General features: G+C 41.5%; 4 protein-coding genes across 6 annotated transcripts in view; 3 read left to right on the top strand and 1 right to left on the bottom strand.

The window, feature by feature from the left end:
- Window positions 1-1,920, bottom strand: part of clgn (calmegin) — an 11,378-nt gene extending 9,458 nt beyond the window's left edge. For both annotated transcript variants that reach the window (XM_058382474.1, XM_058382465.1), the window contains exon 1: window positions 1,762-1,920. The gene's annotated coding sequence lies outside the window, so the exon portion shown is untranslated. The remainder of the gene's footprint in view (window positions 1-1,761) is intronic.
- A 3,732-nt stretch (window positions 1,921-5,652) lies between these two features.
- Window positions 5,653-27,529, top strand: naa15b (N-alpha-acetyltransferase 15, NatA auxiliary subunit b). Its single transcript, XM_058385634.1, has 20 exons — window positions 5,653-5,937; window positions 13,577-13,661; window positions 14,653-14,757; window positions 15,185-15,342; window positions 16,965-17,099; window positions 17,805-17,958; window positions 19,623-19,742; window positions 19,835-19,930; window positions 20,051-20,157; window positions 20,918-20,990; window positions 21,077-21,246; window positions 21,508-21,660; window positions 21,771-21,899; window positions 22,438-22,651; window positions 22,910-23,103; window positions 23,330-23,438; window positions 24,633-24,731; window positions 24,820-24,963; window positions 25,069-25,166; window positions 26,871-27,529. Exons 1-20 carry the CDS (start codon window positions 5,884-5,886, stop codon window positions 27,069-27,071), a joined length of 2,598 nt encoding a protein of 865 aa, XP_058241617.1. The 5' UTR covers window positions 5,653-5,883; the 3' UTR covers window positions 27,072-27,529.
- Window positions 27,530-31,041: 3,512 nt separating this feature from the next.
- On the top strand, window positions 31,042-34,174 carry LOC131350771 (ras-related protein Rab-33B). 2 transcript variants are annotated; one of them, XM_058385636.1, is made up of 2 exons: window positions 31,042-31,551; window positions 32,606-34,174. In XM_058385636.1, exons 1-2 carry the CDS (start codon window positions 31,360-31,362, stop codon window positions 33,050-33,052), a joined length of 639 nt encoding a protein of 212 aa, XP_058241619.1. In that variant the 5' UTR covers window positions 31,042-31,359; the 3' UTR covers window positions 33,053-34,174. The 2 variants fall into 2 exon arrangements, with proteins under 2 accessions (XP_058241619.1, XP_058241618.1); XM_058385635.1 differs by having other exon boundaries at window positions 31,062-31,551; window positions 32,600-34,166.
- Window positions 34,175-36,470: 2,296 nt separating this feature from the next.
- Window positions 36,471-47,694, top strand: htra3a (HtrA serine peptidase 3a). The gene is made up of 10 exons (XM_058386842.1): window positions 36,471-37,134; window positions 38,821-38,920; window positions 41,157-41,379; window positions 43,660-43,854; window positions 43,949-43,981; window positions 44,093-44,207; window positions 44,332-44,391; window positions 45,156-45,213; window positions 46,867-46,962; window positions 47,069-47,694. Exons 1-10 carry the CDS (start codon window positions 36,708-36,710, stop codon window positions 47,235-47,237), a joined length of 1,476 nt encoding a protein of 491 aa, XP_058242825.1. The 5' UTR covers window positions 36,471-36,707; the 3' UTR covers window positions 47,238-47,694.
- Window positions 47,695-72,089: the final 24,395 nt, after the last annotated feature.

The following is a 72,089-nucleotide window of genomic DNA, read 5'->3' on the forward strand; positions in this document are numbered from 1 at the left end:
CTGAATATGAGCGATACGACAGACAACATAGCATATAATCAAATAAACATTACAGAACATCACAACAGTCTATGATCTGACTTAAAAAAACATTGCCCATGGACACCTGACCATCACACCCATATGTGCTTCAGCATACCAAGACATTTTAGACAATTTCATGCTCCTAACTTTGTGGGAACAGTTTAGGAATAACCCCTTCCTGTTCCAACATGACTGCACACCACTGCACAAATCAAGGTCCATAAAGACATGGATGAGCGAGTTTGATGTGGAGGAACGTGACTGGCCTGCAGAGAGTCCTGACCTGAACCCCATAGAACACCATTGGGATGAATTAGAGTGGAGACTGTGAGCCAGGTCAAAACTGTAACGTTTGCCTTTACATAGACATGAATGTAATATGGAGTTGTCCCGCCCTTTGCAGCTATAACAGCTTCAACTCTTCTGGGAAGGCTTTCCACAAGGTTTTGGGAATTTCTGACCATTCCTCTAGAAGCACATTTGTGAGGTCAGGCTAGATGTTGGACGAGAAGCTCTGGCTTGCAGTCTCCACCCTAATTCATCCCAAAGATATTATATCGGGTTGAGGTCAGGACTCTGTGAAGTTCCTCCACACCAAACTCACTCATCCATGTCTTTATGGACCTTGCTTTGTGCACTGGTGTGCAGTCATGTTGGAACAGGAAGGGGTCATCCCCAAACCGTTCCCACAAAGTTGGGAGCATTAAATTGTCCAAAATGTCTTGGTATGAAGCTGAAGCATTAAGAGTTCCTTTCACTGGAACTAAGGGGCCTGAATTCAATGATTTGGAAGGGTGTCCCAAAACTTTTGGCAATATCTATATTTATTTCCTCCACATAGTTTTTAAAAAAGCCTAGTGAGTGCCCTCTACAGGCTGAGTATAGTAACTGCAGGCACTTAAGGTGGCACGGTGAATAGAAAAATATTAAACCATATTATCTAACATCATTTTAGCTGTTAGATTAGCCGTATCTTCTTTTAAGGACCAGAAAGATCCTGTGAGAGAACTTCTTAGGTTCAGACGAGAAAGATAAACCCTCATTACGCCACATCTATTTCAAATACGTTACATAAGCACAACCCTCACATTTCCACAGCAGGCTAACCGAGCTAGCTTAGTCGTCTTAGTCATCCGTGTAAACTTAGCAGGCTAATACCGGTATTTAGCTCTGCACGAGCACAGGCAATTATTCGGAACATATTTAATATATATCTTTAAAAGGTTACACTATTCTAATAAGCCTGGAAGATTGGAGTTACGTGCAAAAGTATTCATACAGAGAGGATTGTAGGATGTTATGTGAGACGCTTTAGGGTCCATGCTAACGGTTTCCTTACTTTTCTGTGGGATTCTGCTCAAATCTGTTAATAACACGTTTATAACCGGATTAAGGTTGATTCCGTATTGAAACTCAATAGGGCACGAGACCTTTAATTACATGGGTATAAATATATTTATACGATTTAGTCAATATAAACAATAATGAAGACATTCAGGTAAAAAAAATAAAAGACAAGAGAAATCGCCAAACCTCCGAAGAATTGTTAACGCATATAACCTTTATTATTTACAGTATACATATATGATGAAAGAAAATGTATTTAACATTTTAAATATTTATACTGACGCTAAAGCTAAAGCATAATGCTAGCCAGAGGACAATTACCGTTAATCTATTAATGGGAGAGTATTCACAGCAAAACTCAATCATTGTAAACACCACTTTCTCACTCACCTCTTATACTGTTGAATATTTCTCCCCGAAAGTCTGAGCTCACGCCACAAAACGGTCTCTAACACAATAACTGACTTAGCTTCAATTAATCCCACTGAATTGAATGAAGTACATGACAGCAGAAATGGAGAAGAAAGCTCAGAGCGCATCGCCTCGAGGCAATAAACAGAGTTCCAAACGACCGCCTGCTCCCTACACAAGTGCACTATGTAGTGTATCTGTAGTCGCCTCTGAGCCCTATGTAGCGCACTACAAGTTAAAATACAAAGCAATTTGAGATTCGGCCTCTCGCGCCCGCCTTTTCCGTTGAAACATTCCCGGTATTGAGATATCAAAATAAAAGCTGTAATATATAATAAAGGCTGAGAGGAATCTGTTTGAAATAATAATAATAATAATAATAATAATAATAATAATAATAATAATAATAATAATAATAATAATAATAATAATAATATGTTAATTTTAGGATGTAAATCACAAATAAATTCACAATATATCTACGAAGGCAAACTTATGCAATTATGATTATAATTTGAACAAGAAACAGCTGTTATTCAGCAATCTTTAAGAAGGCCTATCGTTTCCTTAACACAAGCATTTCAAAAGATTTTTCTAGGCCTAGAAAATTCTGTATAGTAGGAAAATCAAACAAGAATGGTAAAAAAAGAATTGTCTTTTTTGTAGGCAAGACAGGGGTGATAGATATGATATTGTAGTACCTATGTCTGTTAACAAATCTTCTTAAAGAAAGGTTTATTAAGGAAATATGTCCGAACATCCAAAAAGCCACGTTTACACTCAAGTCAATGATGTAACATTGTTATACACATTTAGAATTTGTACTAACGTGCTGAAATTGTTAATTGTGAAATTATTTGAAATTGTGCTGGTTTCCTCTACATACCACTTCATTGAATCAAGCATTTCAAGACTAGCACACAGTTTTAGATTTTTATGTCAAAAATTAAAATGTTTATGCTCTGTAAATTATTATTCATTCACCTACAGGTATGTCTTCTTACTGAGAACCAAGAAGAAATACACACATATACACACATAAATACACACTACATATATTAAATGATCTGCTTTTATAGAGACACCTATAACAGATATTTTAATATCTGCAAATACTTTAAATAAGCATGGAAAACATGATAAATTCACAACACATCATTGTTTAGATGCAAAGTTTATTCCCACTGAAAATGTTTAGAGCTGCTGAACATAATGAAACGTTTGAAACAGCTGAGCTCATGCTTGTGGTCCACTCTAAGCATCGTGATGTAGAAGAGAAAATATTTATACTCTCACTTGAGTCTCATGTGAGTTAAAGCTTCCAGCGAGTGGGTGCAGACAGATGGTGTAGCAGCCTTGATAGAGCTGTGAAGTTAAAGCATGTGTCCCAACTAGTTCCTCAACAGTGTTTAACAATGTGATCAGCTGTAATATGTTGTGTTCAGGACACAATAATTGATCATGATAAAGTTTGCGATGGAATTCTTAAAGCAAAAGTGTCTTCGTTTGATTGTTGTCGTTCCTTAGATTTATGCAATCATGACATTTTTATTGGCAAGTACAGAAAGTTCTTGACAAACCCAGTCACTGAGGGCTTAACTCTCAGTGCCGGTCCCAAGCCTGCCTTTAAATGGGACGGTTGTTTCAGGAATGGCATCCGGCGTAAAACCTGTGCCAAAATCAACTATGTGGATTGGATGAGCCGCTGTGCCAACCCCAGATTAGGAGCAGCTGAACAACAACAACTTCATCAACATGGACTCATCAAACCCTGTGCTGTCTCATATTTTTGTCTGTCCTCTAGCATGGTTTGACCTGCCATGTCATCCCTTAAAACAGAAAGAAGAAATGCCTCAAGACTTTCCTTTATACTGGCAATGTATATATATATATATATATATATATATATATATATATATATATATATATATATATATATATATATATACATATATATGTGTGTGTATATATAACTATATAACTGTTCTCATACATCCATACAAATGTAACTTGACTGTATTAAACTACATATTCTACCCCTTTTTGACAGAGACTATAAAATACTTTGTACTACTCTAAGACTTGTAATAAATGAGTTCATACTCTACACTGGGTTTTCCCACTAAGAAATGAAGCTTGAACTTTGTACACAATCCAGCCTTTCTACCTTAGTTATTTGCCAAACACATTTCCGGGTGTGTTTATACATATCTGATTTAATTTACTGCCTTAATGCAAGTCTAAATCTGCTCTTGAATGTCCTAAGGTCAGTGCTGTCTCAGACCAGTGAGAATAAATCAGCCTAATACATTTTAAGTGAACAATGAGAGCTGTCTCATATGTACACTATATTTCCAAAGGTTTTGGGACACCCCTCCAAATCATTGAATTCAGGTGTTGTTTTTCAGGGGTTGTGCTTCAGTGAAAGGAACTCTTAATGCTTCAGCATACCAAGACATTTTGGACAATTTCATGCTCCCAAATTTATCTTTGTGATGAATTAGAGCAGAGACTGTGAGCCAGGCCTGACCTCACAAATGTGCTTCTAGAGGAATGGTCAAAAATTCCCATAAACACACTCCTAAACCTTGTGGAAAGCCTTCCCAGAAGAGTTGAAGCTGTGATAGCTGCAAAGGGCAGGCCAACTCCATATTACATTCATGTGCATGTGATCTCAGTTTTGGCCTGGCTCGCAGTCTCCGCTCTAATTCATAACAAAGGTGTTCTATCAGGTTGAGGTCAGGACTCTGATGTTGGAAATGTAATTAATAATCACTGTAAATATCTACAACTGTAAGTAAAGAGTTGTTTTGTTTAGTGCTTATAGTGGAGGTGAGAATTCACCTTAGTGAATAGTAGTGAAAATAACCAGACAAAAGCAATTTGAATAAAAAAATAACATTTTAGAAATCTTTAAATCTAAAAATCTATTTAGAAATTCTGATTATAACCAGGAACTTAAAAATTCAATCCATGCTTTTACTTCATACTTTTTTTTATTTATTTTATGGGGTACATTTGTTTGTTTGTTTATATATTTATTTATTATTTTGTTAACATGACATAGGAACCAAGAAAAAAAAAGCCAAGGGTAAACTAATAAACAAAACAAAACAAAACAAACAAACAAACAAAAAATTCAAATATAAAGAAAAAGTAAGTAAGTAAGTAAGTAAGTAAGTAAGTAAGTAAATAAATAAATAAATAAATAAATAAGCAAGTAAGTAAGTAAGTAAGTAAGTAAGTAAGTAAGTAAGTAAGTAAATAAATAAATAAATAAATAAAACATTAAATGGCGAGCATATATTCTTTGTTTTGGCAGCTTTTCTGTTACAGGAAGTGGACAAAGAGTTAAAATAAATTCTAATATCTTTACGAATATGAGAGAAAAGGGGAGGGTGAATTTTAATACCTTACATTTGTGGATAAAATATTTTTGCTAATAAAATAATTAAGTTACGGAGAAGAAAATGTACTTTTATATATATAAAAAATAATAATTTAAATAAAATGTCTTCATTTTTTTTTTTTTTACAATGAGCACCGTCACGTCTTGGTATGCCTTCACAGACCCGCAACTCGGAGAAATCGGAGTTACCGAAGAAATTCCGAGCAGGAATTCCGAGTTGGAGAAGTCGGACCTTTCCCAGTTCCTTCTTGTTTATAAGGATGGACGCGCAATGATTTCGTGCGACCGCGCCAATGGAGAGAAATGACAGGTTCCGAGTTCCGACTTCCCGGTTGTCGTTAACGCAGTAACAATAGACGCAAGTCGTTCAGGGTGGATTTTTTTTTTTTACCCTCGTGTCTCGTTAGTCCGTCAGTGCGCCCCCTGCAGGCAGTGGAGGAGAGGTGCAGCCCAGAGAAACGGAGCTGTCAACTTGCAACTTGACCCGGAGGAGAAGCAGCAGCTCGATCGGCCATTTTGGGAAAGAAGGGGCTTTTCTATCACCACGTGAGGGGTGGAGGGGTGTCCGAAAAGGGCAACAGAGCCGAGCTGAGCAAAAGGGGGGGCAAAACTCGATCAGGGAGAAGCGACTAGCTTACGAAGCCCGACACTCATTTCACATGTGCTAAACCTTAGGAAATACTGTTCAGAAGATGCCGACTGTAACCTTACCGCCGAAAGAAAACGCTCTCTTCAAGAGAATTCTGGTGAGTAATTCGGGCTCGTAGAGCCGATTGATGCGGCTGCTTTCTGGAGGATGTCCCCGGCACAATGTGCCTCTTAGTGCTGTCAAATGGAGGTTAGCTGTGAAGCTAGCTAACTTGCAGAGCTCGGTGTGTGCATGGCCTGATCTGATGCAAATGCATACGTTTTAGAAACAGAACCGATTTATCCAGTATTGTCTCTTAAAAGCATGCACCTCTTTATCTCAAGTATTGAACATGTACACCGTTAAAGTTGCCTATCTGTGCTAGCTTTCATTAGCAAACCCAGCTTAGCCTCAACTGGCTTAGCTAGTAAGTGGAGTTTTAAAGTAAAATTAGAGACGTGCTCCGTGTATTTCTTCACTATTTCACCCCTTACACATATTCCCATGCCTCTTATTTGTATATGCAGTCGATATTTCGTGCAGATGAGAAGATAGTACTTGATAGCTTGCCAGTTAACTAAGTTAGCTAATACGCTAGTTACTAGCACAAGTCACTCAACGTATTATTGGTCATAATATCGCGTCTGTTTACCTAAAGCACTCACTGCAAATGGTTTCCACTTGTGACTACAATTACTATCACGTATTTGTCGTTACACCGGTATTTGCGATTGATTTTTAGTTAGTTTTATTCTCCATGGCGTAATATTAAACGAATTAGCCAGCCAGCTATCTAGCTAGCTAGCTTAAGGCTAGGCTACTGAACGCAGGCCTGCTAATAACGACATGATTACTGGAGTTAGTTAGCTAACGTCTTACATGAGCACTGTGTGTGTGTATACGTTCGTAAACATAACTGTGTCTAAAAATCATTTAGTTATTTAGTTTCTTTAATGAAAGACGTTGCAAGTTTAGCTTCCAAGCTATGTTTTGCATAAGTTTGTACCCCCCCCCCCGTGTCTGACAGGCACATGGAGGATACAGCTAAGTTGCACTGATGCTGAAACTCAGGGATGTTGATGACCGGGGAATATTTTTAAATGGCTATTTAACTACTTGTTGACTTTTCGATAAAGTGTTTTGGTGTTATTAGGCTTTAAAGCAGCTTTTGTGTGACAGACAAGGATTAAGAAGTGTGTAATTGCACTAATAAGCATGCATTACGCTTCATATATATTGCATGTGTTTTAGTTTATTTACGTGCTACCGAGAGAGAGATACACTATATTGGAAAAAGTTTTGGGACACCCCCCCAATAATTGTTTTCAGGGGTTGGGCTCGGCCCCTTATTTCCAGTGAAAGGAACTCTTAATGCTTCAGCAGACCAAGACATTTTAGACAATTTCATGCTCCCAACTTTGTGGGAACAGTTTAGCGATGACCCCTTCCTGTCCCAACATGACTGCACACCAGTGCACAAAGCAAGGTCCATAAAGACATGGATGAGCGAGTTTGGTGTGGAGGAACTTCACAGAGTCTTGACCTCAACCTGATAGAACACCTTTGGGATGAAATAGTGAGATCACATGCACGTGAATGTAATATGGAGTTGACCCGCCCTTTGCAGCTATAACAACTTCAACTCTTCTGGGAAGGCTTTCCACAAGGTTTTGCAGTGTGTTTATGGGAATTTTTAACCATTCCTCTAGAAGCGCATTTGTGAGGTCAAATTTAATTCATGCTAGAGGTGTTCTATCAGGTTGAGGTCAGGACTCTGTGAAGTTCCTCCACACCAAACTCACTCATCCATGTCTTTATGGACCTTGCTTTGTGCACTGGTGTGCAGTCATGTTGGAACAGGAAGGGGACATCCTCAAACTGTTCCAACAAAGTTGGGAGCATGAAATTGTCCAAAATGTCTTGGTATGCTGAAGCATTAAGAGTTCCTTTCACTGGAACTAAGGGGCCGAGCCCAACCCCTGAATTCAATGATTTGGAGGGGTGTCCCAAAACTTTTGCCAATATAGTATATATAGATATACTTTACTGATCATTAAAGAGAAATTTAGAAAGGATTACACATATGTTTCCCCCCCTGAATGTATCAGGGCTGATACTGGTTTTAAATACTGATATACATGATATTGAATCATGTTTGACATTTTGTTCCCACTCTAAGTTTTCTGGTGTGTGTGTGTTATGGTTTGTGTGAATGTTGACGCAACAATTTTTCACATGAACACAGGACACAACTTGTCTTAAGGCCTGTTGTCATTATGCCTCTGGTGTTTTACATAACTCGGCAACAGAAGGTCTCAGAGTCGCCTCTGCTGTTGTCAGGATGTCAGTATTGGCTTAGTGTTGAGTATCAGCTCATGCTCTTATAGTGTTGTGGGGGGGGGGAAAGCAGGATCACATACCTGCTTTTAATCTTTTTGTAAATCCCTTGTACGAAGTGAGTGTTGCATTGCATTTACTTAGATTGCATTTTCACCTCATTGTGTGGCGCAGCACGATGCCGATACTAACTGAGCGCTGATTGAGTGCCTGTGTCCGTTTCCTACTGAATAATGGTACAAACGAGGGGTGCGACTTGGGGTTGTTTTTCTTTTAAATAAGTCCTATTCTTCCCTGCTCCCAAAGGCATTCTTAGCAGTTTTACCCTCTCCTGCAGTTGTTATTGTTTGCACCTGCCCTAGATGTTTTCAGACCTCGACTGATTGTTTCTGTAAACAGAGCAGATCTATATTTATTAATGCAGAAAATAAACATATCATGCTGCACAAATCCTTTTCATACCTGTCATGCATCCTGCTTGAGTCATAAGTGGACAGCGCTACGGGTGTGATCGATGTCCAAAGTATCTCGAAGGCGTGTTGTGATTCCGATCGGTCAAACCAGCTTCGGAGATGGTAGCGTGAACACGAAAGTGTTTCGATGTGTTCAGAATAGGAACAAAAACCCACCTGATCGACCGTGTCATTTCCCTAGCTGGAAAATACATAATCATTGCGAGACTGTTTGAACCTCAGGCCGAACTGTAGAGTTCTCAAGCACTAGGATAACAGATAAAGACAATAATAAACAACTGAAACTTATTTTATTTCTCGTCAGTTTTGTTAATAGACCACATGATCCACATGCATTGAAAAAGCCTTGTCTCATACATGCTTATTCATGGGACATTTTTGTCTGAAGCAGAAGATGTAATAACAGAGCTTTAAAGCTGTACTCTAGCAAAAATCAATCACAGAAAGACCATATTGCCAGGTTTAAGCAACTAAATGTCCTGTCTCTTCATTTGAGACGGGCATAATCACGATAGATGTTAACACCACCAGTGTAAACGGGGTCAGAGTTACCGAGCTTTTAACAGTCTACACTCTGCCGAGGTGTGATCACAGCCTGCTTTAAGGTAGTTGTGTGTTTAAATCCAAAACCTATATTTTCTGTCAACTTCATACACATTCACAGCATTATACATCAGTGAATCAGATAGGAAAACATGCTGCGATCTGGGAGAACCAGTCCGATGTTGCAGTGAAGGAATTCTGGCAAACGCACAAAAAAAGTGCACAGTTTAGTCATTAGTAGATTTCAGCAGAAGATTATCATCATGTACACCGATCAGGCATAACATTTATGACTACTGAGAGGTGAAGTGAATAACACTGATGATCTCCTCATCATGGCACCTGTTAGTGGGTGGGATATATTAGGCAGCAAGTGAACATTTTGTCCTCAAAGTTGATGTGTTAGAAGCAGGAAAAATGGACAAGTGTAAGGATTTAAGCAAATTTGATAAGGGCCAAACTGTGATGACTAGACAACTGGATCAGAGCATCTCCAAAACTGCAGCTCTTGTGGGATGTTCCCAGTCTTCAGTGGTCAGTATCTATCAAAAGTGGTCCAAGGAAGGAACAGTGGTGAACACGGTCATGGACGGCCAAGACTCATTGACGCGCGTGGGAAGTGAAGGCTGCCCCGTGTGATCTGATCCAACAGACGAGTTACTGTTGCTCAAATAGCTGAAGAAGTTAATGCTGGTTCTGATAGAAAGGTGTCAGAATACATAGTGCATGATGGGTCAGGGCTGTTTTGGCAGCAAAAGGGGGACCAACACAATATTATGCAGGTGGTCATAATGTTATGCCTGGTGTATGTCGTAGAAAAGTCTTTAAAGATTGTGATGTACTGATCATATCACCAATGCTCTGTGTGGTTTTTGTAAGTAATACTGTTCTAAATAGTAAACTGAAATATGAAGTACAAAAATCTGGGGTGTTTTCGTGTGACCAATCTATTTACACAAGCGTGATTCTTGGTTCATCTGTTTTTCATTTGCTGTTTATGACGACTTGAGATGATTGTGGCCTCAACCATTATACCTCTTGTATCTGGTATCGTGTCATATCAAACATTGGCACATCCTCGATTTAAACACAGTAATGTTCTTCAAGCATTTTGTATGCACGAGAAACATAACACTTGGCCGATATTTACTGATGAATATGAATTCGCCCGGTTTTAACTTTGAGCTTGGAGGTGGTTTGGAGGTAAAGTACTCAGCACACACTGACAGGTTTATTACTGCTTCATGTCGCTGTGGGAAATTCTCTGAATCCTGAGCTGGTATCTGTATGCTTTAAAAAGTGACCTGACCTTCACCTAAGTCTTATTTAACAAACACACTTAAGTAGTTTGAACAGGGAAAGGAACCTTGACGAAGCTTCACTCTTAACATTTCCGTAAAAGCTTTTTATATTCACGGTCACTCATTTTTACAGTTTATTCTTCCAAAATGATTGATTTTCATTGCATTAAAGCTGCTAGTAGATTTAAAACAATGTGATTTTAATTTTTAAACAATAATCAGGGTATACAGAAGCATGTGGAGTTATATTGAAGATATGCAGTGATTTCTTTGCGAAGCACTCTGTGTTTTCCCCATTGCTTGTTATGCTTTTTTCACTTCTCATGTTTTGCACATGTAAACCTACAGGGTGTGTTTAGTTTTTTGCTCACACAAACCAAATGCTGCACAGATGCAGCCGAAAGCAGACGTACACCTCGAACCTGCACGACTCCAGGCGTGACGTCAACACCGTGTTTTTGGAGAGCAGCGGTTTCCTCTCTGTTTGCTTTTTAAGAACGCCGCTCGTGTTTAGTTTGTAACCTCAGAACATCCTTCCATCCATGCAGGCAGACTCCATCGAGTGCAAGAGACACCCGCAGGGCTTTAGCAGTCACGTTCTGGGTTATTTTGTCATCAAGTTCCGCACGAATAGGGTTAACAGGGTCGACGTTCCATGGTATGTATTCGAAGAACACCCTGAAGTCGTCTTGTCTAGTGAAACGCTCCGAGGGTTTTCCTTTTCGAAGAGAGTTCCAGAGAGGCATAAGCACTTTAACGTCTTAGGAGTTTCTGTGACTTGCACTTTGAGGATCTTAGAGGTCTCTTAGGTTCAGGTTGTGGTGTTCTGTAGTGAAATTCAGGTTACTGGCTGAATAAATGGCACAGCGAAACTAACCCATAATTTCCTGCTGGAATAATGGCTAATGTTTACATGCTTTCCACTGGTGACCTTGATTTATGAAATCATTTGATAAGCAAAGATAAGACACTTTTGAATAGATATGAATGTTTAAATACAACTAATAATGAATACACCTCTATTCAAATGTAGCTTAAAAGTGCCTTATAGTAAAGAAAATGAATGAAATAGGATATGGTAAGAGAGAATTATAAAAAATAATAGCGGCTGTTTCAGGAAATGTACACCGATCAGGCATAACATTATGACCAGTGAGGGGTGACATGAATAACACTGATTATCTCCTTATCATGGCTCCTGTTAGTGGGTGGGATATAATTGACAGCAAGTGAACATTTTGTCCTCAAAGTTGATGAGTTAGAAGCAGGAAAAATGGGCAAGTATAAGGATTTGAGCGAGTTTGACGAAAGGCCAAATTGTGATGGCTAGACCACTGGATCAGAGCATCTCCAAAACTGCAGCTCTTGTGGGGTGTTCCCGGTCTGCAGTGGTCAGTATCTATCAAAAGTGGTCCAAAGAAGGAACAGTGGTGAAGCGGCGACAGGGTCATGGGCGGTCAAGGCTCACTGATGCACGTGGGGAGCGAAGGCTGGCCCGTGTGATCCGATCCAAGTTACTGTTGCTCAAATTTAATGCTGGTGCTGATAGAAAGGTGTCAGAATACACAGTGCATGACAGAATAGGGCTGTTTTGGCAGCAAAAGGGGGACCAACACAATATTAGGCAGGGGGTCATAATGTTAGACCATTGCAAGTATAACAGTATTTGCCTGTGATTATCGGCACTTATCTAGTCTTTGAAGTTGCCAGTCTCTGGAGTGGATGTGCCCTTACCCTGTCTGTTAAAGTCAAGGAAGGAAGAAAATGCTCTGTGGTTCATGTTCACTTCACGAGTCTGTGAGTTTGTTTTGTTTGTTTGTATGTGTGAATTTCTGTTCGACACTTCTAATGTTTTCAGTGGCATCAGTTTCCACACATAGTTGCATTTCTTTTTGCTTATAGTGTACACAAACAAACACACACACGCACAATGTACTTTTCCACTCTCACTCTGTCCTGAGTTCAGTACATGAGTACAACTTCCTGTTTTATCAGCAACAAACCAATTAAAACAACTAATGAGGAACGGCACTTTTCAGTAACGACACTGAACTCGTAAGATAATATTTTGTTTATATTTATAATATTTTGATTGTACCATCATACAAATATCAAGCCATTTCCATGATTGTTTTACGAATCTGGAAATGTGGATTTCACTCTATAAATACGTATTTGCTTTAACGTCAGTGAACGTACAGATTCTTGTAGCTATATTGTGAGTATTGTCATAGCAGTGATTTACGTTCTGAGATTTTATATACTGCCCAAGTTTTGTTGCTGGCTACTAGTGAGCATGTCGCATAAGACCTCAGATCTCAATTCAAGACCGAAGAATTTCTGGTAAAACTGTAAAGGTGTGCTGTGGTATCTGGCACCAAGATGTTAGCATCAGATCCTTTAAGTCTTAAAGGATGTACAGGACTTAAAGGATACTTTTGATAGATACTGACCACTGCAGACCGGGAACACCCCACAAGAGCTGCAGTTTTGGAGATGCTCTGATCCAGTGGTCTAGCCATCACAATTTGTCCCTTGTCAAACTCGCTTGAATCCTTACGTTTGCCCATTTTTCCTGCTTCTAACACATCAACTTTGAGGACAAAATGTTCACTTGCTGTCTAATATATCCCACCCACTAACAGGTGCCATGATATAATCAGTGTTATTCACTTCACCGGTCAGTGCCTGATCTGTGTAAGGACTAACCACAAGTGGTACTATTTATAAAGAGTGCTTGGCCCATACATGTCGCTACTTGTAGCCAAATGAATAATTTTTCCAACATATTTCAGGAAAATATAACTGATTTTGCTATCTATTTATATTGCTCTTGTAGTCTACAATATCTAGCATCAGAAGGAATCGCTTTGACCCTCCAGCTTGCATCTGTATTTAATTGGAGTAATTTCCCTATCGTGTATAATGTACTCTCAGAAACTGTAAACAAGCAAGCAAAAGGAAACCTTCATATCTAGGGTTATTTAAACATTGCTCAGTGTTTAATGTGAAACTCGAGTTTCAGTTGTATCAGGTTTCCTCTCAAGATGAAATGTACAAGATATTCTAAGTTTTAATAACCACTCTATTTCCTTCTTTGTAGAGATGCTATGAGCACAAGCAGTACAGAAATGGGCTGAAGTTCTGCAAGCAGATTTTGTCTAACCCCAAGTTTTCTGAGCATGGAGGTAAGACACACTCTCGTGCACTCTGACACACACACACATGGCACATCCTCTACATCAAGAGTGTATTCATGTGCATCGTAACCACATAAAACACTGCAGACACTAATAGTGGCCTCACTATTCATTATCTGTCTATTATTATATATTATTATTGTTATTATTCCTGTTCATGAGCACAAAGCTCCTTATCTACAGAAGGAGAAATAATTTTGAGTTTCTTTACATTCAGTGGGCTTAAAGCTACCTATCTGTTGATGTGTGTTGTAATGTTTGTCATCTGTTTTGCTAAAGAACCCGGGCATTTTTTTTTCTTCATAATAATAAACTGTAAGCAACTTTTTACTAATCAGCAAGAAATCATTTGTGTGGCTTGTGGGCATAATGTCTCTTGTGGTCACGTAATGTTCATTACTGTAGTCGTGCATTATCAGATTTAACAAAATGAGCTACTAGCTACATACACTCAACTGTCACAGATAATCTCTGCTACTTCCTTCTAAGTGATCATCTTACTGCCACACACACTCGAGAGGTCATATATGACCATGGTTATAATTTTTTTCGTCGAACAGTTAATGGGAACTGACCAAGTTTTGAATAAGAAGATAAAGAACTGACCTGCCACAGGATTGGTCCAAGGCATAATTCGAACCATTCATTTGGATTTATTTATTAACGTAATTTACATAGAATCTACATTCAGATGTTGCTTCTGTTGTTGTCACTGAAATTGAACATCGAATATGAATGGTTTCTGTCGTTTTCTTGCTTGCTGGTGTGGATGTAGTGTTGCAGTTGTGCCAAAGGGAGCTTTAAACATTTATGCATTTGGCAGATCCCTTTATTCAAATTGATTTAGGCCTGAGATAGATCCAGAGCTGTTCAGCTGAGAGATCAGGACCGTGGCTCGCTGACGGGTCCAGGATTCAGAACCATACATTTACTATGTTTATCATTCGTGGGTTTTTTTCACGTGTGACTGTTTTCGCAGAGACGCTGGCGATGAAGGGGTTGACACTCAACTGCTTGGGGAAGAAGGAAGAGGCGTACGATCTTGTCCGCCGTGGGCTAAGAAATGACCTCAAGAGCCATGTCTGTATCCTTAACACAAGCAGAGACACATTTTCAATCGAGCACAGGTGATAAAATTGACAGTTGAGCTGTGTGTGTGTGTGTGAGAGAGAGATTGTGAGAGAGACTACTGCTACTGTTGCTGAGAAGGGTGGACATGGGCCAGGATTCCTGCCCTGAGCCTGACCTCAGTTGTACCGACTCAGCTAGCTGATACACACACACACAGATATACAGCAGACCACATTTTTCTCATTATGTACATCCTCTGTGTACAGGCTGAGAAGTCGTTACTAAGTGTTTCTAATTTTAGTGTAGTTAAATATAGGCCCTGTAGTTTGTTTTCAGGGGTTAGTTCCTCTATGTGAGTGTAAGCAGAGCCTCATTAAGGGTCAGGTTGATGAATAAAGCTTCTGAGCCGTGGTTAGTTTTGCCTTAACACCGTTCTCCAGGCTGGCACGTGTACGGTTTGCTTCAGCGCTCTGATAAGAAGTACGACGAGGCCATTAAGTGCTACAGGAACGCTCTGAAATGGGACAAAGACAACCTGCAGATCCTGAGAGACCTTTCCCTGCTGCAGATCCAAATGAGGGACCTAGAGGGCTACAGGGTAGGTGTGTGTGTGTGTGTATAAGAGAGTGTGCTGTGAATGTTTTTCTTTGATAACTGGCAAAAGTTCTTTAAGGTAACCCTGGTAAGTCTAGTTGCGGTGTCATCAAATTCACGTAAGCAGTATGTTGAGTCGAGTTAATTAATTTAACACAACAGGTTTGCTGACTAAATTTCAGTTATTATCGTCAGATTTCATTCCTTCACATTGATTTTGTTCTATATCAGCAAAGTATTATTGACAAGTCCCTTGGCACATAGCCCGATAGCCTCAGCAAGACTGAAATAGACTCTTTTTGTAAAAATGAAGCAGCTTTGATATTGAAGGTGATATTAATTTTGGAAACAGAGACCTGACCTTGTATTGGACTTTGTGATTAGATAATCGTATTTTAAGGCATTCATATGCAATTGCAATGGGAAATATTAAGCACTACTTTACTCCGAAACACCAGCTGCACGAATAAGAAATATCTACAGCTCACCTCGTGCAGCAGGATAGATTCATTCAACGCTTTTGCTTTGGCAGCGTCGTAGCATTATTCCTAACGCTGTCAAATCTCCAGCAGCTTCCAAGCTGAATGGATCTGCAATGTGTTTTCTTTATCCTTTATCTTTATCAGGAGTGATGTGTTCGAGCCCCGTTTGTAGCTGTTTTAGAATAACCTGGAGGTCTGCAAACCTTAATAATCATGCAAGAGAAAGGGATGCATCTGTCTGCTGCAGATATGCATTACAGAGCTTTAAGGCTGTAAAGCAGAACATGTTTATACACAATCTGTGTAATGTAAGACGCTAGGGAGAAGAATTAAAATGAACTAGACCACTAGTGGTGCAATGTTGTCAAAGAACAACACTTTCTTAGTCGTAACATGAAATGAAAAGGATTAGACTGAAATTAAGGAATAAACCTTAAACCTTAAACTTATCCAAGAAACAAAATTTTTCCCAGTCCTGTTTCCTTAACACTGAAACCTGCTTACAATGGAAGTCTATATCCACACTCACCAGCCACATATATGAGAACAACTGTACCCTGTAGGAGAGAACAGCCAGACTGACAGGAACCACTTTTTTGCAACTTTGGTGGTTGGAAAAACATCTGAATGCACAAAATGCTTGAGAGACCTCTCCTGTTTTTCTCTCCTGTCAGGACACCTAGGACAGGGCTCTGAGGCGACAGCTGGACCATTAAAGACTGGAAAAATACCAGCGATGTTTATTATTCTTACATATTAATTATATCTGGGATGCTGCCTCTTTAAGAGCATATTCTGGTTCTGAGGTCAAGTTTAATCTCACAGAAATAACAAAGCTTTAGTCATTTTCTGATGATTTTACACAAGGTTGGATTCTCAAATCTCTTGGCACCCAGTTGCAACTAGCACTGAAAAGCAAATAAACAACCTACCTGAGGTTTCATGTCCTGCCAGGAGCTGCCGTAACATGCCTCAACTTTTAATGTTGAGTGACATTAAGAGGAAACCTTTCATTTGTGAAATGAATCATTCTAAAAATTCTTGATTATCACTGTACAACACCATGCTTCTTATTAATAGTCACTATTAGGAAAGGAAGAGCTTTTTTTCAACTGTGTGTGTGTGTGTGTGTGTGTGTGTATAGGAGACCCGGTACCAGCTGCTGCAGTTACGACCTGCTCAGCGGGCATCATGGATCGGTTACGCCATTGCATACCACCTACTGGAGGACTACGAGATGGCCGCCAAGATTATCGAAGAGTTTCGGAAAACGCAGCAGGTAACTGTCAGACACTCACACACACAAACAGCATGGTGAAGTGAGTAGTTACAGCAGGGGAGCTTTTGAGGTGGAGGTGATGATTTTCAGATTATTAAATGATTCTGAACACTAATTTGAATTGAATGGAGGCCTGAACAAAGGAATATCACTGATCGAGGTCAGGAGTTTGGTAGAATACATAACGTCTGCGCTATAACCTGGACGTCACTGTGGCGGGTTGCCTGGCAGCACAGTTCTCTCAGGCACTCCCATTTCCTGACTTTGTCCCAGCATCCATCTCCATGTTCACAGGAAGTTGTGTGCCGGTATGCAGAAACACACTTGAACACTTGTTAACAAATCAGTCAGCAACTAATATACCGTTATATACCAAAAAATATGACTTGTGAATTGGAAGTGTCATTTTATCACAAGGGTTTGTATGTTATTTAGTTGCTTTAAATTGTAGCTTGTGAATGTATTATCTACCGTGACTTTATAAATCAGTTGCAAAGTTAGTTCGCATATGTTTTTCTACATTTTTTTTGTTTAACCACAAAAATGGGAACCTTTGTACTGCAGCCAGCCACTTCATCTACAGCCATGAAGTAGTATTACTGTTAAAAAATAGAATTGCATTCAACATGCATTAACAGTATCTCTCTCTCTCTCTTTCTCTCTCTCATACACACACTGTCTATCTGTGTGTACATAAATATGCAGACTTCTCCAGATAAAGTGGATTATGAATACAGTGAGCTGTTGCTGTATCAGAATCAGGTGCTAAGAGAGGCTGGGCTCCTCAAAGAGGCTCTAGAGCACCTCACTACCTACGAGAAACAGATCTGTGACAAGCTGGCTGTGGAAGAGACCAGAGGTACACACGCTTGCACCTTTTCTACAGATTCGACCTGTGTCCAATCTGTTTTATTTTTCCTTTTGCCACATTAGGAGTGTGAAGAACTGGTTTGCCCTTTTGTGTATATACATGTCAGTAAATACTGAGGGTGATGGTGAGGTATAACACCGAAGACAAACCCATTCAGGGAAGGAAAAAACTAGAAAGCAGTAATCCAGTTTCTCTCCCCTAAAAGAAAATTAATAAAGGAAATGTTTGTTTTAATATCATTTTGGTCCTGAGGATATTGTTCACTTTATTGCTCTTGCATGTGAGCGTTGTTGTGAATGTTCATTCAGATGTTTTGTCAGCGATGGCCACTGTGACCATCTCAGTTTGCTCTGATGCTGTTAGAGGAAAAGTAAGAATATATACACTATATTGCCAAAAGTATTCGCTCACCTGCCTTGACAAGTGACATCCCATTCCTAATCCATAGGGTTCAATATGACGTCGGTCCACCCTTTGCAGCTATAACAGCTTCAACTCTTCTGGGAAGGCTGTCCACAAGGTTTAGGAGTGTGTTTATGGGAATTTTTGACCATTCTTCCAGAAGCGCATTTGTGAGGTCACACACTGATGTTGGACGAGAAGGCCTGGCTCTCAGTCTCTGCTCTAATTCATCCCAAAGGTGTTCTATGGGGTTGAGGTCAGGACTCTGTGCAGGCCAGTCAAGTTCATCCACACCAGACTCGGTCATCCATGTCTTTATGGACCTTGCTTTGTGCACTGGTGCACAGTCATGTTGGAAGAGGAAGGGGCCAGCTCCAAACTGTTCCCACAAAGTTGGGAGCATGGAATTGTCCAAAATGTCTTGGTATGCTGAAGCATTCAGAGTTCCTTTCACTGGAACTAAGGGGCCAAGCCCAGCTCCTGAAAAACAACCCCACACCATAATCCCCCCTCCACCAAACTTTACACTTGGCACAATGCAGTCAGACAAGTACCGTTCTCCTGGCAACCTCCAAACCCAGACTGGTCCATCAGATTGCCAGATGGAGAAGCGCGATTCGTCACTCCAGAGAACGCGTCTCCACTGCTCTAGAGTCCAGTGGCGGCGTGCTTTACACCACTGCATCCGACGCTTTGCATTGCACTTGGTGATGTATGGCTTGGATGCAGCTGCTCGGCCATGGAAACCCATTCCATGAAGCTCTCTGCGCACTGTTCTTGAGCTAATCTGAAGGCCACATGAAGTTTGGAGGTCTGTAGCGATTGACTCTGCAGAAAGTTGGCGACCTCTTCGCACTATGCGCCTCAGCATCCGCTGACCCCGCTCCGTCAGTTTACGTGGCCTACCACTTCGTGGCCGAGTTGCTGTCGTTCCCAAACACTTCCACGTTCTTATAATACAGCTGACAGTTGACTGTGGAATATTTAGGAGTGAGGAAATTTCACGACTGGATTTGTTGCACAGGTGGCATCCTATCACAGTTCCACGCTGGAATTCACTGAGCTCCTGAGAGCGACCCATTCTTTCACAAATGTTTGTAAAAACAGTCTGCATGCCTAGGTGCTTGATTTTATACACCTGTGGCCATGGAAGTGATTGGAACACCTGATTCTGATTATTTGGATGGGTGAGCGAATACTTTTGGCAATATAGTGTATTTGCACTATTTAATGGTAGCGTGTGTATGTAGGGGAGCTACTGCTGAGCCTGGGCCGTTTCGAGGAATCAGCAGACGTGTACAGAAGACTACAAGAGAGGAACCCCGAGAACTGGTCTTATTACCATGGCCTGGAAAAAGCCCTCAAACCTGGTACTTGCATCTCATACAGTGATAAATGGAGAGGCATGCTGAAAACTGTAAACATACAACCTGTATCTCAGTTGTGTCTGTGTGTGTTACAGCCACTACAGAGGAGAAGCTGAAGATATATGAGGAGGCCTGGGTGAAGTTTCCGAAAGGCTTGGTGCCTCGCAGGCTACCGCTCAACTTCCTTTCTGGTAAGTAATGCCAGCTGTAAAACCTTCAGCTGTTGTTGCGTGTGTGTGTGTTATGTTTTGTTCAAAAAAACATCACCCACTTGCTGCTGAGAGAGTATTAAAAATGGCTTTCTTATTTAGGTGAGAAGTTTCGGGAGTGTCTGGATAAGTATTTAAGAATGAACTTTAGCAAAGGCTGCCCTCCGGTCTTCACTACACTCAAACCATTATACCAAGACAAAGACAAGGTGAGAAAATGTTAGATTTTGAAAGTGCTCGTACTTTTGACGTTTTGACACGTGCCCTTATGCTGGGTAACTTGTGAAAAGTCCAAACAGCTGAAGGTGGTGAAAAATCTCAGGGGAATCATCATGTCAAAGAGCCTCAGAACTAAAAATATGTTCACACTGAACATGCTCTGTCACATACGGCAGAATGTATGGCAAGGTCCTCTAGTTCAATAAGCAAACGAATAAAGTAAATTACACCGTACAGGCCTTAGTACTCATATTCGTCACTATGCACTTGGAGTATCGCTGCCCTTTATTTGAAAAAAATAAATAACTGGATGTTTTCATTTGTTTGTTTAGGGGCAAGCATGACAACCTCCTTGCTATTGTTGCTGTGAACATTTTTCCTGACTAAACGACTCCATACAAAGGGCAAGGGGGATAAACAGATGTGATGAAATAGTTTGTGACTTGATTTGCACTTCTGTGGCATGAAGTTGCATGGTGTTGGGTGTAGATACTGTAGGTTTTAATTCAGGGAAAGGTAGAGTTATGGATTTTACTCATCACTCAGGAAAGTACTCTTGCTAAAGAAGACATCTACACACATTTACAGATATTTACACATCTTTATACACACAGCTGCTTAAATCCAGACACTCTCTCTCTCTCTCTCTCTCTCTCTCTCTCTCTCTAAACAGAGAAGGTGGTGGTAAAATGGAAGCAGTTAAATGAATAAAAAAATCTGACGTGTGTCTTCTGTTTCCTTTATTTGCAGGTGGCAATAATTGAAGAATTAGTAGTAGGTTTTGAAACGTCTTTAAATAGCTGCAGAATGTTTAATCAAAACGGTAAGTTCAACATTACAGCTTTTTTTCCCCTTTTGTCAACTGTTCATGTTTCCTGGTGTCTGATTTGGTGTTTTGTTGTCATTCAGATGATGGAAAGGAGGAGCCGCCCACCACGTTACTCTGGGTGCAGTACTTCCTGGCACAGCACTACGATCAGATTGGGCAGCAGACGCTTGCACTAGAGTACATCAATGCCGCAATAGAGAGCACGCCAACGCTCATCGAGCTCTTCCTAGTCAAAGCCAAGATATATAAGGTTTTTGCGAACACACGTTTTCTGTACTAATAGTGATTTGATCAAGTGTAGAAAATTTGTAAAAATTTAAATGTGTTTCTGGCGAAGTTTAATCTGGGACGGGGGAAAAAAGGTTATTGTATTGGTAATTAGTAGGGCTGGGCAACAATTAAAATTTTTAATTGCGATTAATCGCATGATTGTCATGAGTTAACGCACGTCAGACGCGTCATTACGTTTATCCCAAGCCTTTCTCACATTTTGGGTCTCTTCTACCCACAGCATGCTGGGAACATCCGGGAAGCAGCTCGCTGGATGGATGAGGCTCAGGCTCTGGACACCGCTGACCGCTTCATTAACTCAAAATGCGCCAAGTACTTGCTCAAAGCAGGCCTGGTTAAAGAAGCAGAGGAGATGTGCTCAAAGTTCACACGGGTACGGGTTTGTTTGTTTTTAAAAACATTTTTATTATATTTGTCTATTAAATGTAAACTGTAAATGTTTATTTGAAAATAATATAACATTTCTCATTTTCTCTTCTCCAGGAGGGGGCGTCGGCGGTAGAGAACCTGAACGAGATGCAATGCATGTGGTTTCAGACAGAGTGTGCGCTGGCATATAAATCTATGAAGAAATATGGGGACGCACTCAAAAAATGCCACGAGATCGAGAGGGTGAGTTCCTGTATTTCTTCATACTCTTTCTGGCGACATGTTATTAATACAGTCTGTTTTAATCGTCCAGAAGATTTGTTTATCCGTACAAGTGAAATGCTGCTGGTTTCTCACAGACTTAGTAAGCATTGCTAGTGTGAATTTATAGTGTGCACTGTCCTGCAAATTTGTAATACTTTGAGCCCTCTGCTGCCTGCAAGATGAACTGCAAAAAAATAAAAGCTTGACAAGCCTTCCTCTTTTACTGATCCAAGTTGTTTATTAGTGTCATATATGCCTCATGAGTTGCCTTTTAAGGAAAAGGGGCAGTGATGACGACATTATATCAGCTGAGTGTTTATAAATAATACACAATGTGCTGTAATGGAGTAACAATCCAAATAAGGGGAAAATTGACAGTTTTTAGAGAAAAAGGAAAATCAGTAGCTTTGATATAGCTGATTGATATCTAATATTTGCTGTTATAATGTGTGTGCTAACATTTTTGTAGCGAAGATGATCATGTTAATGTTGCCTTTGTGCATCTTCCCTGCTGTAGCACTTTGTGGAGATAACAGACGATCAGTTTGACTTCCATACGTACTGCATGCGGAAGATGACGCTTCGCTCGTATGTAGACCTGTTAAAGCTGGAGGACGTGCTGCGCATGCACCCGTTCTACTACAAAGCTGCAAGCACCGCCATCCAAATCTACCTCAACCTGCATGATAACCCTCTGACCGATGACAGCAAGGAGCTACAGGCTGATACCGGTAACGGAAACACGTACACACAAACACACAAGCTTAATCTTAAGAAATACAGGCTGATATTGATATCACAATACATACCTAAAACACTCGTGGGAATGGAGGTTGAAATGATAGCAAGGAGCTTTAGGTTGTTATTGAACACACAGAGAGAGAGAGAGAGAGAGTCAGACATTAACCTGAGGGATTGCATATAATTGCTGCACACATTTTAACAGAGAACTAATACAGAGGATGCTCCCTGTGTGTGTGTTCTCATAGGTAACCTTACGGACAAAGAGCTGAAGAAGCTGCGGAACAAGCAGAGGCGAGCACAGAAGAAAGCTCAGCTGGAGGAAGAAAAGAAGAATGCTGAGAAAGAGAAGCAGCTCAAGAACCAGAAAAAGAAAAAAGAAGATGATGACGAGGAGATCGGAGGCCCCAAAGAGGAACTTATACCAGAAAAGCTGGCTAAGGTGTGTGTGTGTGTGTGTTTATGTAGTGGTTTAAGTAGAGACCATAGTGTGGACCTTAAAGTGTCTGTATGTGCATGAGCTTTTTTTATAAAAAATAAAAAAAACCCAAAGAGGAACTCTGTGTGAACTCCAGTTTTTTGTTTTTTTTGGGGAAAGAAAACTGATTTGGTTTTATTTTTAGTAACCAAATCTACATCTCTGTTCTGTTTTTACTTTCTCTGTTCAGGTGGAAAACCCATTAGATGAGGCCGTAAAGTTTCTGATTCCTTTGAAAAACCTGGTGAAGAATAAGATCGAGACTCACCTCCTGGCCTTTGAGATCTACTTCAGAAAAGGTAGAGGAAATGCTTTTAATAAAGCAAATTATTACTACATTAAACACATTGTTGGTAAAAAAAAAACACAACTGGCAATACATTAGATTTTTTTTTTTTTTTTTTTTTTATCAAACAGACCATCTCACATTTAACATCAGGGTTTTTTTGTTATTATTTAATAAGCTTTAGGTTAAACTATTGCATGTATTACACCTTGCTGTATTAGTTTGAGCAGAGCATCTCCAAAACTGCAGCTCTTGTGGGGTTTTCCCGGTCTGCAGTGGTCAGTATCTATCAAAAGTGGTCCAAGAAAGGAACAGTGGTGAACCGGCGGACAGGGTGATGGGCGGCCAGATCCGATCCAACAGACGAGCTACTGTTGCTCAAATTGCTGAAGAAGTTGATAGAAAGATATAAAGGTCTGAGAATACACCCAGTGCATGATGGGTCAGGGCTGTTTTGGCAGCAAAAGGGGGACCAATACGATATTAGGCTGAATGTTATGCCTGGTCAGAGTATTTAGTAACTGGTACTTTCATTCACTCTCTCTCACACACCCCAGGTTTCTGGTGTCTATATTCTTTTGGATGACTGATAAATAAGAAGAATTTTCAGTCATTTATGAATCAACAACAATATCAGTACTCTTCAGATCAGAAGATTCTATGATTAGCCTTCCACACTACAAGATCATTTGTGGTTGAACTCCTGGTGTGGAAATCTGCACCTTTTTATTTTTTAAATAGGAAATCTGCTTTAAAACAAGACGTTTGTCGAATGCGCCTTTTTTTTTTTTTGCCGAATGCGAGGTTTTTTTTCTCTTTGGTAATTCAGTGTTCTATTAATAAGAAGGTATACAGAACACATTGCAATAAAAGAACAAGAAACATATCTGACAGCCATTACCCCATAGCCTTCTCCTTCCCTTAGCCAATCCATCACACATCAGGACTTAGGGAGAGGTATATATTTGAAACATAAGACAAAATAAATATGTACCTGTAGATAAACAACAAAAAAATAGTACTAATAATAACAGATGTAACAGCAGTAAATTAAACAGCCAGGATCTCCCTGACTGTAGATATTCACTTCTTGTACATGGATAAAGTTACCGGTTTACAGTGATTAGTCTGCACAGATGACAGTTCCAGATAAAGTATCTGATAAATGAGATAAATTTAATGTTTTTATCTGCTGTTTGGTTTTCAGACAAGTTCTTGTTAATGCTGCAGTCGGTGAAGAGGGCTTACGCTATAGATCCAGATCACCCCTGGCTTCATCAGTGTCTAGTGCGCTTCTTCAAAAGAGGTAAAAACATTAATGCCATTATTACACTTCCTTTGTTTTAAACATGTTCTCTCTAATCGGTCGTCTTTTATTGACTTGTTATTCACAGTATCGGAGGCTAAAGATTTGGCAGAGCCGGTGCGCATAGTTCTCAAGCAGGAAATCTCTCGGTTGTTCGGTGACAGCAATGCCAAGAGCTTCAACCAAGCCTTCCTTAGCAAGCACTCAAACTCAATCCCTCACCGATTTGCAGGTGCGTAAACACGAACAAACTCGGGTTTAAATTACATAGACGCGCTTAACGTGACGTGCAATGTACAGGACTAACTTTCTATGTCTCCTCTGTCACCTTTTGAAGCTGCCAAAGGCATGTTCTACTTAGACCCTTCGACTCAGAAGAAGGCAGTGGAGCTTGCTGCAGCACTGGACGAATCGCTTAATAACAGAAACATTCAGGTAAATCCAGTTAAAGTTAAAGATAAGCTACTGTAGCTGAGCAAAGTCCCAGGGCTCCGTGCCTCAGAACCATCCTGTACTGAACTGGCCGCTTCATTTCTTTTACTTCTGTAACATCTGCTGCTTTTGGGTTATCCTGTCTGTGTATTTCATATAAATATAACAAAATAATCATGAGCATTAAGAATATCAGTTACACCGACAGCAAGTATCCTGTATTAGCTAAAAATGGATTTTCCAAACACCAGATGCTCAAAAGAAGAAATAGAATGTTTTGTGGGAAAGAAACGGCTATAAAAAACTACTAACCTGGCAGCAAATTTATATGCCACAGCTTATATATGCCACATAAGCATTTAGCTTATCATGTGCCTGGCTTGAAACACACACTCTTTACTGATATATTTTATTAGTATTATTATTGTTGTTATTATTTTAAAATGCCCTTTTTTTGGTGTCTTAAAATACAGAATGAACAGTTGTGTAAGAAATGCACCACTTTTGCCAGAGCAAATCAGCTAAAGCTCTATGACACCATAGTTTAATTTGCTTCTTAATTGATTTATTATGATCAGATTTTTAGTTTGGACATGACCTAATGGAGTTATAAAGGGTCGTTGTTGGTCATGGCACCACAAAGTAAAATGTACACATTTACAAAAAACCAAAGTGTAAACAAAAAGATTCTGTGACAGTGAGTAGGTGAGAACGGTGTGTAGTTCTGGAGGAGGAAATTGTTACTCGCTTTTATTGCTTGTAAGAGAGACCTGTTGTGTCCAGTGCTGAATATGTGGGATTTGGGGGTGGGTGGGGAGTCTTTATTGGTCACATTTTCATTATAGCTTTTCATGATAACCTTGTTAGGAAGTTGGGGTCAGAACACATGGTCAGCCATGTCATAGCATCCCTGGAGCAGAGAGGGACCTTGCTCAAGGGCCTAACAGTGGCAGCTTGGCAGTGCTGGGGATTGAACCCCTAACTTCTGATCAAGAACCACTGCCACCAGTCCACCATTACTGTGTACCTATAACTTGCCAAAATGTGGACTTTTCTAGCTTGACCTTGACATAGTGATTTTCCTGTTTCAAAAACATTTGCATTAGACACCATATTCTGGTACAATGGCTGTACTCTTGGTACTGGCTTAACAGTAATTCTCAGAATATCACTGTATTGAAATGATCCGGTAATACAGAAGTTTTTGTAGTTTTCCATCCAATTTCCGACAGAATGGTAACCAAATGTGGTTGTTATCTTTCCAGGGGAAGTTCACGGTTAGTTTACTTGCTTCAGAAGTCGAAATCCCCGTAGTTCCTTTGCACATGCGTCCAACTGTAGTGTTTAGTCCTGTGACTAAGTGCAGTGTGTGTGACTTGTAATCCTGTTATTGCTCCAACTCCAGACGTTACACAATATTATTTCCTGTAAAAGTACTGACATGCAAACAACCCTACTGAGCGCAGAAACTGAACTTCTCAAATTGAAAGGTCACTAAGAATGTCAGTTTATTTAATTCTGTTTTGTATTTTAATTTGTTTGACATTACCTGAGTTTTTAAGTAGTCAGCACTCTGCCAGACTTTTGATTCAGAGGAATGAAAACACAATAATGACTGAAACGGAAATGCTTTAATGGACTGAGTTCTGATTTGACTGTGTGACACGACCCTGAATAATCTCGGCATGCTTTTCTTTTTCTACATAGATCTGCACAGAGGTGTTGGAGAGCCTGCGTGACGGCAGGCTGGGAGAAGCCACAGAGACGGCCGAGTCGTACCGGGCAGAGTGTCACAAGATCTACCCGTACACGCTGGCCTTCATGCCTCCCGGCTATGAGGAAAACACGAAGATTGCCGTAAATGGGGACCTCTCCACGGAAACCGAGGAGCTAGCCAATGACATGTGAACACCTGAAAAAGGGGATGGGGCTAAGGGAGCAAGGGGGCAGAGAAGGAGGAGGTGTAACGGCGCCATTTTTCAAACACCCAAGATGACATGTTGCTGAATTTCCCACGTCCTGTTCACCCCCTGAAATCGGGATCGGGACCGAGAGGCGACGAGGGCGTCTGCAGAGAGGAGGACGTGAGGGGAGGGGGGAGGAGGAGGAGGAAGAAGAAGAATAAAATGGCCATTTTACTTTTTTAACCTTGCTGATGACTACTCTCTAACTGAAACCTAGACGACACGCAAACGCTCTGTTGTGAACCGTGTCTGAAGGCGGCGAGCTACAAAGTGTGGGTTAATTAACTGTGCAAAAACAAAAGGCGAATCCCATAGTCAACCAACCGAGCTCACTCAAACCCATCTTTCCCCCCTCTGTTTTAAAGAGTAATTTATATGAAAAATAAAAACGGCATAAAACGAGTTTTGGCGCGCCGAGTTGGTTTTGTGTTGGCGTGAAATGGCACTGAAGTCTGTAGTAATGAGTAAGGAGCGGGTTTGGCATGTGGGGAGGTGAAGAGGGGGGTTGTAACCAAGGGGGTGGAGTCTAAGTATTCTGCTTGGTTTTTTTTTTTGTTTTTTGTTTTTTGTTTTTTTTTTTTAATATTAATATGCTGATGTGACTCGTATCTCATCTTTTTATACTTCGTTATCGTTGAGGTTTGGCTGAGTGGGAGCTAATTTGAAGGTAGTTTCTAGGACCTCAAATCAAAGTCTCAATCAGCAAGTGCTCCCTGTTCTTCATTTAAAGCGATTAGAACAGCGGCGATGGTAGAGCGTAATCAGCAACCTTGGGTAAACCGTAAAGGTAAATCTGCTCTCTTCTCTCTCCGCCTTGATCGCTCTCCTTAAAGGGATACTCCAGCATTTTCAACCCATCTACCACCATCAGTAGCAAATGTTTGATTACCACAGGCAAGAATTCTGACGTTTACTTGCAAGAATGGAAAACCTGTTGACTCAAAAACCCAAGTCTAATGGGAAACAGTTGAATTCCGGCCGTAATTCAAGAGGTGCCAGCATATTTACAGGTTAGCTGCACCATTTGCTTTATTTAACTCCTTGCTGTGGTGATTTTGCCCAGATAAAATCCCCTAATGATTAAAAGACAGTTCACTTGAAGTAGAAAGGAAAAAATGCATGGCAGCGCTTTATTTTGCGCCAAAACAAGTATGCAGGACTGTAGTCTCTTCAGTTGGCTAAAACATGGAGGTCTGCTTATTATTAAGTTGCTCAAATGCCAGAATTTTGCCTTGCTGTTTTCTTCTGAAAATTTTAGCCTTCTCATATATCAACCACTCCGTCCAGGGTGTATCCTGCCTTGATGCCCGATGATGCCGGAGATAGGCAAAGGCTCCCCGTGACCCGAGGATAGATCGGATAAGCGAACATTTACTATGTGACTGAGGGGGGAAAAAAATCATTCAAAACAACATTTATACTTGAGACAGGCGTGAGGAAAATATTTCCAACACTGGAGCAATCAGATAATGCTTACTTCTCTAAAGGTATTGTTTAATTCATACAGCATTCTCTGTGTGCCTGTGGTAACAACTAATCACACATTTTCTCTGAAAATTCTAGCTTTATTACTAAATACACTTTCATGAAAACACTCCTCAGTTTCTTAAATGACTACCTTTAGTCTTTCCTTACCGATGAGTATCAAATCAGCAGGTTCTGAGCTTCACACGTTGAAATCCTTGGCTGTGACGATCGCACGTATGATACTGGAGTATCCCTTTAACCCGCTCTCTCTTGCCCCTACTTCGTTTTCAATGTGGAATGATGAGTTTGTTGTATGATAATGAATTTTTTGTAATAAAAAAAAAACAACACAAAGAATGAAAAACCATAAATTTGGTACTAGTCTATGTACATTTCGGATTGTACACTTTTTTGCCTTTTTTAGTGTATAGTCAAAGGGGTGAGAACATTTTTTTTAATTTATCGTTTATGTATTATATATACACCATCGATAAAAGACATAATTGGCGTTATGAAGTGAACTCTTGTCAGGGACACAAGATATACTACGTAAAACTTTGTATGAATTTAAAAAAGCTGTGATAAATCCCTAAGAATCACCAAATATCTTTCTTTGGATCCATCACAACTCTTTTCATTTGTACCCTTGACGTTTCAGGTAGTATTTCTCTAGGCATGTCCCATCTGAAAACACACTCCTTTTTTCAGATCTGAAGAGCGTATCCGTAAGCATGTCCGGTTTCCAGCTGTCCACGTCTGTCCTCTGGTTATAGACGGGGTACCAAAAAAAAAAAAAAAGCAATACAATAAATGGTCTCAAATCAGTGAGGTGTCTAAACTGTGTGCCTTTAAATCCTTGATATCCACAGCGCAGTGGTTTAGGAAGAGCTGTGTGTGGCCACGTGGGAGTGATGTTGCTTTGAGGGGATTTTAAGAGCAGTTGAACCGTAACATCTTAGCAGCTTCAGTATGGAATATTTTAAAATGCAAAAAATATATTTTAAAGCAGTGGAACGTCAAAGATGACACCAAAATATCTTTTTCTTATAATAAAATTTAAACCAAATCACTGTTTTTGGGACAGAAGTGAAATCACAAACCAGCTTGCTGTATGATCTGCTACCAACATGTCGGATTCATCTAATCAGCTCATTAACAGACCTTCCTGTGTAGAAATGTGTGTTGGATCATCCCTGTGCCATTGATTAATGGCATACATGCTAATGAAATGTTTTTTTTTTCAAGAAATATCTACGCCAAGTTCCAAGTGGTGGTGTGTCTCTTTCTTTCTGTCTGCCTGCCTGTTTGTCTTTCTTTCTTTCTTTCTTTCTGTCTGTCTGTCTGTCCTTCTTTTTTTCTGCCTGCTTGCCTCTCTGTCCTTCTTTTTTTCTGCCTGCCTTCCTGCCTGTCTGTCTTTCTTTTGGTCTTACTCTGTTTCTCTCTTTCTTTCTGACTGTCTTTCTTTCTGTCTGTCATTCTTTTTCTTTCTCTGTCTTTTCTCTGTCTTTCTCTTCCCCTTTCCTTTTTCCTTTTTCTGGTCACTTGCCTTCCCTTTCCTTCCTTCCCCTCCCAAAATTATGACCACTTCTGCAGTCATTATTTAGGTTTCCAATTAACTTGTCTGGTTTGCTTTTCTTAAAATATAAACAAAACTATACTTGAAACCACATCCACCCTGACCAGGATACAGTAATTACGGTTGATGGGTAAGTAAATGTGGTAAATACATCACGAATGTCCAGTATGCTCGCATGTGCTTTCATTTCCTGTAAGTTTCAGACCTGGCAGCTTGGTTCTGCTGTCAGGGATAAGAGGAAAACAACACTATGTTTGAGTCTGTGACAGTACTGAAGTTAGAATCATAAAATAACTGAACGTTTTCTAGGTCTTCCTGTCATAAAAGGTGTATAGAAATATTGTAGACAATTACTGAACCATAAAATAAGTTGGTGATTTTGTTAGTGTTAATTAGAAATGTAACATTTATGTTAGCTAGCTTGGTAAATTGGTGGCGAGGCTGCTGATGTGCAATGTTACAAAAGCCACAATCCTTGGTGGTAACTCTCTAGTGTCAAGGAAATGCAGTTATATTCATAACTGAGAGTGAAATTTGGTTAGGCACTATTGCTAGTTTTGCCAATAGCTAGTGCATTCTGGATTGAATGTGAGCTAAATATAAGCATGTACAATGGAGGTCTTAATTGTATTTGAAATCTCAGACATAAATCCATTTGAAATGTGCTTGGAGATTCAGTCCACAGCAGTATATATGCCAGTTTATTTTCCAAGTTATAAGAGCCAGAACATGTAAAGCCATGGATAAACACCACCAGCAAGAGATTTTTGTTGCTGCCTCAGCTCCAGCTCCAGTGTTCCCAGTTTGATTATGAGTTTAGGTAACTATCAGCATGACGTTTCTCGGAATGTTCTCCCTGTGTTTTTCTGTTCTCCAGTTTCCTTCTATAAAAACATGCTGGTAGGTGGACTGGTTGTGTGTGATGGACATGGTGTCATATTCTGGGTGTGTTCCCTTATTCAGGGAGCTACAGCTGATCTGTCTTCACTGAACATTACTATCTATAGTAGTCTATGAAGTGCATCTAGTCTCGCGAGATTTGAGTCTCGTCTCGTACAATCTAGGGGCAGTTCCCTGAGCAGCGCGAGAAATAAAACACTAAGGGCACGCGCGCTCGGGGTGAAGAACAGGCGGTGATGCTCCGGGTTTAAACATTCTGACTCGAGTCAAGTGAGTTAGAGTTTTACAGATGGACTCGTGTGAGTTTTGGATCCCGGCTATATGTCGCACCTGTAAAATAATCGTGCTGGGAGACGCCGGTGTGGGAAAAACGAGCCTCACTCACCTCTACTGCAGCGGAAAGTTCCCCGAGAAAACCGACTCCACCATCGGCGTGGACTTCCGAGAGAGACTGCTGCACGTGGGGGGCGAGAAGGTCAAGGTAAAGGCGTAGAGGTGTGTGTGTGTGTGTGTGTGTGTGTGTGTGTGAGACATGCAAACCAAATCAAACAGACTGCTTTAGGATGAGTAACAAAGTTGCAAGAAGTGAAATCATGCTGAAATGGATTTATCATTATTTATCATTTTTATGCGAATAAGCGGAAACATAATTAGGATTATATAAATAAAAATAAATGTGAAGAAGTAATCTAATAATTAGAATAATATTGATACTGTGTGTAGTGAAGTAAAAATAAATAAATATAAAAAATAATAAAAAAATACATCACGTAAAAATCAGAACCATTTTTAAATTTATATATATATATAAATTATTTATTAATTATTTATTTTATTTAACACATGATTTTAATAATATTAACGTTAACCAAATGCATATTGATGCATTTAAATTGATAGAATTAAATACATTGTAAAATATAAGGAATAGGAAATGCTAATAAAATACAAATAAGAAGTTGTAAAATAATAGAATTATGTGCACATTCAAATATTTTGTCTCATGTTTCTCTTTAACGTAAGAGACAATAATCAGTTTGTGTTTTTTAGGGAGAATCCAGCATGAGGTCTGTGTTTCCCTGGGATTTTTAAAAATGTCGTTACAGACTGATGTTGCTGTTAATGAAGGGACTTTTGTGGCCTACAGAAAAAAGGGAAATGAAATTGCTGAAAAGCTGCCTGTTGCTACGTACATGAATCATCTTCCCCTTAAATGGAAAACATTTAAAACATGCTCACTTTTTTTTCAAACAATGGCTCTTTGTCCAACCCAGCCTCACACACACACACAAACCTTATGTGTTCAAGTGAATGTGTGTGTGTGGGTTGCTAAGACACTCTGTGTATGTACAGTTGAAACAGTCAAATGCAACCAAAGGCGTGACAACAAAGCACACTGGCTAGACATTTGCTTATCTGAAAAATGTAAAAATCAGTAAATGTGGCCATTATTGTATTGTTATGCCATTAGAATTGTTCTAAAGTTGCATCATATCTTTTTTGCTTTTTTTCCCCCCATCTCTGTCCAGGTGCAGTTGTGGGACACGGCTGGTCAGGAGCGTTTTCGGAAGTGCATGGTACAACACTACTACCGCAATGTACACGCGGTCGTTTTTGTCTACGACGTCACTAACGTGGCTTCATTCCGCAGTCTGCCCCTCTGGATGGAGGAGTGTCAGCAACACTTACTTGGACCAGACGTGCCCCGTGTGCTCGTGGCTAACAAGGCTGACTTGGTGACCTTGAGCACAGCCTCGACCATCGAGCAAGCACGGCACTTAGCTGAGGTCCACTCTATGCCCTTCTACCTCTTTTCAGCTAAAGGTGGCAGCAGAGAGCAGGTGGATGCTATCTTCAGCAAACTGGTACAGCAGATAAGTAGGCACAGAACAAAAAAAACAGAGGTGGTCAGGTGTATTAAACTTTGTCCAAAAGCCAACACTGTGGAAGAGAAAAAGGAGAAAGGGATCTGCAACTGCTGATGGAGGGATGACGGGTAAAATGAGGACAGACTGAAAGTCTTTGGCTGTCTTTTATTCCAGACTTCTTTTGCACTTCAAGACTGTTATTTTGCACATCGTTGTTGATTTCTCATCAAGACTCTGAAGTGCATTCCACCAGAGGAAAAAGAATTAGCAACAAGGAGAGTGTAGATGAACTGATGTCTTTTGCAGTTTGCACAATCATTTCAGCCCAAATCAGTCTATACGTATGATGAATTATACTTTGCTACAAATATGTGCATCAGGATTTTGATGTCATTGTACCCTACAAAAACATTTCATGTCTGTGGGTGCGGGTGATGAGGTGTAAAGCTCACAGGACAAAGAAAAGCCATGATGTTGAATACAGGAGGGTGCTGGTTGCTTATGCGGCATTGTATGATGCTTTGTGGATACATCCGTCTTTAGTTGACTGAGTGAGATCGGTTAATTATGTACAAGAGTGAGCGGGTTGGTCAAATTTGTAGGTCTTATTTCTGATTTAAAGCCACTTTCTGAGGGACTTTTTTTGGTATCCGTTTAGAAATGCACCACTGCTGTCATGTCACCTGTTCAAAATGTTTGCCATATTTGTACTTTTAAAGGAATGTACGCTGACACATACGTGCATCAGCAAACAGGAAGGGTCACTCAGATACAGTCAGTATTTCCCCTTCAGTGAACTGGCTTTTTCAGCACAAATGTTGGTTTAAAAAAACATGTCTGATTGATCAGTTGAAAATTGAGTTGATTTTATTTTTAGCCAAATCATTGTTGTGATCTGAATTAGTTGTATAAATGCCAAATATCTACTGATCATGCTGGACATCATATTGTGTCACTGACCCTTTAAACCTTAAAAATGATCTCAGTATTAATTATGCACCAGGTTGTTGCTCAATATACTTGTGAGCTTCTAATATGTTTATTTTCTAACACAGAATGTTTTGTCTTAGTGTCTAATTGAGTAATTTATTCTGATATTTCTCACTGAGTCTTCTCACTGAAGTTGAAATTCTGGACCTTAAACTCATGATCAACATTTCATTTTAAATCCAGTTCCTTCTATCACATTACAGCTTAAATAAACAGATCTAAACAATTGTGTGTTTCATTTCAACCTGCTGCACTGTGCGTCTGTGTGTGAACACAACATATGTGTGTGTATCATTAATATGATTGTGTGAGTTCCTGTGAATGCTTCTCACCTTCATGGAGTTGATGAGTGTAAGAGTTTACTGGAAATTACACTCACCTGTCAGTTTGGTGTCACATTCAACACATTGCTGTAGCTAGAGACAGTGGAGGCATGGAAGAACAAACTAAGATTTAAGATGCGCTAACACTGGAGTTTCGTATTTTTGGAGCAATATCCTGTAATTATGATCGGCCCTGGTGTGATGTCTTACTGGAGGGAAAGTACTGGATTAGTAAAGAGCTAAACTTCAGCTGGTTTATTGTTTGTAAGAGATATGAAATGCTATGCTGTCTCACTGATTTGTTCCACTAGCTTGCTTGTTTCTTAAATGGAATATCATTAGCAGGTTTCTTTAACTAATATGTATATGTACACTGACCAGACATAACATTATGACTGTATTGTGTTGGCCCCCATTCTGCTGCCAAAACAGCCCTGACCCATCCTGCACTGTGTTTTCTGTCACCTTTCTATCAGAACCAGCATTAACTTCTTCAGCAATTTGAGCAACAGTAGCTCATCTATTGGATCGGATCACACGGGCCAGCCTTCACTCCCCACATGCGTCAGTGAGCCTTGGCCGCCCAAGACCCTGTCGCCAGTTCACCACTGTTCCTTCCTTGGACCACTTTTGATAGATACTGACCACTGCAGACCGGGAACACCCCACAAGAGCTGCAGTTTTGGAGATGCTCTGATCCAGTCGTCTAGCCATCACAATTTTGCCCTTCATCAAACTCACTCAAATCCTTGCACTTGTCCATTTTTCCTGATTCTAACACATCAACTTTGAGGACAAAATGTTCACTTGCTGCCTAATATATCCCACCCACTAACAGGTGCCATGATGAGGAGATAATCAGTGTTATTCACTTCACCTCTCAGTGGTCATAATGTTACGGATGATCTGTGTATGTACATATTGCTCTTTTATAGAACAGGGTTCCCTGAAATGATAATAATTAAAGAAAAGCTCATCTGTGCCTTTCAGCCCTATCGTCTTGTTTTTCACAGACCCTTTCTTTCAAGACTGAAGGGGTTTAAATCTTTGAAGAATTTCATGCAAAAATATGAGGAAGTAGATGCAAAGTTCCTTTTTTGAAGACCACTTCTTCTTCCACTCCACGGAATGGACTTTTTCTCTAGGTGGGTTTAATTATTAGCATAGGGTGTGACTGTTTTCAGTGTAACGTAAACAAATATAAAATTTGACTGTTCAAATGTGTTTAAAACGTGAATGTACATTCTGAACATATCAGTCAAAAATTCAAGGGGAAGAATAACAGGGAAACAGAATTCATCTGAATGAATGAGCCAGGAACAGGAAATAGCAGCTGTGCCATAATCTAAAAAAAATATTGAGAGTATTTTGTGTAAATTTCAGACTAGAAGAAACAAGTGGCCTATTATTAGAAATTTATAGTTAGCATTTATTTTGGAGCAATGTTGCCATAGTGAAACAGGCTGAAAGAATTAACGATAAATTGAAATGAAAAAATCTTGGGAAGACGTTTCCTGAAAAATCTCAGGTTGGAAGAATGTGGAAAGCACTGCTAAATGACATTTTAACTCAAACAAACTTAACTAGAGCCTTTTTAAAAAATTTAGAGTACCTGCCTTGTACAAATTGTCATCATGATTTGACAAGAAATCTGTCTACACCAAATCAAACATGAAGCTCAATACATATTGGTCCCTGGGATGTTTTGAGAAGGAAATGTTAGCATGCCTGTGGTAGGAAATTCATTTTTCTTTATTAATTGTTTTATTCTGGTCAGGGTTGTGATAGGACTGGAGCCAGAAATACACTATAAGTGGGATACCGGTCATACAGAGCACCATACTCACATACTCATAAGTTCATATGTTCACAGTTCTCAATTTATCACCAGCATGTTTTTGGAAAAGGGGAGGAAGTTTGATAACCCAGAGAAAACTGTCATAGTCATAGGATTAAACCAGAGGCACTATTTGTTTCTTGATATTAGAAACATCATAAACTATTCAAAATATTGAGCATAGATTTTTTTTTTTTTTACAATGACGCATTTAGGGGTGAATTAATTTGGGTAATGGACACTAGATGGTGTTCCACAGTTTGTGTGTGTGTATGTGAGAGAGAGGGGTGTGTGTGTGTGTGTGTGAGTGTGTGTGTGAGTGTGTGTGTGAGAGAGAGAGAGGTGTGTGTGTGTGTGTGTGTGTGAGTGTGTGAGAGAGAGAGAGAGAGAGAGAGAGAGAGTTGACCACTTGAGAAGGAAAGAAGAAACAGCTTCATACTGTATGAGCGCTGGTGTATAACTGCGATTTTAACCGTGATCATGAATGCTTTGTGAAAGTGATCCAGTTTCAGTCATTTCTCGCTCTGTCAAAATGACTGTGCACGCGCTGAATTGAGGAAATGTAATTACATCACGGACTTTTCACCATATCACCTTAGTTCACTGGTCGAACCGCAGGATGTACATGTTGCTTTTCGCCGTGTTTGTGCTTTTCACACATGCTCTAGCAGGACCCGAGTCGCGCGCGCCCTGTCCGGCCAACTGCGACATGACCAAGTGCCCGGCGCCGCGTGCTGCATGCCAGGGAGGACGCGTGCTGGACCGGTGCGGCTGCTGCACGGTGTGTGCTTCGGTGGAGGAGGGCGCAACCTGCGGCCGCAAGCGCGATCTTCCCTGCGCCGCTGGGTTGGAGTGTGTGCACCCTGGGGGAAAGAAATCTTCTAAAGGGGTTTGTCGGTGTAAGAGCAGACACCCGGTGTGCGGCAGCGATGGTAAGACTTATGAAAACCCCTGCAAGCTGGAGGCGGCCAGTCGCAGAGCGCGGCAGCGGGGGAACGCTCCAGTCACCAAGATGCACAAAGATAGGTGCGCATCTGCAGCTCCAGGTAGGGCACCGCAGACTAACATTATCATATACGGTGCAAATGAACTGAATTGGATTGAATTATTTAATATATAATGCAAATGTGTCACACCAAGCATCACCAAGCGTCATATAGCACATCCCATGATGCTTGGTGTGACCCATTTGCGTTATATATATTAAATATTGGTTTATATCAGAGCTATGATGTACGCATATAAAAGTAGAGCATTGTATTCTAAACATCTGAATAAGGATTTCTACCTTTAAAGAGATACATAGGCACTGGAAACCGCCCCCCCCCATTTCAGATGGCTGCTGAAATCATTAACATACCAGAACTCAGGAACAATTTAATTGAAGACTAGACAACAGTTTATTTTCCATCCAGACTTCCTGCATTAAAATCTCACAATCTTATGAGAAGAGTTTTTCTTTGTTTTTCTTTTCAGTTAAATTACTGTTGCAAAGATCAAAACTATATATTAATATATTATAAAAAAAAAAAAGATTCCTGCCACTGCACTTCATCAACAATGTGTAAAATACCATCTGAGAAGTCAATCAAATTATTTATAATGTATAAACCCAAAGAAAATCTCCAAAAGCACCCACAAATGTAAAAGTCTATCAATACATCCATCCATTTTCTGTACCACACAAAGCAGGAGGGAACCTGATGTCTATCCCAGAAGTGGGGGTCACCCTGGATGTGGTGCCAACCCATCACAAGGCACAATCACCCACATACTCTCACACCCATTCACACACTGTGGACAATGTAGAGATACCAGTCAGCCTACAACACATGTCTTTAGACTGGGGGAGGAAACCCCTGAAGCACTGGGAGAACATTAAAACGCTGCACAATAAATTACATGACACATATCAGTATCTTCGTTTACACTAAAGTTACAAGGCAATAATTTGTTCATGAAACAATGTGGATAGGATATCCTTGGTATTTAAAATGTACTGAAATTAAATTGCACAAAACACATATTGCCAAAACTTTGAGATGAGAGAGAGAGAGAGTCTTTCCATTTAAATTAATAATTTGCATTCATAGAGATGTACATTATGTACAGATGTATAAAGAGTCACACTATTTGCACTTAATGTAAACAGTTTTTGTGTATATGGGATATATTTGCATAAGGATAAAAATAAAACTCGAACTTAGCATTTTTATGGAAATAAACTGAAATGGCCAGACTAGAATATTCTTTATCATTTGTTGCTATATTTAACTCTGTGTTATTTTTACCCCATTTTCTCCCTATTGTCTGATTGCCACTAGCTAGTTCTTCCCTGATCATATGAACAGCATAGCTAGTAATCAGGGAGGGCCAGGTAGAGTGCATGCTTTACATGAGACACGAAGTCAGCCATTGCAGCTTTTCACACTGCTAATGCTAATACAGCCCATGATAGGCCAACTGAACACAGCTGAAAGAAAATGTTAACTGCCCTCTTCCATATACCCACAATTTGTTAGTGTTACCCTGATTGACACTGAACCAAAGAGCCAGGCTCTTGTCAAGCCATAGATGACTTTAATATCAAGAGTCAATCTCCCAAACATGACATTCATTTTTTTAGTATCTTGTTTAATAGAATGTGTAAATCTAGGAGAAACGTTTTAACATTGCTTTCTTTAGTGACTGTTGAATATTATTAACATGCATAATTCTTTCTGCTAGTATAGGTTCTACACACCACAGCAGCCCCAGGTACAAGTTTAACTTCATCGCTGATGTTGTGGAAAAAATTGTCCCTTCTGTGGTCCATATCGAGCTTTTTCTCAGGTAAAGACCACTTCTGTGCTTATTGATTTGGTGATGTTGTGCTAAATGTTGCGTCATATGACATGGCTCGCACAAGTGCTAGAAAACTAGAAAACTCTGCTTTATGCTGTAGCACTTATAATAACCTAGCAATATAACAGTCTCTCCATCACCAAGAAAAAAGTGCAATGTAGGTTATGTTCCCCCGAAATTCTGACCCTTACAAAATTTCTAACACCAGAGACTCCATCAAAAACTGCTGAATTGTCCCTGTGAAGGAATTCTTACTATAATAATATCACATTAGAACAAGTGCATTAATATAGATCTGTGATTTAAATTACAGCCAGCACTAACGTCATAGCTGCTGTTAGAAAATGAATCAACACCTTCTGGCCAATCAGAACTGAGAATATTACAGGGCTGAGGAATAAAATAAAGTACTGACCTACTTCTTCCCCTGCCCTAGTTTACATTACTTGTCTAAGTGATGAATCCAGACTGACCAAAAAATTGTTGAGGCATTGCTCAATGGACATCTGGTTTGGTTTCTGGTTATGGTTCCAGTTTAGTTTGATGGTTGAGCAAAACAACTATTATACCAATAAATGTGAAATATGTGAAAAATAGCCAAGCATTAAAAGTTTAAATAGGACAAGATGACTGTTTTGATGATACAGCTGTCGTCCTGCTTAATGCCATGTGTTTCTCTGGATTGCTGCACTACTTAAAAACTACTTTTAAGTAGGGCAGAATTATTTATGTCCACAATGCCAGCTAATCATTAATTGTCTTGTTTCATTCACTACTTGGATAGATACAGTGATCTCTCACTGACCTACCTGGTGACATTCATTTTAAATACCCAATATTTCATATATTTACCTCAGGTGTCTGTTTATGGACACAGAAATATGCTTGGAGATCTTCCTGATGGGAGTGTATAAAAGTGTACAAGAGACTAAAATCAACTGTTTCATAAATCATGTTTAGAATGAGCTATCATGTTTTACCACCTTTGTTAGCCTCAGATTAAAATAATCTACTGTAGATCTACCGTACATCTCTGACTTTGAACATGACTGGGGAAAAAAAGCATGGAAAGTTTTATTTTGTAAAAAAAACTTTCAGTACAGATTTTAAATTGGTCTTTTTGCCCCAAACATGTACATGCTGTTACAGGAAAATAATCAACAACTGGGTTGCATGATCTATTACCCCACAGCAAAGCTAATTATTTTCCTTTAACAATATGCTCCTGCCATGTTTTATTACTCTTACACCACTGCAATTTGACAGTAATTATATATTTTCTTACACAAATGAGTTCCATTTAATGCTGTTGAACGTCCATGGAACAAGATAGTTTCCATTACCATTTACATTCCAGCAGCTAAAACAGATGTCCCCTCATATTTTCATGAAGTTCATCAGACAGGGAAAGGAAAATGCAACTTGTGATGTTGCCCAGAAATTGTTATGTCCTGAAGCCTTCTCGTAATGAAAAAAGTAAAAGCTATTGCGTTACCTTAGTTACATTTACAAAACACTAAAACTGGGGACAATATCCATAAATGTTGAAAATCTCCTTACTGAAAACCTTAACCATTTTAACAAATAATTGATGTTTGTTGTTAAACAAATGTTGAACATGTTTAAAGTACTGTATCTTAAATATGTGGAGCAACAAGTCCCTTTGAATGTGTTGTTACTATAGAACTGATAATGTATTAGAATGAGTGCATTAATATAAACCCGAGAGTTGAATAACAGACAGCACTGTTGTCAGAAATGGAACGAGTACATCAGAGGGACAGCTCATGTTGGACGTTTGGGGGAGGCCAGATTAAGATGGTTTGGACATGTTCAGAGGAGCGAGAGTGACTATATTGGTAGGAGAATGTTGGACATGGAGCTGCCAGGAAGGAGGCAAAGAGGAAGGCCAAAGAGGAGGTATATGGATGTAATAAATGAGGATATGAAGCTAATGGGTGCAAGTGTTGAGGATGGAGAAGATAGGGATAGGTGGAGAGAGATGATTCGCTGTGGCGACCCCTGAAGGGAAAAGCCGAAAGAAGAAGAAGAAGAAGAAGAAGGAGACAGAAATACTGTTATAGAAAACTAACCAACACCTTCTGCTAATCAGTGCTGTGGTATAGAAGCATTCATCTAACTTTCCTTACTTTCATGTTAAAATATAACATGCTTAGAATTAATTTTGTACAAATACAGTCACTTCTTCAATGTTTGTGTCTAGTCATCCACTGTTTGGCCACCACGTGCCGTTGTCCAGCGGATCAGGATTCATCGTGAAAGATTCCGGTGTGATCGTGACCAACGCTCATGTGGTGAGCAGCAGCGCCAGTACAGTGGGCCGACAGCAGCTTCGGGTGCAGCTTCACGATGGCAAAAAATACGAAGCCTCCATAACAGACATCGACAAGAAGTCTGACATCGCCACTATCAAAGTCAACACACGGGTATTAAAGCAGCGTATTTACAGTAGGGATGAACCTATGGATGGACCAAGCATTTACGACTGACTAGTTGTGAAAACACATCATTGTACTCAATCAGTCCTTGAAAATAGACGAATACTAATTTGCTGGAGATAAATTGCTATTAATACTATTGAATGAATATTTAGTAGAATATGCCTTGTAGTTTATCAAATCCTGAATAAAAAATTTTCTGGGCTTGTTCTTTAAAACTAGATCACCAATTTTATTGTTAAAGAAAAATGTTAAAAATAGTTTCACATTAACATCTAAACTATACCATTAAAGTACAGTATGACAGGTATACTACCGCTCAAAAGTTTGGGATCGCTCAAAAAAGATTTATTGTTTTCCAATGAAACATACACGAAATTAGTCTGAATAGAAAATATAGCAAAATAACAGGACATGCAGACATGTCAGAGTTAGAAATAATGATTTTGATGGAAATGATAAATATTTTCTTCCAGCTTTCCTTCAAACCTTCATAAAAAAAACACACCTTTCGCAGCAATTACAGCCTGGGCATTCTAGCTGTCAATTTTTCTGTCAATGAGATTTCACCCCATGCTTCCTGGGGCATCTCCCATAAGATGGATTGGCTGATGGAGTCTTCCTCCGTAGCTGAAATCAAGCTGAAATATGCAAGTGATCCCAAACCTGTATGTCATGATAAGACTATAGATACTGATATCTTCATGACCCCACACAATATGGCTGTCTATACCAAACACACTCATTATGACCATCTTAAATCATAATTTGACTACACTACATGTAAGTCAAGCTAAGCAAGGCTAGGCTGTGAACCAGAAATTCACACTTCCTAAAAAGGCTTTACTTTACAAGACTGTAAGGTTTCCTGGCACAGCCTAGTCCTTTCCCTTGAGACATTTATGGGTGTTAATGAGCTTTCCACATTCACTGTATATTAATCATCTATTATCACCACCTCTGATGGCAATTCTCACATATACACCAGATCTGGCTGTGTGAGTTTACCTCTCATGCTTTATGAGCTGGTTTATATCTCACTATCCAATGAGTCTAGGCTACTTAGACATATTAACGTTGGCCTGCTACAGAGCTAGTACGGGAATTTTAGAAATAAACACTGACTAGTCTGACTGGGAAATGAACTGAATGCTTGGTTTATATGATTGGAGTTGGAAAAGAGATTGTATGAAAGGCTTGGATAAGAAAGGCAGTGGCGTCAGAGAGTGTTTTTGCTTAAGAGTGTTAGCAGACCTCACAGAGAGTTTGTTTCTGTTTTCATCTTTTCTCATCATATCTCTGTGTTATAGCCCTTTTGTTGGTTACAATCAAACTCTTTTTTCTTTGTTACTTTTTTCTTAATTTTAGCCCTTACACTGTGTTTGGGTGACTTTATTTCTTAAGTTTTAAGACATACAGAGCGTTGTGCTGAATAGAATATTTTATCATTTTATTTATCCTTTAAGACCTAATTTACACTACCAGTCAAAAGTTTGGACACACCTTTTTATTCAGTGTTTTTTGTTTAGGGATTTATTTTCTACATTCTAGAACAATACTGGAGATTTCAAAACTATGAAATAACACACATGGACTTAAGTAATCCATATGTAACGACAACAAAAAACAGTCAGTTGTTATTTTAAGACACGGAGGTCAGGTGATCTGGAATAGTTCTTGCAAGAACAGTATTGTCAAGTGCATTTCCAAAACCCATCAAGCACCATGATGAAACTGGCTCACATGAAGACCATCCCAGGAAAGCAAGACCAAAACTTACCTCTGCTGCAGAGCAGAAGTTCATTTAGAGTTACCAGCCTCAGAAATCACCAATTAACAGCACCTCAGATTAGAGCCATTATGAAGGCTTTACAGAGCATCAGTAGCAGACATATATCAACTGTTCAAAGGACATTATTGTGTATTTCGGCCGCCTTCAGCATTGTTTTACAATGTAGAAAGAAATAAACATCAGGAAAGACCATGGAATTAGAAGATGTGTCCAAACTTTTGACTGGTAGTGTATTTGAGGAGACACAGAGAATGAATGAGAGCGTGGCATAACATGTTATAATAATTATGAATCATATTGATTTGTAATCTGAATTTCATAATAAGAAACTTTCTTTGGAAGTCAAAAAGTCAAAAATGTCTCATCTTTGCTAAAACGCATATTTACAAAATATTGTAAATGATAAAAATTTAAATTGCACCCATATAGAGAATTCTAACAGTCTCCTTTTGTATATGTCTATTTTTCCACATCAGAAAAAGCTTCCAGTTCTTCCTCTGGGCCACTCAGCTGACCTGCGCCCGGGTGAGTTCGTGGTGGCCATCGGCAGCCCGTTCGCTCTGCAGAACACTGTGACTACAGGCATTGTGAGCACGGCACAGAGAGACGGCAAAGAGCTCGGCATCCGGGACTCAGACATGGACTATATTCAGACTGACGCCATCATCAATGTGAGACTTTAGTCTAAATGCCATCTCTAATGTCAGCGCCTAAATTTTGGACATTTTTAACCTTCTCTTTTTCTCACACCAATCTCTTGAGTAGTACGGAAACTCAGGTGGTCCACTCGTTAACCTCGTAAGTATTAGACTTGTATCAATTTTCCATTTATCAGAAATATAGTTTACCATCACTACAGAAGTGATGCTCCAGGACATTTCACTCATATTGTTACATGTTTTACCTCAGGATGGTGAGGTTATTGGGATAAACACACTGAAGGTGACAGCTGGGATCTCCTTTGCCATTCCGGCAGACCGTATTAACAGATTTCTAGACAATTCCTATGACAAGCAGTACAAAGGTAAGAGCTCTGGCATAACTCCAGTGTAAGTAAGCAGAATTGTTATTTACTCAGTCATTAAGAAGAAAATCATGCAAATCAGTAGAGTGAAGACTTTGAAGTAAATCCCAGGTATCTGTTTCAGATAAACACAGACTAGTTAGGTTGCAGTACATGCCATCTCAGCCTGTGGCGTCTGACTCAGGTGAGAATTGATCCTATATATTTGATTTGATATTTGATTTTCAGTGCATTTCAGTAGGTATGTCTTTTTTTTTTTTATTATAAATGTAGAAAATGTGGGAAAGAATGTTGATAGTTGCTGTAATGTGATTACATGAACTAACTTGTTTCAATAATAATGTAATATCAAAAAGCATGGTATTAATTTATTAATTAAAAGCTGTAATTGTTGGAACATAACTATCTAATCTTATCTCTGGTACAAGAGATTGCTATATCAGCACACCCCATTTTGTATTATTCCACACATCTTTGTGTTTTGTTCTGTACATATTTCCCTGTCTTTCTTGTTGAGATTGTTAGTACTATGCTATTTGAAAGCAATGCAACATCAATTAACATAAAAATTCCCCAACTCAATTTTCAGATGTTCAATGAAGTATCAGTTCAATAAAACTGACAGTTTTTCACTTACGGCAAATAAAGTTGACTAGATATAACATGTTCAGTGCCTGGCATTTGCTGCTGTAGCGTTGTACTTGAGCTACAAAACTAACATACTGTATCTAACAACAGAGAGACATTTGCAACTAAAACATTTTTGGTTTCATTACTTCGTCTTTACAGTATATACTGGTTTCAAATGACGTTGTTAAACTATTTTAAAGCCATTTTTAAACAATCGAATGTTGGATTTATTCCATTGCCCATGACACACCTTCTGAACTTTTTGCTAGTTTTATTTGTAACATTCTTAACTAAGATAACTATTGGCCTTAATTTCAGATGTAAAAGGCACAAAGAAAAGATATCTTGGAATCAGAATGATCACCCTCACAAAGGAGTAAGTAAAACTGCTAGTCATGATAGAATTTGCATGATTTGATCTGATTGGCTAGAAGGTGTGTATCTGTAAATGGGTTAAATGTACAATAATTCAGTGGGTTAAATGTACACCATCTCTGCTATATGTTGGGCCACATCACCTTCCCCATTATTGATTATTTTCCTACAGCAGCAACACATGGAGTGCTTTATTATGTACAGCTTCATTCAATTCATTTAAATTCATACAACATGCATGGACATATTAATAGGTACATATGAACAAATGTTAATAAATGTATAATACTTGTGTTAGTCACTGTAAGAGCATATGTCAAATGCTACATATGTGAGCATATGAGCATATGTGAAAAAATTAGGACGCCAAATGAAAGCCTGTGTGTGTTTTTTTAACACAGTTAAACATATTTGATCAATATTTTAATAATACTGAACGATCCAAGTAATATACCTAAACAAATAGAACCAAAGAAAAGTCTTTTTTAAATGATCTGTAAAATGTCATTTAAAAAAAACCAAATTCTTGCGAGGAAAAAGTAAGGACACCCTCATATTTATTTGTGCTTAAAATGACCTACAGGTGTATCACATCAGGTGCAAGTTATTAGAACATTGTTACAGAGCATTTTGAAGGAGGCCTGCCTTATTTAAACCTCGGACATTTAGCTTGGTTTGCTCTTAATTGTTGAAGTGAGAGGTTCTGAGTGAGAAGACTAAAGTTTCCCAAAGAACACAGAGATAAAAGCCAAGACTTCTGGAATAATGTGCTTCGGACAGATGAGTCTGAAATTGAATTATTTGGACACCATAACAGGGCATGTTTGGCGTAAACCAAATACAGCATTTCAGCAAATGAACCTCATACCAACTGTGAAACATGGAGGTGGAAGTGTTCTGGTTTAGGGATGCTTTGCTGCAGCAGGACCTAGCCAGCTCACAATCATAGAATCCATTATGAATTCTACATTGTATCAGGAGGTGCTTGAGGAACATCTCAAAGACCATCTGTCTGAATTAAAGATAAAGCGGAAGTGAACCTTGCAACATGACAATGACCCAAAACAATGACCAGTAAATCCACCAAGGACTGGCTGAAATGTAAAAAAAATGGAGAATTTTGGAATGGCCAAGTCAAAGCCCAGATCTAAATCCTATGGTGATCCTGTGGGGTGATTTGAAATGGACTGTGCATGCAAGGAACCCCCTAAACATTACACAGCTGAAAGAATTCTGTGTGGAGGAGTGGGGGAAAGTTTCTTTCAGTCGATGTCAGAAACTGGTAGATGGCTACAAGAAACATCTCCTTGAGGTTTTTTGAGACAATGGGGGAAACACTAGCTATTAGGGCATAGGGTGTCCTGACTTTTTCCTCAGGTGAAATACTCATTTTTTGTTGATTTCTTTTGAAAAACAAAGTGATATTTTGTTGTTTACATGCAATTACATCACTTTCATCTACAGGTACAAATTAAAACAAGATCAGAAATTGACATTTCTTAATAAACTGAAGAACTGAATATTCAGTGGGGTGTCCTAATTTTTTCATATGACTGTATGTAAATAAAAGATATTTTGCTATGTTTGGAAATTCGATATGTAATTGTATTCTTTTGTTTCATCTCTTTCATTTAAAAAAAAACAAACAATTTAGCCTGGTTAAAGAGATGAAACAGCGTGATCCATATTTCCCAGATATCAGCAGTGGAATTCTTGTCCATGAGGTCATTCCGGATTCCCCTGCACAAAAGTATGTCCCAGTCACGATGCTAATTAGGATTACATTTTAAATCACAATAAACCAAACTGTGAGAAATCTCTCATATACTGTATTTGTCCTTGCTTTCTGTATTCAGGGGTGGACTTGAAGCAGGTGATGTCATTGTGAAGCTAAATGGTCGATCGTTGGTCAGCACTGATGATATACAGTTGGCGCTTCATGGAAACACGGCACTTCTCTTGGAAATTCTTCGAGGCAGCAATAGTCTACTATTCAACATTGAACCACGTGTCCTTGAGCAGTAAAAAATAAAAGGTTGCAAGAAAACTGAGGTAGATTTAGATGACAGATGTTCTCAATATTACAAAAGTGCAGTTAAGATATGTCATGTATTATTGACCAGAGGACATCAGTACATTGTAAATGATGACTACGATTTTACAATTGCTTCTGATTTTAAGTGAAAACACAGATTTTACATTGTTTTATATTCAGATTTTGACATACAGTCACTGGAGCCAAATGTCTGTCTTTAAATCCTAGTTACCTCACTGTATTCACTTTACAAACTACTTGAGATGAAAATGTTCTATGTTCTACTTTACACTACATTTTCTTAATGACTGGCTGAGATATGTTCCTGGCTTCATACTGTAGCATTCTAGTACAGTGTTCATTATTTAAGTGTTGTTTATCACACCAGTGCAAGCAGGTCTTTCTATATACTCTAGCATGTACATTTTTTATACATGATATATATTTTACAAATAAAACCTTCTTAATAAAATTTATTTGTATTGTAACATATTATTTAATCATTTATCACCTTCCTAAACAGAGCAAACAAGTACTAAAACAACTAAAAATGGTTTGGTACAGCTTATCGTTTTGCCCGGATATTTTTGGAGTAATCTTTACACTTCACTGAGAGCAAAGACATCTTAAAACTTGTGTTAAGGTACTTGGAAAGAATGCAGTTAGAGGCTGCTTAGACATATAACCTCAAACCAGCTGAGCTATGCTAGAAGGGTCAAAATTTTCCAGAGAAATACCCAATCTTCTCCACATACTGGGCAAAAGGCAGATGCCCTGATTTAATACAGGTTTGTCTGGGCAAAAACAGATGCAAACTAGAACAAGCTGATTTACTAAGAGTGTCTAAAGTAGATTGCTTCTTTCACTTGAGTACATCATATTTTGTTTGTTTGTCATAATAAATATGAAATTAATAGGATGAATGGACTAGTACTGGATTTATTAAATCCACTAAAGTAAACAAGCAGTTGCTAGGCAATGCTAGGCAATACTCAGAATCACAAGACAGGCAAATGGCAAAAACAAGGCCAAAGTAACAAAGTAATGTGAAGCAGGCAGTGGTCAAGACACTAATCAAAGCAGTTGCATTGCTAAAGCTTGGACTCACAACAGACACAGTGCTGGAGAGAGACTTCACAGAGCAACACAGACAGTCTGGATTATTTAAGGGGAGGACTGTGATTTCAAAGTGTCATTAGTAATAAGGAGATCCTGAGCAGGGATGGGAGATGATGAGATCCATCAAGCGGCCCCAGTCATATTCACATTCCTATACAGGGGTTATTAATCTTAAACAATCAGCCTACCTGTATGTTTTTGGACAGTGGGAGGAGGTCTTGATAATTATTGCTATTTGTGGCAGTGAAAATGTTCTTCTCTCTCTCTCTCTCTCTCTCTCTCTCTCTCTCAATCTCATACTGAAATCCTCTAATACCTCCTATGGAGTACAAGACCTACTTAGATTTATTGTTCTTAAATTCCATAGTGCTATGATTTTACATTATTACTGTCTCTCTCTGAGATACAAAAAGAATGCACAGATTATTGTTATTATAATATAGCAATCTCCTTTTTGGCTGTTACATATATTATTAGGAACATTACTCATTAAATTTCAGGAACCACTGGGACAGTTCCCTGCCAGACCACTGGAGGGGGTGCTGGCAGGTGAATCGGCGAGCATCTTGTCATTTGTTTTCCCCATGTACTTTGTGCCATGCCCTTCCCTATTGTTCTGCCTTCCCGCCTTGTCACCTGTTCCCCATTTACCTTGATGTTTTGCCCTATATATATATATACAGCTCTGGAAAAAAAATAAGAGACCACTGCCTAATCTCCAGATTTGAACCCTACTGAAAACCTCTGGACTGTCATCAAGAGGAAAATGGATGGTCACTACCCATCAAGAAAAGCTGAGCTGTTTGCTTTTTTGCAAAAAGAGTGGTATAAAGTTCCCCAACAGCAATGTGAAAAACTGGTGGAGAGCATGGAGCCAAAACGCATGCAAATCGGAAATTCCACCAAATACTGATTTCTTAATTTTATTTAGCCAAAACATTAACACAATTTGTTTACAAATTATTTGCATTTTGTTTTATTTGAGTTACTAAAGCTCTGCAAATACTGCATGATCTTGGGTTATTTTTAAGTGTTGTCATTTCCTTAAAATATACACTCTAAATAACAATAGTTATATTTTGAATTTAGGAGAAATATTGTCAGCAGTTCACAAAAAATGAAACAAAACTGTTCATCTCACCAATACATGAACCTGGAAGAAAAAAAAAAATAAGAAAGATTATTTTGCGGAGCTGTATATATGAGCCCTTGTCTGCCTGTCTTTGCCCCACGTGTTGTGGGGGACCCGGGTGTTACAATAAGATATTTTTATCATAAGCTTTTCCATTGAAAGTTCTATGAAGAGTGCGTTAAATTGGACACTTTTTACCATGACTGTGTGGTGTATGGCGCCCCTTGGTGGCACAAGTAGTGACAGAATAAATCGATTGGTGTAACTGGTGTGCACAAGTAAAAGCATATTTAATGTAAGTGTTTAAGAGTGTTTTTTTATGGAATAAATGGAATAATTTAATAATTATGACCAAAGTAAATAAAGGGAGTAAAATGGACACTAAAAGTGACTCTCAAAGAGCACCATAAATCATGCCTTCATTGCAGAGTATCAAGATGTAAGCCACTGTTGAGCAAAACGCCTTGTTAAATGGCATGTAAAGGAATCTGGCAGCATGTGGAAAAGATTCTTTAATCTGATAAGACAAAAATCGAACTTTTCAGGCAGAACAGCAAAAATTATGTCTGGCAAAATCAGGAACAGCATATCCCCTGGTGTCACGGGCACGCCGGTCCCAGCACTACCTCGCTCACAGTCACCTGAGCTGTAATTACTACACCTGCACCTAATTCACCCAGGGCCTATTTAAAGCCCTCACTCGTCAGTGACAACGGCGAGTATTAAGACTGCAATAGTGACGGCCACTAGTCTCTTCTTTTGCCTAAAAGCATATTATTCTGCCTGTTCGTCTGCTTGCCTTTTTTTTTCCCTTTTTGCCGGCCCATTTGTGTTTTGCATACATCCTGAGTTACGTTTTGCTTTCTGACTACCTCTGTTGTATTAAAGTGGCACTAAACCTGCTCTCTGCTTCCAGTGTGTGTGTGTGACCTGACACCTGGCTAGTTTCATCTCTATGGTGAAACATGCTGGTAAGCTTCAGGACAAGTCTGAAGATGGCAGTTCACAGAACCTTGCCATTCATCTTATGGAGCTTGAGAAAGAGCAGTTTTTCTGCTATTATTAAATACAGTATAGGAGACCAAACATAATGGCTAGGTAATTCTCAGAAATGTTGGGCAGGCTTATGGGCAATCGGCAAACATGGGCATACTAGACAATACTAAACAGGTAAAAGTGAAGCAGGCTACAAATAAAAAAAAGCAAGTAAATATAAGTGTCTACATGGACTACATAAAAATAGCTCAGTAAGGATGGTACATTTAGCTGATTGCACCACCCTCTGGAGAGCTCATCTGTCCCGCTTGGTGCTGTTCTCAAACCAGGCTGTGATGCATCTTGTCAGGATGCTCTCAGTAGTGCAGGTGTAAAATGTCCTTAGCATAATTTAAAGTCCTTTAAGCATCTGATGGTTTCCACATGGAACAGTCCCACACGAAAGGTACACAAAGGTTTGAAAGGTAATATTGCCATCCCCTGTGGGATGAATATCACCAGTGGAGATTCTGAGGACCAAGATGCATAGAACATTAGGTATAGCAAGTTTGCTCACCAGTTGGTAATCGATTAGGTTTAGGACTGACCCCGATTCCACCAGAGCTGAGCCATAGTAAGAAAAAGACAGTATTGTTCCAACTGCTTTCTGCGGCCAGAGTTAGAAAATGGATGGCGCAGTCAGCTGCTGTACTGTTCCGCTCAAAGTAGCTAATGAAGCTCCTGATTTGAGATTACTGTTCCACATGGCCAACACCCACTTGAGAGCTTTCCCTGTTAGCAATGTCATAACACTGTAAAATGTCTGTAGCATAGTTTAAAGTCCTAAGCATCTAAGGTAGTAAATACACCGCTGGTCCTTCTTCACCAGGGTGTTGATGTGAAAGAAACATGACAGGTCCTGCATGCTACACTGATCAGGCATAACATTATGACTACCTGCCTAATATTGTGTTGGTCCCCCAACACAAGAGATATAGTTTTGGAGATGCTCTGATCCAGTTTGGCCCTCGCCAACTCGCTCAAATCTTTATGCTTGCCCATTTTTTCTGCATCTAACATCAAATTTGAGGACAAAATGTTCACCTGCCGCCTAATATATCCCAACCACTAACAGGTGCCATGATGAGGAGATAATCAGTGTTATTCACGTCATCTGTCAGAGGTCATAATGTTAAGCCTGATTGGTGTATGAACACCTTGGTTCCGTAAACTGTCCACTCTGTTCACTGGGGTCCTGTTGATCAGAAGTGGTTGGCATTTCCTCTCCTGCTTTTCTTTTTAGGAAAGAAGAACCGTGGTCAGGGAGGTAAGAAAGAATCCAACAGTGACTTTCAAAGACTGTGTTTCAGGGAGACCAAACAAACAGTCTAGTTAATTCTCAGAAATGTGAGGAAGCCATATGGTCAATTGGCAAGCATTAGCATACTAGACAATACTTAACAGGTAAAAGTGAAGCAGTCTACAAATAAAACAGATAAAGTTTAACCTCACCACAGACATAACGCTGAATTGAATGGAGCTTATGTACTGATATTCACTGAGAGTTGTAGCATCTTCTGGAGTTGCAGACACCTGCATGACAAAAGACAGCCTTTAATCACTATACCTTAAATTATCACTGAAATAAAACTCACTTACAGGTACATCTAAAAAAATTAGAATATCATGAAAAAGGTCAATATTTTTTGTCACTCAGTTCAAAAAGTGAAACCCATATATTATATAGAATCATTACACATAGAGTGAAATATTTCAAGCCTTCATTTCTTGAAATTGTGATGATTATGGCTTACAGATAAGGAAAACCCAAAATTCTGTGTCTCAGAAAATTAGAATATTGTGAAAAAGTTCAATATTAGAAAGTCATGGTGTCGCACCCTAATCAGCTAATTACCTCAAAACATCTGCAAAGGTTTCCTTAGCTTTTAAATGGACTCTCAGTCTGGGTCAGTAGGCTACACAATCATGGGGAAGACTGCTGACTTGACAGTTGTCCAGAAGACAGTCATTGACACCCTCCACAAAGAGGGTAAGCCACAAAAGGTCATTGCTAAAGAAGCTGGTTGTTCACAGAGTGCTGTATCCAAGCATATTCATAGAAAGTTGAGTGGAAGAAAAAAGTGCGGTAGGAAAAGGTTCACCAGCAAGAGTGATAACTGCAGCCTTGAGAGGATTGTCAGGCAAAATCCATTCAAGAATTTGGGGGAGCTTCACAAGAAGTGGACTAAGGCTGGAGTCAGCGCATCAAGAGCCAGTACGCGCAGACGAATCCTAGACATGGTCTAAAAATGTTGCATTCCTCGTGTCAAGCCACTCCTGAACCAGAGACAACGTCAGAAGTCAGTGGTCCAAAGTCCTCTTTTCAGATGAAAGTAAGTTTGGCATTTCATTTGGAAATCAAGGTCCCAGAGTCTGGAGTAAGAGGGGAGAGGCACAGAATCCATGTTGCTTGAGGTCCATTGTGAAGTTTCTACAGTCAGTGATGATTTGGGCTGCCATGTCAACTGCTGGTGTTGGTCCACTGTGTTTTCTGAAGTCCACAGTCAACGCAGCCATCCACCAGGAAATTTTAGAGCACTTCATGCTTCCTTCTGCTGACAAGCTTTATGGAGATGCTGATTTCATTTTCCAGCAAGACTTGGCACCTGCCCACACTTCCAAAGGTACCAAAAGCTGGTTCATTGACCATGGTGTTACTGTGCTTGATTGGCCAGCAAACTCGCCTGACCTGAACACATATAAAAATAGACAAACACAATATGCAGTAGTATAGTGGGTTAATATGTGATGAGTAGAGCATTGTCAACACTTGCAGCACTGAAGTCCATGTGTGACTGTATGAGAGGTAATGCTGTTGTAATCATAAGGTAATAATATGGGGTGCTTATTGATTAAAGTACCAAACACCTGCTGCGTCTGTGTTATTATGTAGGGTCCTGAGACCTTGTTCCAGAACCTGGTGGACTTGGCCTGGACATTTTGGTGTCTTCTGTTCGATGATAGAAGTACACAGAGTTTATGTGAGGGATGGGGAAAGCCATAACCCTAACCCTCACATGTATATATATATATATGTGTATATATATATATGTCCAGCACCCTGGACAGCGGCGCGGAAGCAGATCAGCACCACGGCCAGCGTCGCTAAATTAGCGCGCAGGGCGGAGTGGGAGAAAGCATGCCGAAATGCTCTGGGCCAATCAGAAGTGCCCTTAAACCCTTCACCCTTTGGCAGAGCCACACAGCAGAGTGGTTGGCTCTGCCAGCCACACAAGGTGGGAAGGGCCCCCTACTGGACTAACAGGTACCCTATGTGTTGTTTCCAGGCAGTTCAGACTGAGAGAAGCCCCGTGTGGATTTGCTGACGCCCAGCCTACCTCCTGGATCTGCACCAGCCTCCTGCTGCCGCCCCCAGGCCTGGCCAGGACCCTGCTGCTGCCCACAGCTTCTTCACTCAGTTTCAGGGAAGGAATTGCCTTAACTGACTCTCCTCTTTTATGCTCCTTTTTTCCTTCTCTTCAAGCTTCATGTTTCTTCCTTCCTTGCCTTTTTTTGTTGTTAGTGATTAAAAGCTGGTATTAACATGCTACCTGGCTCTGTGTGGTGTTCTCTGTCCCCACTCAGCACGCTACACTGGTGGAGGATGCAGGCAGAGGACGCCGAACAGGCCTCAGGGGTCAGCCTGGAGCATATCCTAAAGCACCTGCTGGAGACAAGCATCCACCAGCAGGAGGCCATGAGGGAGCTGACCCGGGGCCTGACAGTTGCCACTGAAGAGCTAAGGGAGCTCCGGAGACGGCCCCAAGTGGCGGCAATCCCGCTTCAGGCCACGCAGCCCAGCCCCTCCTCACAAAGATGACCATGGAGGATGACGTGGAGGCCTTCCTCAAGACCTTCGAGCATACCTCTGAACAGGTAGGCTGGCCGCGAGGGGACTGGGCCGATGTGCTAGCCCCTCTCCTCACAGGGGCTGCCCAACTGGCTTATCATGCCCTCGAGCTGGATGAAGCGCATGACTGAGCTGGTGAAGGTGGAAATCCTTGCCCAGTGCTGCCGGTCTCCAGTCAACGTGGCAAGGGATTTCCATAGGTGGCGGTATGACCCCAGCACCAACCCGCGGGCCCAGATGGATGACCGCCTCCACTGCTGCTGCCGGTGGCTCCAACCTGACCAGCTGTCAGCCAAGGAAGTCACAGAGCGGGTGGCCATGGATTGGTTCCTGCAGGCCCTCCCTCCCGAAGAGCACAAGGCCGTGGGGCTCCGTAGCCCCACCTCCCCAAGAGAGCTCCTCGATGGACTGGAGTACGCACTGGTGACCCTGGAGATCAGCCGGGACCTGCGGAAGGCAAGCAGCCCCCTCGCGGCCCCGTCGATGAACCCATGCCCACCTAGCCGGAACTCGCACCACCGGCCCCGACTCTCAAACCCTGGCTGGCGGGATGCGTTCTGCACGCGACCACCCTGCTGGATTCCCCTCAGGTCATGGTAGAGTTTGAGGGCCACCCTGTGCAGGCCCTGCAGGACTCAGGAAGTACCATCACCCTGGTCCGACCCGGCGTCCTCCCCAAGACTGCAAAGCCAGTGGGGACTATACCCATCTCCTGCATTTACGGGGATGTCCGGTCCGTCCCAGCTGTCCAGGTCCTCATCTGGAGCCCAGCCGGTGAGTGGCCCATCATCATGGGAGTCGTTCTGAATCTCCCCATTCCTGCACTGCTCGGTTGTGACTGGCCAGGGTTCAACGCCGCCTTGAAGGCCCCCGCCCAGGCGAGATGGCCCCGGAAGCCCAGAGCCCGGGCAAAGCCGGTGTGCATGGCCGGAGGGGCCCTGGACCTGGTGCCTTCCTCCCCAGGTGAGTCTGAGAAACAAGCTAATCCCCTGTCTTCCCTATCTCAGCAGGTCACCAAGGAAGGGAGCTTCGGATAGGAGGAGGATGACAAGCTGAAGCACTGCTGCGGCCAAGTTCTGCAGGTGGAGGGGGTAAATACCCACCCAGGGGACCAGCTGCCCACGGTGTTCTTCCTCGTTAAGGGGGGGTTGCTATACTACCGCTCCGAGCACTGCGGCAAGCTGTGTGACCTTCTAGTGGTTCCTTGCTCCTGCACCACCCTCCTCCTACAGCTGGCCCACACTCACCCACTGGGGGGCCACCTGGGCCCATGGAACACTCTAGAGAAGCTGAAGGACCACTTCACGTGGCCCGGTATGCAGGCAGAGGTCCAAGCCTTCTGCTGGGCCTGCCCCCCAGTGCCAACAGACAGCACCCCAGAAGCCCGTGCCGGCTCCTGTCATACTGCTCCCTATCATCGGCGTCCCCTTTGAGTGCGTCGGCATGGACCTTGTCGGGCCACTACCAAAGTCAGCCCGGGGGCACGAGTATATAATTGTGATGATGGACTATGCCACCAGATATCCTAAGGCAGTCCCCCACCAGAAGGCCACCTCCCGCAACATCGCCAGACAGCTTCTTGCACTCTTTAGCTGTGTGGGAATCCCGAAGGACATCCTCCATGACCAAGGTACGCCCTTCACCTCACGGCTAATGGCAGATCTGTGTCGGCTCTTACAGGTCAAACACCTGAGGACATCCGTCTATCACATGCAGATGGATGGGCTGGTGGAGCGGTTTAACCAGACCCTCAAAAGGATGCTGCGCCGGGTGGTGGACAAGAAAAGTAGGAACTGGGATCTCCTCCTCCCCTACGTCCTCTTCGCCGTCCACGAAATGCCCCAGGCCTCGAAAAGGTTCACACCGTTTGAACTCCTGTTCGGGAGGTGACCCCGAGGACTGCTCGATGTGGCCCGCAAAGCTTGGGAGGGTCAACACTCTCTGTTTCGCTCAGTGATTGACTACGTCCAGGACATGCAGGCCAGAATAGACCGGGTAGGGCCTATCGTATGGGAACATATGGAGACAGCCCAAAGAGACCAGCAGCAGGTCTACAACCGACCAGCCCAGTCCCGGGAATTCCACCCCAGGGACCAGGTGATGCTCCTAGTCCCCAACACCGCCTGCAAGTTCCTGGCCAAGTGGCGGGGCCCCTACACAGTCCTCGAACGGGTTGGGCCTGTATACTACCACCTCCAACAACCAGGTAAGTGCGCAGACACACAGCTGTACCACATCAACATCCTAAAAAGATGGTTGCCAGCCCAGCCGGTTGTGTCTGCATTTGCTTCTGCTGCCACAGATCCCCAGGAGCACCCCCTAGTCGGGAGGGGAGAGGAGCTCTCACCAGCCCAACAGCAAGACCTCACAGAGCTTGTTGACCAGTTCACTGACGTGTTCTCAACCACCCCGGGACTCACGCAGTTGGTACAGCACGAAGTGAACACCTCTCCCGGGGTAGTGGTCCATCAGTGGCCTTACCGGGTCCCCGAGGCCCGGCGCCAGGCTATAGAGGAGGAAGTGGAGTGGATGCTGAGAGACAGGGTCATTGAAGAATCCACCAGCCCCTGGTCCAGCCCCATCATGGTGGTGCCCAAACCTGATGGGTCCCTTCGTCTGTGCAATGACTTCTGGAGGCTCAACCAGATCTCAGAGTTCGACTCCTACCCCCTGCCCCGGGTGGACGACCTCGTGGAGAGACTGGGAAGAGCTCGGTTTGTCTCCACCCTGGACCTCACCAAAGGTTACTGGCAGGTAGCCCTAGCCCCAGATGCTCGGCCCAAGACTGCCTTCACCACCTCCGGCAGCCATTGGCAGTATCGGGTCCTACCCTTCAGTCTTGACGGGGCCCCAGCGACATTCCAGCACCTTATGGACATCGTCAAAGCCTTCGCTACCGCCTATCTGGACGACATCCTCATCCACTCCTCCACTTGGTCAGACCACCTCTTCCAGCTGAGGAAGGTACTGGGTGGACTCCGGAAGGCAGGGCTAACGGCCAACCCCAGTAAGTGCCATCTGGGGCTGACCGAGGCACAGTACTTGGGCTACTGCATTGGGCAGGGGTTGCTACGACCCCAGGAAAAGAAGGTCGAGGCCATCAGGGAGTATCCCCAACCCACCACCAAGAAACAGGTACGAGCATTCTTGGGGCTGGCGGGATACTATCAGCGGTTCATCCCTAACTTTTTCTCTGTAGCTTCCCCCCTTTCAGAAGGGCCAACGGGACCGGGTGCTCTGGACGGAAGACACCGAGCAGGCCTTCCAGCAGCTGAAAGCGGCACTCACCAGCCGCCCGGTGCTCCGAAACCCTGATTTCCAGCTCCCCTTCACCCTCCACACAGACGCCTCCGAGACAGGGAACTGTGCTACTACCTGGCAGGGTGCCACTTCACCCTGGTCACCGACCACTCACCCTTGCAGTGGATGGCCAAAGCCAAAGATGCTCATGCGTGGATGACTAGGTGGTTCCTCTCGTTGCAGGGCTTCTCGTTCCAGATCCAGCACAGAGCCGGGAGCCAATGGGAACGCAGATGGTCTGTCTCACACCCACTCCCTTTGAGCCCGAAGATCACCAGGGAAAAGGGTCTCGGAGCTAAGGGGGGGGCCTGTGACCACGCTGCACCCGCCGCCGCACACACACAGAAAAGAGCCGCTCCTCGCCTCCCTCCTTTCCCGGAAAAACACGCACAGCGGCACTTCAGCACCCTGGACAGCGGCGTTGGCGCAGCGTGAAAGCAGATCAGCACCATGGCCAGTGCCACTAAATTAGCGTGCAGGACGGAGCGGGAGAAAGCGCGCCGAAATGCTCTGGGCCAATCGGAAGCGCCCTTAAACCCTTCACCATCCAGCAGAGCCACACAGCAGAGAGGTTGGCTCTGCCAGACACACAAGGTGGGAAGGGCAAGTTTGCCCACTGACAAAGAAATGATCAGTCTGTAATTTTAATGGTAGGTGTATTTGAACAGTCCAGAAAAATGCATTTCAGAAAAGTTATACATTGATTTGCATTTTAATGAGTGAAATAAGTATTTGATCCCCTATCAATCAGAAAGATTTCTGGCCCCTGGGTGTCTTTTATACAGGTAATGAGCTGAAATTACAGTAGAAGCACTCTCGGGGAGTGCTCCTACAATCTCATCTCGTTAACTGTATGAAAGACATCTGTCCAGAGAAGGAAGCAATCAATCAGATTCCAAACTCTCCATCATGGCCAAGACCAAAGAGCTGTCCATGGATGTCAGGGACAAGATTGTAGACCTACACAAGGCTGGAATGAGCTACTAGACCATCGCCAAGCAGCTTGGTGAGAAGGTGACAACAGTTGGTGCGATTATTCCCAAATGGAAGAAACACAAAAGGACTGTCAATCTTCCTCGGTCTGGGGCTCCATGCAAGATCTCACCTCATGGAGTTTCAATGATCATGAGAACGGTGAGGAATCAGCCCAGAATTACACTGGAGGATTTTGTCAGTGATCTCAAGGCAGCTGGGACCATAGTCACCAAGAAAACAATTGGTAACACACTACGTCGTGAAATCCAGTAGCGCCCACAAGGTCCCCCTGCTAAAGAAAGCACATGTAAAGGCTCATCTGAAGTTTGCCAGTGAACATCTGAATGATTCAGAGGAGAACTGGGTGAAAGTGTTGTGAGAGACCAAAATCCAGCTCTTTGGCATCAACTCAACTCACCGTTTTTGGAGGAGGAGGAATGCTGCCTATGACCCCAAGTACACCATCCCCAGGTGACAGGACAACGATGGACGGGGCCATGTACCGTTAAATCTTGGATGAGAACCTCCTTTCCTCAGCCAGTGCATTGAAAATGGGTCGTGGATGGATATTCCAGCCTGACGATGACCCAAAACACACGGCCAAGGCAACAAAGGAGTGGTTTAAAAAGAAGCACATTAAGGTCCTGTAGTGGCCTAGCCAGTCTCCAGACCTTAATCCCATAGAAAATCTGTGGAGGGAGCTGAACGGTCAGTCACAAAACCTTAATGACTTGGAGAGGATCTGCAAAGAGGAGTGGGCCCAAATTCCTTCAGATGTGAGATGTGTGCAAACCTGGTGGCCAACTACAAGAGATGTCTGATGTCTGTGATTGCCAACATTGGCACCAAGTACTAAGTCATGTTTTGCAAAGGGGTCAAATAATTATTTCACTCAATAAAATGCAAATCAATGTATAACTTTTTTCAAATGTGTTTTTCTGGATTTTTTTTGTTGTTATTCTGTCTCTCACTGTTCAGATAAACCTACCATTAAAATTACAGACTGATCATTTCTTTGTCAGTGGGCAAACGTACAAAATCAGCAGGGGATCAAATAATCTTTTCCCTCACTGTAGTTGCAATGTTACTTAACTTTAACAGGGGACAACAACTACAACTGCTTCATGGTATTTCTTCAAGGTATTTCTCACACACACACACACACATATATATATATATATATATACATACATATATATATATATATATATATATATATATATATATTTGAACTACCTACTCCTGATATTATTGTGAGCTGTGTGTTTTCAACCCATATAGTTAATAGTATGTATGCCTGTAGTGGCTAATTAGGTTTCCCAAAAATAGAGTAGTCAGTGCAGATATTCAATTCAATTCAATTTATTTTGTATAGCGCCTTTTACAATGAACATTGTCTCAAAGCAACTTTACAAAAGAAGAAAACAGAGAAAGGGGAGGGGAAAATGAAAAATAATAATAAAAAATAAAAAATAACTAATTAACTAGAAATAAGAATAAATTATTAAATTCTATAATCAGACTATTTTATCCCTAATGAGCAAGCCTGTGGCAATGGTGGCAAGGAAAAACTCCCTAGGATGGAAAGGAAGAAACCTTGAGAGGAACCAGGCTCAGAAGGGAACCCATCCTCATTTGGGTGACACTAAACAGAAAATAATGTAACTGTAGCTGATTAATGTCCTTTCTACAACAGCAATCAATGACCCATGAGGAACTATTAGGTCATTGTAGTTTCTAAGGTCATTATAAACACTAGTTCTTTGCTGTCACGGGCTGACAGATATGCTATGCATGTTTATGAATGCTATTAACAACATGGTCATTAATCAAAAGCGTTGGTTTGACTAGAACATTAGGTCATGGTTCAAAAACTATCAGTAGACAGGTCTTCAATGTGTAGTGTAATTCTGTGAAATTAGAAAGTTAAATGAGAAGCACCCATTCCCCAGCAAAAACAATTGCAATAATAAAATATCACACATTTCTGTATACACCAAATGATTTTTAGGGCAATAAGAATTCCCCTGTTAAGTGGCAGTAGACGTACACTGAACAAAATTATAAACACAACACTTTTGTTTTTGCCCCCATTTTTCATGAGCTGAACTCAAAGATCTAAGACTTTTTTTATGTACACAAAAGGCCTATTTCTCTCAAATATTGTTCACAAATCTGTCTATATCTGTGTTAGTGAGCACTTCTCCTTTGCCGAGATAATTCACCCACCTCACAGGTGTGGCATATCAAGATGCTGATTAGACAGCATGATTATTGCACGGGTGTGCCTTAGGCTGGCCACAATAAAAGGCCACTCTAAAATGTGCAGTTTTATCACACAGCACAATGCCACAGATGTCGCAAATTTTGAGGGAGTGTGCAATTGGTATGATGACTGCAGGAATGTCCACCAGAGCTTTTTCCCTGTGAATTGAATGTTCATTTCTCTACCATAGGCTGTCTCCAAAGGTGTTTCAGAGAATTTTGCAGTACATCCAACCGGCCTCACAACCGCAGACCACATGTAACCACACCAGCCCAGGACCTCCACATCCAGCATCTTCACCTCCAAGATCGTCTGAGACCAGCCACCCGGACAGCTGCTGCAACAATCGGTTTGCATAACCAAAGAATTTCTGCACAAACTGTCAGAAACCATCTCAGGGAAGCTCATCTGCATGCTCGTCGTCCTCATCGGGGTCTCGACCTGACTGCAGTTTGTCGTCGTAACTGACTTGAGTGGGCAAATGCTCACATTCGTGTGACATGGTGTCTGGCACTTTGGAGAGGTGTTCTCTTCACGGATGAATCCCGGTTTTCACTGTACAGGGCAGATGGCAGACAGCGTGTATGCCGTCGTGTGGGTGAGCGGTTTGTTGATGTTGTGGATTGAGTGGTCCATGGTGGCGGTGGGGTTATGGTATGGGCAGGCGTATGTTATGGACAACAAACACAGGTGCATTTTATTGATGGCATTTTGAATGCACAGAGATACCGTGATGAAATCCTGAGGCCCATTGCTGTGCCATTCTTCCATGACCATCACCTCATGTTGCAGCATGATAATGCATGGCTCCATGTTTCAAGGATCTGTACACAATTCCTGGAAGCTGAAAACATCCCAGTTCTTGCATGGCCAGCATACTCACCGGACATGTCACCCATTGAGCATGTTTGGGATGCTCTGGATCGGCATATATGACAGCGTGTTCCAGTTCCTGCCAATATCCAGCAACTTCGCACAGCCATTGAAGAGGAGTGGACCAACATTCCACAGGCCACAATCAACAACCTGATCAACTCTATGCGAAGGAGATGTGTTGCACTTTGTGGGGCAAATGGTGGTCACACCAGATATTGACTAGTTTTCAGACCCCCCCAAAGATGGTATGTTAGCAGCACGTTTCTGGCTTGTTCCAGTTAAGAGAAGGCAGTGCATTTGTCCAAACTATTTATCCACATATTTAAACATACAGCTTAACATAGCTAGGGTGTACATTTAGATTGATGACAGAAAACAAAGCAAGTAATGTAGCTCATATTACATTAGCCAGGTTGCAGCTCAGTTTTCAGTTTTAACGTTACCTAAACAGTGTTAAGCACCTTAGAAATGTTGGCTCTAATATACTAAAAATCACATAAACAAGCCACAGAAGTTTTGTGATTCTGTTTTGTGGTGAAATGAAACAAAACTGGAACTTTTCTGCCCAGTGGATCAGCAGAATATCTGGAGGAAGAACAATGAAGCCTGCACTGAATAGAACTAACAATGTGTGTGATAAAAATTAAATAAAGATTTAAATTGTATATTAATGGATGGATTATTGTCAGGAACAGCTGGACAGGTCACTGCCAGGCCTGGAGAGGGCGCTGACAGGTGAAACTTGGAAGCCTGCTTCTTTGTTTGCATTTTGTGCCACGCCTTTCCCATTGTTCTCCTACCCTGTTGTCACCTGTTCCCAATTAACCATAATGTGTAGCCCTATAAATAGGGATCTGTCACTGTTTATTGTTCAGTGTTTTACGTACTATGTTCTGTTTCAAATCATGTCCTAGTTTATGTTTAAGGTTTTGTTTGTTTTAGTTTAGTTACTGTTAGGTAATGCCTAGTTCGCACTACAGGATTTTAAGCCCAGTTTAAGCACGATTTGCAAATTAACAAGCTCGCCGACAGATCGGGCTTTGATCGTGGGAAAATCAGCGGGTGATCAGCGGTCGGCAATCTTTATGTGTGAACTACTCAACGACGCATCAGAGAGGTTCGCTGATGTGTTGCTGACACCTTGCAGACAAAATCCAGATATCTGACATGTTAAATATCTGGGACGGTCGGCCGACTCGACATCACGTGGTGTCAATTGTAGCTATGACCTCCAGCCAATGAGAGAGCAAGTCAACAGGTTGAGAGTTGTTGTCAGATCGTGTGGTGTGCAACCCCCTCTTGTGGATCATTTACAAAGCGTTGCATAGTGTGAACACCACGAGGACAAAAAGACATACAGTGAAGTCATGTAGTCTGAACAGCAATGCGATCTGCTGACGGTTAAAGTCTTTTAGTGTGAACTAGCCTTTAGTCTACATGATTAGGCTAGTCTTCCCCATGTCCGTCTGTCTGTGTGAATAAAAGCTGTGCTTCTTGGAATCCTGCATATGGGTCTGTCTCCGTGGCATAGGGTGGGGGTGTCCAGAAGTGACAATTTTCCACAGAATTGATAATTATCAAATTATTATTGAAATTATTATTGTCTGTAGTAGTACATTCAAGTTTACTTCTGTCTTCACAGGTGCCATTTCAGGATAAATCCAGACATTAAGGACGCCACCCTCAAATGCTTTTTTTATTGTTTAAGCTGTAAATGACCCCCCCCACACTCTTTAAACACTCACAGAAAACATTTGCTAGCATATAGCGGGATGAATTTGGGGTAAATTGGTAGAAATATCACATTTATAGTGAGTACTCTATGTATGTATGTTCCTTGCCAGAAGCCTTAGAAGGTGCAGAGTGTTTGGGTGGCATAATAGGGCTTACAGAAAAACCGTAAAAATACAGCATACACAGAACAAACCCTTGGGACAGTGACATGCGAAGAATTGGGATGCTGGAGAATTCTGCTTCCCTTACCCCAACTGCATGTGTCACGGACATGCAAAAACACACACTCACACACAGGGATTTCTTCAAATCTCTTTTTTCTAGAAAAAACAGAAATAATTCAGCTTGGCTGAAGGATGTACAGTATTGCAACTAGAAAACAGAAAATACATTTTACCCAACTCGTATAACAATTAATTATAAAAAACTAGCAAACACACTGACCATGCAGCATGAACATGTTTCACTCACGTCGCACGAGAAATTTACACACCAACCAACCTGCTCAGGAATAAACCTAAGTTGTTGTCCTGGACACCTGAGGCCACAAAAGCCATGACAGAACTCCAAAGGATTTTCACATCTGCACCCCTCCTGCCCCATCCAGACCCGAACAAGCCCTTTATGGTGAAGGTAGATGCATCCACCTCGGGAGTAGGGGCAGTGTTATCACAGTATCAAGGCAATCCTCCTCGTCTCCATCCATGTGCCTTCTTCTCAAGGAAGATCAACCCTGCCAAACAAAATTATGATATTGGAAAAAGAGAATTACTGGCCATGAAACTAGCTCTTGAGGAGTGGAGACATTGGCTAAAAGAGGCCCGCCATCTGTTTGTGGTACTCACTGACCACCGCAATCTAGAATACTTACGGGACACAAAGAGGCTTAACCCCAGGCAGACCAGATGGGCCCTCTTCTTTACCCAATTCAATTTCACCATCTCTTACCGTCCTGGGACCAGAAATACCAAAACAGACTCCCTTTCCTGTCTCCACACTCCAGAAGCACCTCCCAAACAGCCTGAACCTATCATTCCTCCCGAATTACTTATCTCCCCTATCCAGTGGTCCTTGGATGAAGACATTGAAGCTGCCAGGGGCTGCCAAGAGTGTGCTATGGCCAAGACATACTGCCATCTCCCATCAAGAAAGTTGCTTCCACTACCCACTCCTCAGCACCCCTGGTCACACCTAGGAGTGGATTTCCTAACTGACCTACCACCCTCTGAGGGGAACACTTGTATCCTGGTGCCGGTAAACAGATTCTCCAAAGCCTGCTATCTCATACCCCTCAAGGGCCTACCCACCACAATGGAAACTACTGAGACACTTTTCCAACATGTCTTCAGAAACTTTGGTTTACCTAAGGACATTGTCTCGGACAGAGCCCCAGTTTGTTTCCAGAGTCTGGAAAGCTTTCTTCTTTCTTCTAGGTGTGACACTCCAGCTACCACCCTCAGTCTAATGGCCAAACTGAAAGGAAGATTCAGGAAATTGGCCGTTACCTCCGTACCTTCTGCCATAGGCACCAGAACTCCTGGCATCGGTACATTGCATGGGCCGAGTACGCACAAAACTCCCTCCATCAGCCAGTCACAGACCTCACACCATTCCAGTGCATACTCGGCTATCAACCACCTCTGTTTCCCTGATCTGGAGAACCTTCAGAGGTGCCATCAGTGACTCACTGGTTCCAGGAGAGCGAGAGGGTTTGGGAATCAGCACATCAGCACCTCCAACGGGCGGTAAGATGGCAGAAATTTCACGCCGATGCTCACAGAGCCGCCACTCCCACATATCGACCAGGGCAAAAGGTTTGGCTCTCCCCCAGAGACATTCGACTATGCCTCCCATGCAAAAAGTAAACAGATTCATTGGTTCCTTCCTTATCACTAGACAGATCAACCCAGTCACATATGAACTCAAACTACCACCACAATACAGAATTCAACCCACTTTCCACGTATCCTTACTCAAACCATATGTCTCACTTGTCTCTTCTCTTTCCACAGAGTCTGGTGTGGATGATGATCCCCCTCTCCCGTTGGTGCTAGATGATGGCACCATGAAGAGCACATTCAGCCAGAGACTGATCACTGCCAAGTGTAGCACTGAGTGCTTTAGGAAATCTTTCATCCCTGTGGCAATAAAACTGTACAATTCCTCCTTTTATGTGTTGGGACATTTTCTTTTTCATGTGCAATTTCATGTGCAATAGAGCTTTAGTAATTATAGGCCTTTTCATGCACATTACAATTTCACCATTTTTTCCAATAATGTACAAACAACTGTACCATTATTACCTAATTACAATCCTTGTGTGCAATATTACAGCTCTACACTAGTATTTGTACAGAATTTGTATTTATTTATTCTTTTTTTTACAATTTAAAACATAGTATATATTTCTTTCTTTTTCTCTTATATTTTATTTTCATATTTTATGTTTCCTTCTTTTTCTCTTATATTTTTATTTTCATTAGAGCAACTGTAACATGGCAAAGGAATTTCCCCCTGGGATTACTAAAGTTCTTTGAATCTTGAATCTTGAATATATGCTGTCAAAGAAATCCTGCTCTCCCGGTGCTGTGGTTATCGTTTGGAGTATCTTGTGGACTGGGAGGGCTACAGGCCAGAGGAAAGGTCATGGGTTCCCCGAGAGGACATTCTGGACCCCAACCTACTCTCAGAGTTCCACACAGCTCACCCTGAGTGTCCGGCACCACGCGGCAGAGGCTGCCCACCACGACGTCAGGGTCTTTGGCCCTCAGGAGCAGGCCGTGGACAGGGGGGTTCTTCCCGAATACTAATCCAGCACACCTGCACCTAGTTGCATAATCACCTCCACTCTTCTATTTAAGTGCACTCTTTCCACTCAGTCACTGTCTCATGTTGAAGACTCCGAGACTCTCTACATTATGCTACACTACGCTACTCCACACCAGCTGATCTTCTTAGTTCTGGTATTTACTTCTTCTGTCTCTCTACCCATTTTGTGAAGTTCAATAAACATACCCATTTGGGTTTTGCAATAAGTCTGTGTCCAGTCTGGTTAGCGTTACAGACTTAGAGATACAGATGTTTTCATACCAGTAATTATCTGTATTTTTAGCACTGTTTATATAATGAGTTTGCATACAATTTATTGTCTTTTTCTGTCTTATATGTAAAAATAAGCCTCTTCAAATGGGGTATGTGTACATTTTGCTTTCTGTCATTAAAGAAACAATACATGGAAAATAATAATCCAAAACTACATCCTGTATGAAACAAAACCTTCTCTTTAGTGTACTTGAAAACATGTGCTTTTCCTCCACTGACATTCTTGTTGAACTTTGATGACAGTTGAATTCCCAAATAAAATGACAAATAAAGATATTACTCTTGTTAAGCATCTGTACTGGTTTATAAATTTGGGAGGTCTGTTGCCTTCATTCACTGATAAACACTAGCAGAGTTAGGGAATATTATTGATTATTAATTGAAAGTGTTAGTTTGTGTAGATTTGAAATGTCTAAAATATAATTAATTTTATAGAGGTTTTCTTTTATACACATTAAATTAACTTACCCCTTTTATCAGCAGATAAAATGTATGAGCAGTATTTACCTTTATATCACAAGGGTCATTGTGGTAAGAATATCCTGATGGGATAAAATATTTTAAAAACTTATTGCATGTATTGAAACAAACATCATGTCCAGTTTTAAACCAGCATATCTCATTACTTCTCAGTGAACAGTGTGGGACATTTACAATATTTTCTTTGTTTTTTGTTTTTGTTTATAGGTATTGTCTCACCTTTGTAGCTGTGTACATATGACAGTGCATACTGCTTGAAGCATTTCAAGCAATTCAAGTTTGCTATGAAGGTCTCTGTGTATATTATTATAAGTAGTACTGTATATCTGGTGAACTTAATTGATGTTCTTGAAGACAATATTTGAAATACTGCTATTCTGAGTGTAGTGAAAAAACTAAAAATATGGAGAGCATTATCAAAAAATACATGCAGTGAGCCCAAAACATTCTTACAGTCTTCCGTAGTTGAATGGATTTTTTCTTATTACTTTGCAATGGTGATTAAAATATATATGTTATGAACTTTAATATTTTATTTTTCGTAACTCTAAGATAATTTTATTTATCTTAACTCAAAGTAAGGGTAATAAGACTAAATGATTCTAAATGACTATCATCACTAAATGAAGTACTGTTACAGTAGACTTTGTACATCAGTACAAAATGTCAGAACTGTATTCTTTGTTGCGCCTGTGTAGATTTGGATGTACTTGTGACAACTGTCTATATACTGTATGCTTGTATGTTATGTAAGCCAAAGTAAAATCCTTTATCTATATTTTTCCTCTCCAGTAACATGAAGTCAACTATGGCATCTGGGATAATCCATGGGTGTATGGTTCACAATGGTACTAATTTTGCACCTTGGATATGGTGCCAACCTGTCTTTTTTATTGTTCCAGTCTTTTTCTGGATGCTCTTTCAGGGTGGCATCTGTCACAGGTGTATCAACCACAGCCACAGTTCCTACCACTCAACCATGCCCCCAATCACCGGAGTACTGATCCACTGCACTTGCACCCCATTCACTAGAAACTATAAGGCACAGTCAACCCGCTAGCTCATCGGCTGGAATCAAGGTTACTCTCCCTGTGTTCCTGCCTTCAGTCTGTGGATTTACCCACGCTGTGTTTGATTATATCAGATTACCTGAGTTATTCCTACCAAACTTCCACTACGGCTGTGGAATATTGAACTGTGCACCTTCACCGGGAGTTCCTGTATTGACTGGCTTGGTTAAGTCTCCTCATTTGCCTTACTTCTCTCTTTTAGTTAATCGCTTTTTCTCCACAGTGTGTGTTTGTGCAGAAATAAAGAACGTTTCACTTTATCTGCTTCCTCCTGGTCTTCATCCTTGTTGAACTGTGACAGAATACCAGCCTGCTCAAGAAATAGATGGAGACCGAAAACCCCACAGCACCGGACCCGTTCGCGGGACTCGTTGATGCACTTCGCACCGTGCCCCCCCCTCCACCACCTCGTCGGCCACCGCCTGTCCCATGGCCAAACCGACAGCGTATTCGGGTGAGGTGTCTGAGTGTAATGGCTTCCTGTTACAATGCCAGCTATATTTTGAAATGCTTCCCCACCAGTTCGCTGGAGACCACGCGAAGGTATCATTTATTATTTCTCTGCTGTCTGGTAAAGCACGTCAATGGGCGGAAGCTTTGTGGAACTTTGAGAGCCCGGTAACTGAGTTTCTTGATTCCTTCATAACCCATTTTAAAGTTGTTTTTGGCACCTGTACCTCCACTCTTTCTATGCATGATGAACTGTTTAGATTAGGGCAAGCTGAACTGACCATTCACGAATACACCCTCCAATTCCGTACTTTGGTGGCCTCCAGCGGCTGGAATGAGATTGCACTCCTCTTGGCATATCGACATGGTTTAAACCCTAGGATTGACTCAGTGGGACTTGAAAACTTCATGCAAAGGGCCCAAAATGTTTCCAGCACCTTTTTGCAGTCTCCATCAAGGAAAAAGCTCCTGACTCCTCATCTTCCAGAAGCTCCTTTACACCAGAGCCCTTGGAAACCGATTCATACCACCTATCTGCCGACGAACGTCAACAGCGTGTCCGACAAAAGTTGTGCCCGTACTGTGGGGAAGATGGCCATCTCCTCCAAACCTGCCCAGTCCGTCCTCCATGTCCAGTGGTGAGTTTGATCTTTCTAAACTCCTTAGTCAATAACCCATGTTATCATGATGCTGTGTTCATCTATGCCCTACGATCTCTCTCAGTCAAAGTCCTCTTCGACTCTGGCTCGGCAGGAAATTTCATCTCTTCCCGTCCATTACCCATTTGTGATATTCCACGCCAAAGGAGCGCCACACGCTACCAGATTACTACCGCTGCTGGACAACGGACTGGTACAGTGGAGGACTCCTGAGGTGACACTCTGTATTGGCTGCCTTCATAAGGAAGCCATATCTCCACTACTGCTGGAGGAATCCACTGTCGATATCATCCTGGGATGCCCTTGGTTGGCCAAACACCAGCCTAACATCAGGGGGAGCTCGGGGAGCATAGATTAATGGAGCAGTTACTGCATTCAACACTGCCTACAACCACAGAAATGGCCATTCTGGGATCTACCACCATCGAGAGCCCTACAACTACCACCCATGTCAACCTCCCCAAGGAATATCGAGCGTTCCAGGATATCTTCAGTAAAACCGCTGCCACGAAACTTCCACCACATCGGCCATGGGACTGCGCCATAGACCTCCTGGAAGGTGGAAGCCATGAAGAAGTGACTGCAACCCCTTACCATCAAGGGTCTTCAATGCTTCCTAGGGTTTGCAAACTTCTATTGTCAGTTCATCTCTGGTTACAGTGACCTGTCCGCCTAAAAATCTCAGTTGGACATGAAATGTGGTAGAAGCCTTCCAGAAGCTAAAAGCTGCCTTCTGCTCTGCTCCTCCACCCAGACCCTATGTGGCCTTTCATAGTGGAAGTAGATGCTTCCTCCCTTGGAGTTGGAGCAGTGTTATCACAGTGGAGAGGGCAACCCCCAGTACTTCATCCCTGTGCCTTCCTCTCAAAGAAATTGTCCCTGGCAGAGCAGAATTATGACATTGGGAACTGTGAACTGCTGGCCATCAAACTGGCTCTCGAAGAGTGGCGGCACTGGCTGGAGGGAGCCAATCACCCATTTGAAGTAATCAGTGATCATAAGAACTTGCAATATCTCATAGAGGCTAAACGTTTAAGCCCCAGAGAAGCTCATTGGGCATTATTCTTCACCTGGTTCCATTTCAGTGTCACCTATTGTCCCGGACCTAAGAATACCAAAGCTAATGCCCTCTCCAGAATCCACTCACCAGACACAATGCCTGAAGAGTCGGTAACTGTTCTCCCTCCAGACCTTTTCATAGGCCCCATTACCTGGTCTCTGGACAACAACATTCGTGCTGCCACCAAAAGAAGAGCCCAATCCGCGAGGAGGCCTAGAAGGTAGGACATACGTACCCACATCCTTGCGTACCTCCCTTCCGGACTCATGGAGACTCATTCTGGATACATGCGTCTCTGGGATCTGGACACCCAAGCAGGCAGTGAACCCTCTCTCTCCTCGAGGGAAGGTATTGGTGGCCCAAAATGGCCCAGGACGTTGCCCGATTTGTGAGGGGATGCTCGGTCTGTGCCACAATCTCGACACCACGTTGTCTGCCTGAGGGCAAACTCATTCCACTCTCCATTCTGCACTGGCCTTGAATCAACTCCACCTTGGAGTTGATTTCGCCACTGACTTACCTGCTTCCAACGGTTTCACCATCATCTTGGTGGTAGTAGACCGATTCTCAAAGGCATGCAAACTCATTCCGCTCAAAGGACTACCTACCGCCCTTGAAACAGCAGAGACCCTCTTCAACCACATCTTCAGGCTTTTCAGGATTCCTGAGGATATTGTGTCAGATAGAGGACCTCAATTCATTTCTCGGGTATGGCATGGCTTTTTCCGACTACTGGGAGTGTCAGTAAGTCTATCCTCTGGATACCACCCACAGACAAACGGCCAGACTGAGCGGAAAATTCAAGAGATAGGGCACTACCTCAGGGCCTACTGCCACAACCGCCAGGACAGCTGGAGTCAATACCTTCCTTGGGCTGAGTATGCACAAAACTCCCTGCGTCAGGAATCTACTGGACTCACGTCTTCAGTACCTCATTGACTGGGAGGGATACAGCCCTGAAGAGAGATCTTGGGTGGACCGTGATGATGTTCTTGACCCTTTGTTACTCACTGAATATCACCAGCTACACCCAGGCCGTCCCACTCCCAGAGGACGTGGCCAGCCTTGTCGTCATTTCCGGACGTCTGGAGATGCCCGTGAGGGAGGGGGTACTGTCACGGGTGTATCAACCACAGCCACAGTTCCTACCACTTAACCATGACCCCAATTACCAGAGTACTGATCACCTGCACCTGCACCCCATTCACTAGAAACTATAAGGCACAGTCAACCCATTAGCTCATCGGCTGGTATCAAGGTTACTCTCCCTGTGTTCCTGCCTTCAGTCTGTGGATTTACCCGTGCTGGATTATATCGGATGTTCCCGTGCTGGATTATATCGGATGTTCCCGTGCTGGATTATATCGGATGTTCCCGTACTGGATTATATCTGATTTACCCGTGTTTGATTATATCGGATTACCTGAGTTATTCCTACTGAACTCCCTGGTTGTGGAACATTGAATTGTGCACCTTCATCGGGAGTTCCTGTTTTGACTGGTTTGGTTAAGTCTCCTCATTTGCCTTACTTCCCTCTTTTAGTTAATCGCTACTTCTCCACAGTATGTGTTTGTGCAGAAATTAAGAACACTTCACTTTACCTGCTTCCTCCTGGTCTTCATCCTTGTCAAACTGTGACAGCATCCATGTGATGTGGTTTCAGTAACAGACTTACCCACAAATATCAACATATTAATGCATGCTGTGACATGTAACACACATAAAAACATTGCA

The sequence above is a fragment of the Hemibagrus wyckioides genome, linkage group LG03 (assembly GCF_019097595.1).
Source record: "Hemibagrus wyckioides isolate EC202008001 linkage group LG03, SWU_Hwy_1.0, whole genome shotgun sequence".
NCBI classification, from domain to species: Eukaryota; Metazoa; Chordata; class Actinopteri; order Siluriformes; family Bagridae; genus Hemibagrus; species Hemibagrus wyckioides.

Coding starts and splice junctions, on each gene's coding strand:
- naa15b (XM_058385634.1), top strand. CDS start 5,884: ATGCCGACTGTAACCTTACCGCCGAAAGAAAACGCTCTCTTCAAGAGA. Junction 17,100..17,804: donor AGTTTCGGAAAACGCAGCAG/GTAACTGTCAGA, acceptor ATAAATATGCAG/ACTTCTCCAGATAAAGTGGA. Junction 21,661..21,770: donor TGTGCTCAAAGTTCACACGG/GTACGGGTTTGT, acceptor TCTCTTCTCCAG/GAGGGGGCGTCGGCGGTAGA.
- LOC131350771 (XM_058385635.1), top strand. CDS start 31,360: ATGGACTCGTGTGAGTTTTGGATCCCGGCTATATGTCGCACCTGTAAA. Junction 31,552..32,599: donor TGGGGGGCGAGAAGGTCAAG/GTAAAGGCGTAG, acceptor ATCTCTGTCCAG/GTGCAGTTGTGGGACACGGC.
- htra3a (XM_058386842.1), top strand. CDS start 36,708: ATGTACATGTTGCTTTTCGCCGTGTTTGTGCTTTTCACACATGCTCTA. Junction 43,855..43,948: donor AGACTGACGCCATCATCAAT/GTGAGACTTTAG, acceptor TCTCTTGAGTAG/TACGGAAACTCAGGTGGTCC. Junction 45,214..46,866: donor ATGATCACCCTCACAAAGGA/GTAAGTAAAACT, acceptor CAAACAATTTAG/CCTGGTTAAAGAGATGAAAC.